Source organism: Haemaphysalis longicornis, unplaced genomic scaffold, assembly GCF_048455015.1.
Source record: "Haemaphysalis longicornis isolate Haplotype H1 unplaced genomic scaffold, Haemaphysalis longicornis Haplotype H1 scaffold_2, whole genome shotgun sequence".
In the NCBI taxonomy this organism is placed as follows: Eukaryota; Metazoa; Arthropoda; class Arachnida; order Ixodida; family Ixodidae; genus Haemaphysalis; species Haemaphysalis longicornis.
The window spans coordinates 168,530,754-168,595,295 of record NW_027526295.1 but is presented as its reverse complement, the minus strand read 5'-3'; the positions used below and the strand labels follow the sequence as shown (position 1 = coordinate 168,595,295).

Sequence of the window (64,542 nt, the reverse complement as noted above, 5' to 3'; positions counted from 1 at the left end):
CGAAAATGTGGCGTTCGGCCTTACCGTGGCCAAAACCACGGCTAAAAAAATGGCTGAAAAGATCGCCGAGATTTCTTCAGGTGCTAAAAGCGCCCCCGTTTATAAGTTCCCCATTGCCCTACGCCACGGCGTGTCTCTTAACCCAGGCATTCCTTCCTTAGTTAAAGCGCAGTCCAAAAAAATTCAGGCCACAGTGCAGAATTCACCGTGCCTATTGGCGGTGAGCGCGACCACGGGCGGCGCTGCGAAGCGCGCCTCCGTGACGTCGGCTTAGGGATTCTCGCATTTGTCGTCTGCTTCACTCGGGCTCACTCTCTCTGCTGTTTCTTGTCCGCAGCAGAGTGCTTGTCCGCAGCAGATCTCACGTATGCGCAACTTTTTTTCGTAACAAAAGACTTTAAGTATAGTTTTTGATACCGCTCCGGAAAAAGCATTCCCGGCGTCGCCCATGCATTGCTGCGAAGCTGGTCCTGTGCGGAGCGCGAAGAGTCGGAGCTAGGCGTCAGCCTCTGTGTTCAGCAGTTTTTCGAACAAAGGTAACAGCAGGAGGCTGACAACCGACAACAGCGAAAATGGAAGACCAAAACAAATTCCAGGCCTTCGGGGCTGTCGGCTTTCGCAGACGGCATTACGATTCCAGCTAATCGTATGTAAGGTAAAACAGATTTGGAAACGTTGCCTAACGCTCGAAACTATTGTATCAAGTCACTTTACGTTGTCGCGGCATGAAAGTGTGCCGACATGCACTATGGGGCACAAATAATGTAGGTTGATTTCCAAATAACCTGCTGTGTGTATAGGCGCGTGCTGGTTTTATACCAGGCTTCTAACCAGTATGCAGGCTTATTGAGCAAAACGAGTAACCTGTATGGCAAACATACAGTAAGGCTATGTTTGTTCAGATTTGGAGGGATATTTTGGTACATTTGCCACAGCCATATCATCCCAATATTCAGATAGGCGTTATATTAAAACTGCACTCACGAGGAGGAGGATCACGAGGAGGGGAAAACTTTAACAGTAAAATCGAGCTGCTTAGTGGGCAGGATCCTCAGTCCAAGACGAGAGAGTAAGATTCATTCTTCAATTCATAAAACGTCTTCCCGGGTAGGCCAGGATTTGTTCTTTGCGACTGAAGGGGTTTGAAAACAATAAAGAGCTGACTGGACATATTCATTGGTTTCGAATTGTGTTATACTGAAAATTGGCATGTATACTATTTATTGCGTTCGTTAGCAAGTATATAAAGTTTTCAACAACGTAATTATGTCATAATTTTTCGGGTTGATATTCAGTTCGTTACGATAACCATGGTTCGATAGAAATTACGTGCACAAAAGCCGCCTTCGAGTACTATGGACGACATTATCTGCGCCGTAGCACAAATCTCATTGCATTGCATATTCACACGAATTGTGAGCCTCGCAAACATCCCCAAACCTCTTAGGACGTTTGGGACGGTGCAGAAAAATGAATGCGTTCGGCGCAGAAAAAAAAAACATTAATCTAACAACAACGAAAGAAATAGAAAACACCTGTTTTATTTCCTGCTGTGCGTCCCGCTGCTTAATGCGTAGCATTAGACTGTTGAATCTTCATAAGAGCATCTCAGAAATAGTTAAAGGAAGCCTACGCATTTTGAATACTTATCGAGGAGCTCTCAGCTCTAGAACTCGCAAATACGCTAGATAGGAGGACGAGTTACAAACGATCGTCTGAGCGATGCTCTAGCTGAAAGTCGTTCCCTCTCTCCTCGTGTGTTGTAAACTTGTGCGGGATAAAGCTTGAAATTATTCCGAGCTGTCAGAATCTGATTGAAAACACTCTTTTTAAAGCACCAAAGCATCAAAGCGGGCGATTTCTAGCAAAGGCACTGCTGCCAGTCACACCCGGACGACCGCGGCGCGGGTGTAGCAGCGGCGCGAATGTAGCAGACGACAGTGGAGCGGGTCCCTAAGCTGACGTCAGATCCAGGGGGCGCCACTCAAACATCTCACCGCCAATAGGCTTAGTGCAAAACAGATAAAACAGCAGTCTTGGGCAGTGACAAGTTACCAGTAACGCGTTAACGGCGACTCGTTACTCGTTTAGCAACTTGTAGCTCTAACAAGTCACCTTTAGGTTGGGATAATTTGTGACTGTAACACTGCTACCTTTTTAAACACTAACTGTAACTTGAAGTACCGTCCCAATTAGTTCCTATTTTATAAAAACTTTCCAACAGCAGCATTTGTTAAAGGCCCACGTAGAGATCGCGCTTTCCACTTTTTCGGACTTTCTTTTTTACCATATGTTACGATCTTTCACCTTTCCACAATCGCGGCTCCCCTTTCAGTGTAGGAGAGGATGTTACTAAGAGCATTGTATTCCTGCATAAGACCGATCTCGTAGGTGGGCCTTTAAGTAATTTGTTAGAACTTTTCGTTTTGTTTTGAGGGCAGCGGAAACAAGAAAAAAAGAAACTAAAAATTAGACATCCGCCCAGAAGGAAGCTTGCCCAGCCTTGTAAGGAAAGACCAAAGGAGGACAGGAAAAGAACAGTAGCCAACGGAGGACTGGGCACCGACAAGGACACCAAAGGTGCATTAACACAAAAGGTTGATGTAACAAAATGAACCGTACATGACGATTGTTGGTGTTTGGCTTGTGTGTGTCCACTGTTACGTTCCCTTCGTCTAAGGTTTTACCACGTGCAAGCTCACTATCCGCATGCCTTCGTACGTTTCTGTTAAGTAAACATTTTCTTGGTTTTAATCTATTACTTACTTTTATTCAATAACGATAAAGTAACGACGTTACTCTTTCCACAGGAACTGTAACTATAACAAGTTATTTTAAAAACTGTAACCGTAAGAGAGTTACCTTGTTGGCTTGAGTAACTGCGCCCTCAACCATTTTAATTTTTACAGGTAACGTGCTTATGGCTGGAAAAAGGTACCCATTGAAGAAGAAAACCAGCGCACAGAAATCAAACAAAACATGAAATTGACAGCAAACATCGCTGTATCTTGCATTTTTTTTCCTGTACGCTCATAGCGAGCCCGGTTTTAACGAAGCAGCGGCTATAACGAGCAAATCTTCGTTTCATATTACCATTTGTATACATACACTCTAAGAAGTCAAGGAGCGCTGGGCACTCTGTCTAGGAGTAAAAACGTTTGTCCCATATTTCCCTCCCTTTCCAAGCATTGGGCTACTCTTCCCAGGAGTGGCGCGTGGCCGTCAAAACGAGAGGCGAAATACTCCTCGTGGGATTTACTTGCTGCTTTCAAGGCGGAGTACTTGAGCCCTGTATGGGAATTGCAATACCATCTCCAAGGCAGCGTTCTGTCAGTCCCATTAAGCGTGAATAACTTTATTGGCTGCAGCGTTACCGGCTACTGCAGAAGGGCACTACTACTATCTTTTGGAAAGCACCCCGTTACGCCCCAAGAGCGTTCTGCTTTTGCCCGCGAGGCAACGTGTTTTCGCTCCGCCTGCTACTACATCCCCCCTCCCCACGATGGTACTGTAGACAGTTCCAAGGAAACAGAACCGGACAAGCTTTTTTGACACACGGGAAAGTAAAAACGAGCTCAGACTTTATTTTCCAGGAAAATATCACAATAATCGGTTCATTCAGCAATTTCACACAAAAAGAATGTATTTGGAATTACTATATCACAGCATAAAAACGGTTACTACTCCACATCCACACAGAAGGAGACGTAGCTCATATTTAGAACACATTCAATAAAAATTCACAAATAAAAATGCAGCAAACAACTGAAAGCAATGAAACTACATACAATAAATAAACACAATAAAAACGACATTTACACCCACAAATAAAAAGGTACTGACATTAGCACGAAAAGCATCAGTAGAAATGCTGCAGTGGGAGAATAGTTAACAGTATTAAAATAAATCAAAATGGCCTTAGTACATCAGTGAATGATGTACTGGAAATCGGGCTCTTATTGAGGACACATTAGAATATTTACAAATAAATTTTGCGAAACAAAAATCTGTGACTAAAACAATTCACATTGTATCACTATTAATGCAATAAAAGATGCCGTCAACACAAAGATAAAAAGATATCGACACAGAAACTCTGCAAAAAATATATGTTGGTGGGACAACAGGAAACTACAGGAAACATTGCCTCGGGTTTTTTAGTAGGCGGTGGTTCTCAAATGGGGATGTGCTAGTAAAATTAAAAAGAGGGATAACATGGTAATAAAAACAAACCCCTTCTAGCTGACGGCCTCATAATGCTGGTGGCGGCCTTCAGAACTGTATGGACCAGGGCACTGTGCTTGAGCCGAAGTAGCGTTTCCAGAAGCCAGAAGGTGCACTTCGCCTTTGAAGCATATTACACACTGAACAGCCAAAACACAGAGCAGCACTGGGAACCCATCCACGATCTCCAAGGCTGTAAGGTGAAGTGTCTCGAATGCGACGGCCACTCCTGCTGACGCCTCGGGGCTGTCTGTCTCTCCCCCAAAAAAAATCTTCGGTCAAGTAGCGTCTTCCCCTGGTTCCTACATCCGCAGAAAGAGGGGACAGTGTGTGAGAAGGAGAAGAGACCCCCAGCCTGCACCACCGAAGTATCGCAGGAAAGAAAGAGGGGGCAGCAAAAATAAGTTCTACAATGAAAAAAAATTGACGAGGTTGAACAACGTTAAATAGCTTAGTTTTTGCGCCGAGGGCACGCAGTGAACCCGTATTGGAATGCAATACTGTTTGGAGCTGTCACCATTATAGATGCGAATGTGCGGTGACCTTGGATGCAGCCAGCCTCCTTGTGCCAGTTGGCCAATGTCATGTCAGACAGCGTGTCCTACAACTCTGTCAGCCTACGCACTGCGCGCCAAACCCATCAGTGCTTTTATGTTTACGTGTCCGTAGCTTTCATTGTTTACCCCGCAATTATTCCCGGTATAAAACATTGCACAAAAATTAAACACAGATAGCTCTTTGTGTAAGCTTATAATCCCTGATAATTTTGCATTGCATTTTGTCATCCTCAGCCGACTGCAACGTATGGCTCATGATACGTTCACAAGTCCATTGTGGAAAAGTTGTTAGTGGGTCACATAGCTAATGTTTTCTTCATTCTCGAGTACGCTTAGTTGCATACACGCTGCAGATCGCAACGTTTCATAAGAACCAATAGGCTCGTTATTGAGAGGTAAGAACACTCGAACATTAAAACGGTGACCACATGCAGCGACGGCGACAAGCGATGTGAAAAACGTAACGTAATGGTGTGAGAAACAGCGAAAAGCGAGAAAAAAATGACGCATTGCCGCCAATGCCCTAAGTCGTCGTCGCTGCCGCTCGCGTGTGGGCTGCTTCTGGCCGGGAAAAAGCCCGCGACGGCGACGGCCCGTCGCCTGCCGCAGTCACCGCCGCCGGCAGCCGGTGGAACAATTTTTGCCTTGTCGTAGTCGCCCACAATACCTGTTTGCTGTACCCATTGAGAGAGGTTTCTCGCGTCGGTCATCGCCGTAGACGCATGTAGTTACCCCTTAGCAGTGCGGGGCGTACGCTATGAAAAGTCCCGTTTCCGTCATCGTACCTTCAATTGAAACGCAAAAAACCTGTGTGGACAAAGTTCCAGTCTACTGCTGTACACGCGGCGGCCACTAAAATTATTGTAATTTTAGTGACTGCCATGCGCTACACGCGCTCCTATCACTCAGCCAATTGTATACAACTCTTTGAAGCCGTGCAGGTAGCCACTCTGAGGCTAGCCGAGCTAAAAGTACAGTATAGCTCTGCCACTATTTGCGCGACAGTGCTTCTTACCTGCGAAAACATTCAGCTAGCAAAAACATCCGGCTAAAATACCAACCCTTCACGCGAAACAAAGGGATTGAAATGGTGCAAGAATTCTTTCTTGCACACGGGCACAAAAGCCGCCCGTTAAATCTACGCAACGGTCAAACTGAGTCACAAAAACGTTAGGGCTAACCGCTTACGCAGACCGAAGTTAGATTTCAGCTGTGCTTCATCAAATACGTAAGACAAGAAGACGAGGTTAACTAATGGCTTACCTCTACTACCCGGCAGCGTTTCTTCGTCCGGTAGAAAAATCCAAGATCGTCATAGCAGCGAAAGATCCCAAGCTTAAAGGAGTACTGACACCAAATTTTGACGCCTAAAAAATGATATAATTGGCTTCAGTAGTTTGTACAGATGCCTCACAGAAAATTTTGCAGTGATCCGAGGCCGCAATCACATCTAAAATCGAGTTTGATTGTCCCGGCCGCGAGCTTCCACAAATCGGCAGCACTAGCGAAATCGCTTTCGGCGTGACGAAACATCGGCCTGCGTGTCTGGCCGGTTCAGGGTGACGTCATATAGTCGTTTTCGGAACCGGAAACGATATCCTGCGCTGCTGTTGTCGGTGGTATTCGTTTGGGCAGAAGACGTACGGGTGTAGCTGTGTGAGCAATGCTTGTAAACTTTGTGCACTTTGCGTGTTCGACGTCTTTGCTCTTCAGTTGGTGGGCGGCGCATGGTGTTGCCTTGAACTGGTGCCGAAAACTGCGCGGTGCCGGCACCGCGCGCTGCGCGATGTCGTCGCCGAGCTCGCCAAGTTGTGCTATGGCAAGCTCGCGGAATGCGAAGTACTGCTCGTGGAAGCCTCTCCGAGCAAATCGACGACGACGCCAAGATGCATTATTTTCCACGCGATGACATGCAGCGCTAAACGTGGACTGAGTTCGTGCGCGGCAACGGCCGCAAGAACTGTCGCCCAAGCCAGCGGGCTCGGCGTAGCTCGGTTCAGCTTGGGTGTTGGGAACTTTAGGCTTAGTATCGTGGCCAATATTTGATCGCCGGTATCTGTACAACTGCGAATGGCCATCCCTTACACTGCTTTTCAATCCACTATCGTCCCCTTTTTCCCATATAGAGCTTTATTTTGGCGATAATTTCCGTTTCAGCGATCGGTGATCAAGACATCTGCCGTGGCCTGTTTTGATTCTAGCGCGCAGGCGGCGGCATCTTTCGGCCGCTTGCCGCACCGCGAAGCCGGCAGTGCTGGGTCAGAGCGCCGAACCTCCGCTGCCGGTCAGCGTAGGCTTACCATCGCGGCATATATCTGAACGCCGCTTTTAAATTCAGCGCTGATAACAACCCCTAGTACAAATTTTCACCACACTAACATCCACTTTCTCGCATGTGGAACTTCTTTTTCGCGATCAGATTGATTATAAGAGTGGCGACAAGCTGTTGCTATCACGGTCTGCGCCGGTTCGAGCCGTAGTTATATTAAAAAACGGACGACGGTGAAGACATAGCCGGCCTAATCGCCTGGCTAAATGAAGTTGTTCTGTCTGTCGGGTGGCATCGACTCATCCGAGTCTGACGATTCAGACGACATGTCGACTGCGCGGGCGAGTGCGGACCATGTGCAATCGTAGCAGACGATGCGACGAACGTCCCTGACGTCATGGGTGAGACCGTGACGTAAGGCTGGCCCGCTTGCAGACTGGCCTTCGAACGGCCATTTTCCCACGCGGCGACCGAATTTCAAACGGGTTGCAATAAACGTGCTATAATTAATTCTATGCTGGCGGCTGACGGCTTTTGGTTCGATTTTCGTAATTACTGGGCCAATAGGTATTCTTTACAGCATAAAAACTGAAAGCGAGAAATTTCGTGTCAGTACTCCTTTAAGGCGCGAACCCCGCGAAGACCGCAAAAATTGCACTCTGGTCAACCGCACGCGCATTGCTACACAGTGCACATAGTTCCGTTATCGGCCTCCGTGCCGCCGCCGCTGTGATGTTCGTCCGGAAGAAAAACTAGTTCCACACACGCACGCCCGCACGCACGAGCGAATATACGGCTTGCTAGCGTGTTCGCTGTCTAGCGCTGACGCACAGGCATGCAAGCAGTTAGCGAGCACGCGTCGTGCTGTGTCGAAGCAAGTAGGACGATAAGGGCAGGTTCAACTTCCCATGTTGCATGAAGCGTCTGTTTGAAAGTCCACTTCATGCGTACCACATTGTTTACAAAGCGCAGCCCTGTATTCTGCGCTAAGGGGACATCACGGCCTGGCGCGGTCAGTACGTCGCCCGCAGGGTCTTGGCGGGTTCACCGCCTGTGTAGGTTTTTATAGTAGACGCGCACTTCACGGCTCGCTGAGGTGCCTTTCTCACGCTTGCTCGGGCGGTTCGCGTTACGTGACCCGCCGGATGTAAGACCCGTTACGTATCGTGTTCCACGCCTGCGCCCCTGCACCATCGCGGACCGGGGGGGTTTCACCATTTCTCTTCGCTTAATAAAGGCACTTGAGTTCCAGCAACTGATCGGTGTGTGCGCTTCTATCGTCGCTCATCAGCCGACGACACAGACGGTGAAAATTGTTTTCACCGTAGACGGTGTATTTGAGATGCCCTCACAGTGATATCGACTCCTCCTCACACGCCGATCTTGCAGGCGGGCCCTGTATTGCTGTTAATACCAGTTATCTAGCCGGATTTCCTTTATTTAACCTAATAAAAGCTATCGTATGTATACATGCCTATCTCGGCAACACAAGCCACGCTGGTTGGGGCGGGTCCGTGATGCGCTTGCAGCTTGAGGTATCAGAAAAGCGCGGACTTCACTTCTTGCAACACCATTTTCTTCAATCGATCTCAGATTTACAATCCGTTTTTTTAGCTCGACTGGCGCGGGACAAGCGTACGTCTATCAAACACTTTCAAAGCGGCCGTCATCAGCGGCCCGTAGATTGGTTCCTTCGGTTTGCCGCCTGCCGCCACTGAACGCTGCGTGCAATCGTTACACGAATTCATATTCTTGCACGTTTAGAATGCGCGGCAAAAGAAATCGGGCGCTTTTTACACAACTGCTTGATATGATATATTCGTATTCAAATAAACCATCGCTGATAAGTTGGTGTGCGTAGATGGTAGGAGTGCATCTCCACGCTTACTCCCTCACCGGACCAGAATGAAATTGCAATTTTACTCTTCGTACTGGAGAGGGGAGACGATACGCAGGTTTACTCTTCACTGGTGCGGGAACAGAACTGGGGCTGCACTCCACCGCGCACGAGAAGAGTACGCGGTCGGTTTTCCTCTCCTCCTTATGGGGAGCGAACATTGCATCCAACTCCCCGCAGCTTTCGAGGGAGTCCGCTAATGCTTACAATTGTACAATGACTGTTGGACTCTTAAACTACTCCCCCGATTTCTTAGAGTGTAGATTTTGTGTTTACATATAGCTAAAAGCGGATACAACGAACTGATTTCAGTTTCCCGATATGTTCGTTATAAGCAGGCTCAACTGTAAACGCACCAACACACCCAGCATGATGAAATAGCGACGAAAGCCGGACTTTTCGCCCATTTTTTGTCTATGAATGTAACAAAATATTGTGTTTATTTTTCCGAGTGATTGGTGCCATTGCTTATATAGTACCTAAGCACGGAATAAGGCATCGCAAACTTGCCTTAACTCCTCATGACAAGAAAAAACGGAGGACAAAGTTCACAATAACTGATATATTTTATTCAACTCGGGTATTCACAGTGATCTGGGACAATGCGCTCAATCCCAACCGTTCCTGAAGGAGTTACTCTTACCGAGCGCCGAGCTCTTTTCCCTTCCTTATAATATCCTTCCCAACTGTGTTTATTTGGGCGCATAGAGCGTTGACGACCTCACGCGGCGTCTCAAAGTCTCCGAAAGCGTAACCGGCGAGTGTGTCGCTAAAGATCTTAGCGAGAATCTCCAATGTCTTTTCTTTGATCTTTTCTTTTGCCTCCTCTGTGACAGCATTGATGGTAGTCTTGACCTTGGTTGCAGTGTCTATAGCCGACTCCTTGAAGTTCTTCCCCAAGTCCTTGACGACATTTTTGACGACCTCCCATACATCCCGGAAGTACTCATCACTCTGAAAATAAAAGACCCGGACGTTAACGGTGCCACGTTATACATATGTGTGCACTTAAAAAGTAGATAGAATACACTTTTTTCTTGAAGCACGAGGTTTCTGCAGTCGTGATTTAATATTGTAATCTTTATGGCCGATGTAACCTCATATGTCTCCATGATGAGATTCAATTAACAAAGTGTTCAAACAAATTATATTTTAAAGTTCAATTATATTTTTCAGGCAGTTAGGAATTCATGCCTTTTAATACGAGAATACGATGTATCTCACAACTCAGTTTTCCATCACCCAAGCTCTGCTTCTAGCTATTGTATTTATACATCCTTTCAGACGTTATACAGTCAAACCCGGCTATACCGAACCCGGATAAAGCGAATTACCCTATATATTGAACAAAAATATTTCAGTTACGGAAATGCATGGGAAACATATTCCTTACAACGAAATTCACATCCGATATATCGAACTCTGGGCGCCTAGAATGGCCGCCGCAATGCACGATCTCGGAGCGGCGATTGAGATGTGGATCGGCCGCGACCACGGAGCGACGTGACGCCCAATACTTTCCGTAACTGTTTCCGACGCGCGGGACTCACGAAGAAACCCGCCCAATAAGCGAGTTCGGACCAAGATAGCAGCATCGGTGAACTGTGGGAAGCGCTCGCCAACGTTCCTGATGATGTCGCGAGTGAAATCAACCCGACGCTTATAATGAAGCGCTTCCGGCAGTCGATGTGCCACGCCAATGCTTCCTAGATTTTTAGGGACGCGGACTCGAACTGGTGCAGACAATGTTTCGTGTAGAGAATGCTATGCTAGTTTAAGCCGCCAAAACGAAAGTGAAAACAAAAATCACCGCTTTTTTTTTTTTTGCAACGTGGGTAGTTAAGGCGGAAAGTAGCTTTATTACTTGCAATAAATGGATTATATTGGTATGTTAATGGCTACTGTACTGTGTTCGTTTCTGCATACGCGGATGGCGGAGTCGGGAAGGGGGGGTGGGTGCTCCCGCGGATTGCGAACTCGTAACAGTAAGGTCGTTATAGGCGGGTTCGGCCATATCGAACTATTGGATATATCGAACTAATCGCGGTGCATATTGCAGTTCGCTATACACGGGTTTGACTGTAAAGCTACTTCATACAACCTGTTTCTGCAAATCTTGCTCACTTAGTCAGATCGCGTAACACTATTCTACTCCTTACGGCAAACTAACTGGTAGAGGCACGAATCATGTTCTTTTCTCTTACCTCGGTTTCAAGTTTGGCATGTTCGTTTAGGTGTCGGGCGGCCTCGACTAGTATCTCCCCCACCAGGATAGCCTCGTCTTCGATGCGCTTGAATTCTGCATCTAGGATCTTGTCCAACGATGGTTCCTCCGTTTCCGCAACAACGTACGCCTCGCCTGAGCAGTGTGGTTAGAGGTCCGTGTTTATTGAAGGCGCGAGCCAATTTTTTCAATGTTTGCCCCGTTCCAGTGAAAGAAATAGAAAAGGGTACTACTTTTCAATACTGTTAAATGTAAAGGTTCTTACTGTAAACAAAACATTCCGTTTAGCTCTGGCAAAAGTCTGTCAAATACATTAAATAAACTTTTTTTCGTGTAATCAAGAAAACGTTGAGCTTTAACCCATGCGGAACAAAAAAGTTATCTGAAACATTTTTATAACTCCCAGTAATACATGAACCTCGAAAGCTTTTTGTTATATCTGTCCCATTCTAACGAGTGCCTTCATATCGGAACATTTGCCTTCGTGAAGCGCATGTACCAAAACGAGAAAAGCAGGAAATATAGCCGTGCAAAAAGGTACTGCACATTTCCTTTATTTCGAGTTATCGAGTGCTATTCTGACCAAAAATGTGTTAGCTCTCTGAGCTGCTAGTCTTTTGAAAGCCCTTGTTTAAAGTTGAAAAGCCTTTGACGCACGCATTCCGAGCTCTCCTGGTTCTTACTGCCTTCAACTAAACAACCTTGCAGACATGGTCAAGGCTTTCTCTGCGGAGACATCGTGTTGTACTTGAGGTTTCACGTGTCGAAACTACACCCGGGTTATGAAGCAAGCTTGAGGCGAAGGTTTGGGAGTAATTTAGGCCTAAAAGGTTTATAAAGGAGCCATGAAGAGAAAATACAACTTCTTGTAATTTGAAAGAACTAGGATTCAGTATCTCACTCAGCTCCATTACAGCCCCAAAAGATGTTTTTTTAAGGGAAAAAAAAGCAAGAAATATTTAAAACTTTCAGATTTTGCGCCACAGTGACGTGTTATGAGCAAAATTGACGTCATACGGGCCAACAATAAAACATAATTTTCAGTGCGTTAACTGCACGTTAGCATTCAAGTGATGCGGTAAAATGGAAATAGAGACCCCATTACAGACGTCCAGTCATGTGTCGTCGCGACAGGTCAGTTAGGCGGCCGCCAATCGCACAAACAAGGTTTCGTGGCGTCATAGAAAAGTTGCGGAAAATTGGCTAGGGGGTCGCGACTGCTTCACGTTTTCTTTAATATCTCCGTTATTTGTTCGAAGATTGCGATGATATTGGCATCATTGTGATCGGGACTAAGCAGCCTTTCTAATAAACCCAACTTGTATTTTGTCTTCACGGCTCCTTTAAGTATGCTGAAATCTCAACACACGGGCATTTTTCCGTTCCGTAAGATGAGCGAAAACCCAACCAAACATTGGAACTCAGTAGCGCGCGCGCATCTAAATTGAAACTTAAGAGCATTTTTGATTTGTAATCCGTTTGCTTGTTGATTGACTTGGCTTGCTTCCACACCGTAAAGGAAAGCTTTGTATAAATCAGGATGAGTTTAGATCTGAGAATATTTTCCCCTGGGGTGCCTGTATCGTAATCCTTCCTTGAAAAGACATTGCAAATACATTTCTATGTTCGTTTTATTCACGGGAAGAAAATAAAGAAAACGCCATTTTTAATCCCATGATTTCGAAAGGCAAGTACATTTCACAAAGTTGCCAACAACAAAGCGTGCCGAAAATTCTGTGGACCAAGCGGCGGAATGCATAATGACGTTTATGAGCATGCGCAGGAGCATTCAAGGGCTCGATATTAACCGCAGATTGTCCGCTACTGCATGTAAACAGGAGATAATTCTAAGCTGCAGTTCTGCGCAAAGTCGGCTTTCCGCGTTTTTGTTGTTACCAGTTTTTAGGACAATGCCGATGTGTCTTTTTTTAAACAATTTCTTCTGATGGATAAGAATATTAATTCGTAATAATCGTTATCATTCGTCAGACATTTATTAGCTAGAGTTTTGCACTACGTGCTGCCTTCAAGCTCAATGGCATATATAAATAGCGAAGGCTTACATGTAAGACCAATGAAGAGAAGGCAGAGGGATCCCACGAGGTGCTTCATGATGTCTGAGGAAAGAAAACAGACATTGCCGAGGCGTTTATTCATCGAGATGATTATGTATTAGCTATTCATGGAGTGCTCTAAAACTTGAAATTGATGAGGAAATGCTTCTTGCGCTGCAATGCAATCAAGAAAATATTAAAACATAACAAAAGAGAAATACAAGAGCGTGTAGTGCACTCTGATGTAGCTATCACCCGGGTGGTACTATGCGATGGGAGAGGACTGCTACGGGTACTCTGCTAGAGGACGCAGCGGCTAAGCAGTTATACGGTCGATCCCGAGATGGATTGTGAAGTTCATTGTGGATACCGGTTTTGAGAAAATACAAAGGTCAATCTTAAAAGCACTTGAGAAAACCTAGGCTACTATCGAGTTACTTCAAAGCCTAAGATGGGGAGAGTGGACCTCAAAGCTCATTTTTAAATATTTTGTTTCTCACCGATAATTTACGGACTGGTTTTTGGCAAGCCCTCACACAATTTATTTACGTGAGTGTTAATTTTTTGCCTCATAATCTGTGGCGTGTAGCAGATTACAGTCCAACCAAATCTTAGCGAATGAAACTCACCAGTGAAAAACCAAGGCAGTTGCAGTATCGAGGCGCTTGTAGTCTTTTGGCCAAACCCGTGTAACAACGGCTTTATATACGACATCGCACATGTCTCCAGCGTATTTTCGGTTGTCTATACAATTGCTGAACGGATAACAACGGAGCTTTCACAAGATACCCAAAGAAAACAGGTGTCACCAGAAATACAACAGAACTTTTGTTGTCACTTTAAACACAATCATAATCTACATCCTGTGACTCACAGGACAAAGCAACGCCCTTGAACTGCGAAACTCACGTAAGTACCGCTGCACTTTTTGTATCCATGCGATTCTACAAAGGAGCGATGTCCTGGGTAGGTTTTGTATGCACATTTTTGCTACACGAAGATTATCGGGAGCAGAACCGCGTAACGTAGCTTGCGTTTGCAAAATTACCCTCCTTTAGCAAGCGACCAGTTAAATAGTAAGAGATCGTAAATTTGAGTTACAGAACATCGTTGCAAACCTCGTAATTGAACGAATTCTAGATGATTGAATGGACAAAAAAATTACAAACAGATGTTGGAGGCTTCACCTTTCGTTTATTCAGCTAAGAATACAATATTTTTGTATGTTTTGGGCTGCTGAATGTGTACGGAGAATGTTTTCTTTTTTTGGAAGGTGTTGGGATGTGACTGACGAAACTTCTCCAGGTCAGGGGTCATACTTTCTGAAATGTACAAGTTCGGTGACTAACCTCGTCTAAAAGCAAAATGTGGGAGTTTATGAACAAACCATTTTCTTGTAACAAAATACCCCCGCTGTCCCTGAAGGCTAATGCCGTTATCCAAGACGGACGCACTGGGCAGCTAGGGAAGCCGCATGGAGTCACAAGTTTGAGACGCCCGAAAAAACGGTCGCTCGCTTCGTAGCTCATTTTACTCACCCGTCCCCGGCAAAGCGTCTACAAACAATCGACGGGCGAGTACCACTGAATGACGAACTAACCATGACGGAAGTGCGGTACTGTTTGTCTGAATATCTCCAGTCGTTAGAATAGAATTTGCGAGCTCTTCATGTATCTGATCACGGAAAAGTAGCCCTTAAAGGCGCCATGAAGACAAAATATAAGTGTGTGTTATTCGATAGATTTCGTGTTCTATAGTGCCGCCAGCGTTTGTACGGACGTAAACAATGCTTTATTCACTACGAAAATAATCAATTTAAGCTAAAAGTATGATTCTCACGCCAAATATCTGCTTCAACGACGTTTGCAATGACATCATATCCCTTTACGGCCCAGCGCACACAAACGCGTGGGTCAACAAATTCATTTACTTTGTGGCGCCTGTTTCGGTTTCGGTTTCACAGCCCTCGGTAGCCGCTGCGAACGCTTCCGAGACTTTATTGGTTTCGGTAGTTCACAGATTTTACCACTAGGAGGCGAGAAATCGCACATTAAAAACGGGGCCCCAGCCGGCGCGATCACGCTAGCCGCCTTCAAGATGAAAACTGATATTTCTTCTTGCTATTCTCGTATTTTCTGAATAACAAGCGTAAGACACGCTTTGCAGGACTTGGAAAAACACGATCGGCTAAAAAATACACCAGTTTCCTTCATGTGCTTTCCGTCATCGCGCTTGAAAAATTCACCCGCACATATGTGTTGGCTGGGCTTTCGTCGTTACGAAAATTTTGCTGAGCGGTATGGCTGGCGGGCTCGTGCACTGCAGCGCTAGCGATATATAATTTGTTCTTGCTTTATGAATGTCTCATTTATTCGCGATTTTGTGCTGACTCGTTGGTAATGTTTTCTTGCGCCTTAACCTTCAACATGCATTTGTTTCCGCGTGCTTTCAGTTTTTTACTTAAAACGGATACCAATCTTCATCACAAATCGTAAAAATTACAGGTCTGGGATGTAATGTTTCCTTTTTACCTGCTGCAGTGACAGTCAAGGATGTGTTAGCGGGTTATAGTTCCTTTTGAACTCTAGTGCCGACGATGCTGGGCTAGCATCACCACAACTGCCATTTATTGTCATAGTGCCACAACTTCCCCAGGGTGTCTGCCAGGTTGATTAGCCGTTTTATACAGCGTTGTCCCATACATCAGTGTGGGTGTGTGCTACTGGCGGCGAGCTTGATTCGACTTGCAGACAACATCCACGCCTGTGTAGTTTGAGACGTGGGCGTGGAAGCGTCGTCATCTACTGTCGTCATCTACAGATGTGCGCTGCAGCGCGGGCTGGCGTTGCACCGGGGAACTAATGGACAGGAATGTTGAACTAACGACCACTGAAGACGCCGACGCTGCATTGGGGTACGTGAAGAAGCTAGAAGTGGAAGCGGACGACGACGCTGGAACGCAGCTATAGGCGAGTGTGAGCTGCGGCAAATCTTGGGCGAGCAGTTCGGGTCTGTAGCACAATCCAGTATAAAACTAATTATATGATTTTTGGTGAAGTGCAACGCAAAATCATCAAGAGGATAATATGGTACTGTCGATGATCACACCTCAAGTAAAATTTCTAGACCTCGAAGTGCATGTCCAGCATGCTGGGGTAAATGGAACGTGCTTATGGCACTGCTTAAATTAGGCCCAGAAAGGTTTAGGTGGCTTCTCCTCGTACACTAAGTTAGCTGGGGGCACGTGCAAAAAGAACGCATAAATGTTCCCAAGAGGGAACGCTGCGACAAGCAAAAAAAATTGTTGTGGAGATACCGAGACCGCAGATAAGAATGCTTCACCTGAGCACCCTGAAGAGAACAAAGGCCACAAAATATAATCAGCCCCGATGGCTGCAATATGACACGTGGATACCGAGAAAAGAAAAAGGGAGATTTTTGTGCGTGTTGGTAACTGCAAAATCTGATAAAGGCACTTCGCAGTCATCTATCTCAAAGTGGGACCTTTGTCGCTAACGTTTGCAAAGCGGCGGTTGCGACTGGCAGAGCTGTTTAATGCAGGTCCAGCGCAAGAGGGAAGCAGGGCTGTAGCCAGGGGCTCGGTCATTACGTTTAAGGGGAGCACAAGCGAATAATAATTGGTAAATGTTCCTTTTCGGCATTGAGACCGTGTTCTACTTCACTCTAGTTCATTAGAAGCACATAAAACAATGCTATTTTCTCCCCTTCTGCGATGACAAAGAGGAAAGGAATCTGGCAGCCCGTCGATGTGGGCCGTGTCTAGCATTAGATTTTTTTTTTTGACATTGTAGAAGAGCTTTTGAATATAAAAAATAGGTTCAACTTGCCTACAGTCCTCATATCCAAGCGCCTTCACGCCAGCATCTCTTTATTTCATCTCGTTTAACTTTGTTGGGAGTATGCCTTTGCAACCCGATCAGGAAAGTCAACTGCTTTCTATTCGCCAAAACGTGATTCCTATCAATGGTGGCAGCTGCCCCTGGGGGTGATACTAAGACACAGCGAAGTCATACCACGCTTTACTAATTAGAATGGAATGACTCGAATGACAACTTGCTGTTGCTTAGAGCAAGCTTTTACCCGTGTTGTTTACTGCGATAATGTTGAATACCCTATCACATGAAAATGCGGCCTCCAGCCTTCGCGTGACCCCACCACGGCTCGAAGTATCACCGACAGCGCAGGAAGAGTAAAAACGCTGTATTCGAGCCCTAGCCCCCCAAAATGCGAGTCCAACACGCATTGCCTGCACCATCTTCGGCTCTTGGCTCCAGCAAATAAAAGGGAAACCTAGTGAATGCTTTGTGCCCTTCAATTTTGGAGCTTGTGTTAGAGTATGCATTGAGGCCTACAGGAGTAATTTCAGCCTACAGAAGTATCGAGACATGTTTACGTTAAAAGCGATTATGTTGGGGTGACAAGGGTGGAGAAGAAGCAAGCAAAGAATACGAAAAAAATCCCCCTCCGTGGGTGCTGCTAATAGACGTAGAAGACATCCAAAAAGGAAGTAATAATGATGCACAGAGAAAAAAACCACTATGACAATAATGAAATGACAAAATCACTCCGAAGGAATCCCACACTAGCATTTTCAGCATGGCAATTAAGAAAAAAGCAACGTGTATTGACTCTAATAACGCGAAGGATAACCACTGTGATATGGCGAGCTTTTCAGACATAGCAAAACGCAGAAGGAAAATACGCAAATGGAAAATGTTTACAAGGATAATAATAGAAAGACACAGTCCCCGCAGTTAAGGCCTGCATGAGTAATTTGAGAATGCTAATTAGAAAAGCAGCAAAGCAAGTGTACACCAATCAAGTACACGGGTTGCTATAAAGGCGATCAGAAAGGGGACAATGACCGTGGTAATGGAAAGAAAGTAGCACCATTGGGCACGTTTCTATATGAATTTCCGGTCTCTGCGGCGACGCGCTCCTCGGTGGCTCTCTTCAGTACTCATTAAAGCTTTCTCTCTTTCTCTCTATCTCATTGAGGTGGCCACCTCATCGGCAGTTGTGAAACGTGGTCGCCAGAAAAGTACGCCTGTACGGCTTAGAAAAAATGCAAGGAAACAAACAAGTCTGCCATGCGGGGAACGGGGCGGGTGCTCACCGCAGTAAAACCACCACCACCGGACGACACCAGCACGACGGTTCCGCCCTGCAGATTACACACCAGACATGTATACGTACCACAGCGAAGACAGTGTCGTCACAGACGAGGGCATAATCACGACACACCAACCATTAGACCTAAATAATCGCACAGCTTTTCGTACAATTTAATATTTTCGCAGTCCTGTAACTAGGGCTCCAGGTTTTCGGATTAATAAGAAAAAATCCCCAAAACACTCGCTGGTGAAATTTGGGAGAATTCGGATTTATTCGATAACCACTAATTTTAGAGCACACGCCCGCAAAAAAAAAAAAAAGTGGGTCGAAGTTCGGTCAACCGCATATGCGGGAAGTTGTCAGTAGCACTGGCCATTCCCACTTTCCGGCGATAACGTATGCGAATGGCCCCCTGTTCGTGTAAGTAGGCTTATTTTTGCCCTTTCAAGACGAGTACCGAGCTCTAAACCGAGGTTATATGCCCTGATTTGGTTGGACGCAAAAAAGCTTATGCGACATCAAGTGCAGCGACATGCCTCCTTTATCATTATTTTTGCATTTCTCGGTGCACAGCTACAATCTTGAATGCGAAATGAAAAAGGTGACAATGTCCTGCTCTTTACCCGAACGGCATGTCATTTTTTATACTGCGAATCGTAAATTGAAACGAGCGCGCTTGCATTAGCGATAAAAATCTCGTAAGTATGCTAGCGTGTATTACAACAAGCTTTGAGGTTTCAATACGAGAAATGTACATGATTCCTCCTTAACTATTCGTGCTTTTTTGCACAAATATGTGTGTCTGCCATTCAGGCATTTGAGACAATAAAAATTTGTTCCGGGTTTTCTGCCGTATTCGTGTCCATGTATCATTCCACCATTTATTTGGAGAACATGCATTTCAAAGAGTGGAAAAAAGTGCGAATTTCGGAGAAGTCGATATTTGGGAGATGATAAACTCTGAAAAACATCAAAATTCCACTAAAAAATAAACTCCGACAAAAACCCTCCCAAAATGCCGATTGCACGAAAGTTATAACTAGGCCAAATTTACTCTGAGCGTACAGTGCGTACCATCGAAACAGCTGTGAAATGACTGGTAGCCCAGGGAAAATGCGTAGTTAACTAGTTAAAAGCGTTGAAAATCGCTCCGTCGCAGGCGATGCCACAGCTGCTGGCGGACCAAGCTAGCAGCACCTCTCGGGACGCGTTCGCACTGCCCCGGTCGCCTTATCTGATAAGTATAATCGTAGCTCCGCGGAGACTGAGCGTAAGAGTTTCCAAAGGGTAGGGCTGGGCTATACAATAGCGCTGCTTACATTTTGGCCAGCAGCCGTCAGAATCCAGCAACGGACACACCCGCCGCTTTTGGAATCGACGGAACTACGCGCTTCACGGGAGGCATAGTGTTGCCCGCCCATTTGGTTTCTCGCGGCGTGCTTATGCAGTACGAGACACTACAAAGCCATAAAAGAATGTTTCCTAAGGACATAGGAAGAATATCCGTAGTGTGAATCTCTTGGCGAATTATTGTTTTGTAAAAAAAATGGCGCAGCTTGCACTAGTGTTACAAGTCTGTCGATGCACTAGAGCCGGTGGCACTTTCGCTTGGTCGGAGGCCCAGTTGTCACACCTCACATCGATTTACGGACTTGCCATTGAAAGTTCTCCATGACCGGCAGGCCCGGGTCATTTTGTCCGCAGGCTTTTACATCTTTCCCCTAAATGAACCGCGTTAGCATGTGTATAGAAACCGCAGCAACCGGCTTCGCGAACTCAAGATCTGTAGAGCGAGCTGTTCTGTGCTCCCCACTTTAAGCGCCAATTGGAGTGAAAAGGCGAGAAAGAATACCAAGCGCGCGTACCAATAAAATTTGCTGTGTGCTAACCAACGCTATGTGGTATACATAAACTAGCAGTGGAGTTTTCACGACCATGTGATGTCGTTTATGTGGCCATGTTCATCTCGGCACGCCTGTACAATCGATTCAGTTCCCTTTCACCGCAGGTCTGGTTTCATGATGCGCTCCTCCTGTCCCCCCTTAAATCAGTACCTAGTAATTTCTTTCTACCGCTTCGCGGCATACTGGATGGTGGGGGGGGGGGGGGGTCAATGTAGAGGTTTCCTTAGTTCGTCGTCTTTAAATACGCGAAACTCCGTTTTCCGCTATGTTCATTCATTAATATTGAAATTTGTTCGGACCACCCAAAAATTTGTTTGTTACCGACATTGGATATTACAATGTAAACGAGCTTGAATATCATTATTATTTTTTTATAATAATATTGTAGCCTCGCAGCCTCGTACTGTAGCCATTGTAGCCTCGAGCAGTTTGAACCGCTCCAATCAGAACTCTCGCTGGCCGAAATTTGAAATCCGACTAATGGAGGCGAAGCGGTGGCGTCAGCCGAGCCTCCCCGACGGAGAAGGGAAAGCGACGCCGTCGCCGTCTCAGCGAAGCCGCCTCCAAGCAAGCAGCGGCATGTCGGTTGCCGATAGCTCACTCAATGCATGATTCGGCAAAGCCGCCACAGCGGAACAGCAGAGGCGACTCTGCGCAAACTTGCATCGCTGCGCAGCGATGCAAATTTGGGCCTGTCGACCGCGAGCGCTTTGGTCTGGTTTAGACGAGGCGTGAATCGGTCCCGCTGTCGGCGCGTCGCCCCGTGCAACGAATTTGAGCCGGCCGCTCTGGCACAACAGACCGGACAAGGCAACAGCCAATAAAAAAATAGGCACTGAACCGGTAGTGCTTTTCTTTTTTTTACATAATGGTAGTTCCCCAAGAGATTCACACCCAAGATCTAGTACTTCCTGTATCCTTGCGGCATATATTGCTGTCACTTTGTATTGTGTTGTATCGCAAAAGCACGCCGCGGGAAAGCGGATTGGTAGGAAACACTATGCCTCCCGTGAAGTGCAGCTAGGCACTTTTTTCCTCCTGCCTGTCTCGGGCAAACTAAATTTGTTCGCTCGCACACTACGAGCGCCCGTCGTTTCCACGAATCCAGCAGCGGCGGGTTCATTCGCCACTGAAGGCTGAGCGCGGCAGTATAACCAGCGCCATGGTATAGGCTAGCGCTGGAAGCTGTTACGCCAAGTATAACACGCCAGCAGAGCGATGATTAAACCTATCAGATAGGGCGGGGGGAGGGGGGGGGGGGTGCGACGGAGGCCACTGCTAAAGTACACCCACAACGCCGCTCCTTAGTTCCGAACGGCGCTCCTACGCGGCGCAGCGACGCAATGCTGCCACCACTCCCGTGCTCTGTTTACATCTTCGAGGACCTGTATGTGTCTACGAATGCTGGGTTTCACCGTTTTGCGCAAGTATGTACTAACAGGCCCTGCACCAAGCTCTTCTTGAGGTGTCTAGTGAACGGAAGTACCGTAGCTACAAAAGATTTTGCGTAACAAATTCAAGTACCACATGTTTTAAAGATGTTTATTTCCTGAAAATCCGCAGGCAAAGCGCATATATGGTGCCGCGCCGAATCCTAAGAGCGCTCCCCTTGGACTTCGCATAAACCTCAGATCCAATATCGACCTCACTGAACCTCAGACTAGTAAGCTGAGGCTGAGGTGAAATCCTCTTCGTGGACCTCAACTACAATTGAACTCGTGTGATTTAGGCCTGTTTCAGGTTTACGTCGACAGTTTGAGGTCGAGACCTTGTGATTAAATTTTTTATACATGACAGCTAAGGCTTAACAGTCGTCTAGACGGACGTCTTCCAGTTCAGGTATTTCCGTTTGACAGTGTCTTACTGTCCGGTAAGTTGGTTTCCCCTCGCAATAAAACTCTGACCAACTTTCTTGACTCGATCGCAGAAAGATATGACGAATTCGCCCTGAGTCTCGTAGTTTCCCATTGCGTAGCCAGCCATGTTGTTGCTGAAGACTTTTAAAAGTGTCCGCAAAGCCTTTTGCGTTGCCCTGTCGTAGGCATCTTTCGTGACTGTCTTGACGTTGGTGAAGGTGCGTCCAGCCATATCCTTCAACTTCTTTCCGACTCTCTTGACGACTTCCGCGGTTTTATTGTAGAGATGTTTCACAAAGTACTCATCATTCTGAAACAAAAAAAGTAAAACGTTCACAGGACTTCAGTACAGATAATAACGCACGGGCAACAAGTAGAAAAAGCCCACTGTATCCCGGGCCAAAAAAAAAAAGAATTGGGCCCGTCTCCCCGCGAGGGGGACTCGAGTAAATGCGTCGCATAGGGGGTGGGTGTATTGCGTTAACGTTTAGTGTTTAGGGAGTTGGTGGTAGTGAATGCGTTGTATAAGCAGCTTCTTGGCGTAGTTTGAATGAGTCAAGGATATAAGGCGCGTTCGTAGCCTTTGAATCTGTGTCGGCTTTGTGGCGCAGTGGGTAGAGCACCCTGTGCCTTGCGTTCCGCCCGCAGGGTCGTAGGATCGAAACCAGGCGCCGATAAGTATTATTTTTTGATATAGTGTAGGGGGAGGGGTGCGGACCTGTTGTTGAGAGCGAGGAGGGTAGCGTGATGCGGGAGAGGAGGAGTGGGGGAGAGGGCGCACCTGCGCGCTGAGCTGTTGCGGACGGACGGCGGACGCTACATGTGAGTTAAAGAAATGCTCTGCATTTAAAAACTTTGAAACGATTCACTTTGTTTAGAGATCGAGTTGTCCAATATAACGAGATTACGATAAGTGAGCCACGGTGTTTCACTTCAGGACGGAAGAAAATGTTCTTTAGTGAACTGTTTTTTTTTTAACTAATTCGTTAAGCTGTCCACCGTTATACCTTGCTTCTTACCCCACTTTTGAGTTCCTCATCCAGGTCTATTTCTCGGGCCGTTTCAACGAGAAGGCGCCCAACCAGGATAGCTTCTTCACCAATTCGCTTGGACTCGTTTTCAACAACCACCTCAAACGATGGCTCCTCCTCTGCTGGTATAACGTTGGCTGTACCTGTAAATAGAAGCCAGAGCAAACATTGTCAACGTACTGAGGTTTCTGCGATCATCGGATCGTCTCACAACACAATTTCACGACAGCCCCATCACAGAAGGAAACTTTTCTTTTAGGCCAGAAGCTAACTGAGGGATGTAAAAGGCTTGGATCTATTTCCTAACTGAAAAATTTATGTTTGAGCGAGGTGGAGGTTCAGGGAGATGTTTAATTGATCCAGTGATCACAGGAAATAATTTTCAGTCTGGGCACTTTTCTATCTCGTTGTAGCCTCTATTTGTTTACTGGGAAGTCAAATATGCATTTTAAACACCAGGCTTCATGCCAATGTCGTCTAGTTGGCGATATTTGCTAACTAGGCGACATTTTTTAGGTTACCGTAAATCAGATGTTCTTTAAACTATTTTACGCCTGCAATTGGTAGCATTAGGTTTTATTTATTTTGAGTTTTTTCCCAGGTTGATAAGGTAAAAGGCAGACATTTCGAGTAGGCAGAAAGTGAAACGGTTCAAATATCACGTGGCCTGCAAAATTAGTCAGACTACACAATTTACCAACACGTTTATTATGAACGTGAAAATTATCAATTATTAGCAAAGTAGTGCTCTGAATATTCGCCCGGGGGTAGCGTTTTTCCCTAAATCGTAGAGTACCTGAGTGAAAACATTTTCATCTGCTGTGGTTATGAGCTGTCTATTTGAGTCGTATGGTTGCGGAAAACGAACCCAAAAACACGTTTTCCCGCCGAACTTTATACCCGAAGAGAAATTTAAAGAGTTTGGTGTCGCTCCGCTGTCGCCCTCTGGAAGCAAAAAGCGAAACGATGTACGAGGGGCCGTGGGTTGAGTGCGTATGGAGGAACAATGGGGAGTAGGTGTCCCCGCCATTGCGTCATATACAGAGTGTATCCTATTTCGGCCTACGCTCAAAAAAATCTTTAAGTAAGGCGCATTCGTGACCTGGTGGCGACTGGAATAGAGATGACTAAGAGAATAATATTTCAGTGGATTCCCGGAAAAACTGGGACACGTGCAAATTATCGAGCCAACCACTTTGCAGCAGCACCTCACCCACAGTTCACGTGTAACATCACTCATTTTACGAAAGGTGAGGTGAGGCATTATCTGAGACAAGTGAGGACACAAATCACTCTGAAAACTGGGCTGCCAGATAAATACCGCTCATCTACATTGTACCAATTGTGGACCCGTCCCTTGCATACCCATCCGTATCTCATCTTGCTCGTTCCGCGGACACCGCCTCCGTCTTCCCGTAGTTTGCACCAAAAAATTCCTATACCGTGTTCGTTTCGCAGACAACACCTGCTGCACTTATGAACATCAGTCTAATTACGTGCGTCACGTACTACTCCAATGTCCCTTTATGCTACCGAGCGGGGGAAAAACAGAGCGATAAGCCGGACCTGTTATGTGGGACACCGCTATATATGCGAAAGCTATTACGGCCGTGGGACGACCTTCAAGGTCATAACAAAGCATTCCGTGTCATAAGAGATTACTTTGAAGCAACGCAGATAGGCCAACATTACTAAATACAAGTACATTCTCCTGGGCGCGTGTAACAAAATACATGAGAATTATTTGGGTATAGCTTTCATCGTGGCAATTTTGTGGAGTTTTCATATACGAGCATATAGGTTTGCTGAATGACGTTCCCGTGCTTATTGGTGCATAGAAACGTTTGTCCGATAGCGCTATTTAAATGCATATTTTACACATAGCATATTTTTTACTCAGTGCGCCTGGAATCTTCCAAATTTCGTTAGCTCTAATGTGATGTGTGTGGTCTTGTGGTTTACTCAGGTGTACTTTCTAATAAATCAATGTATATCTCTTTCTCTGTCGGTCTGTACAAACTGTGCCCCCCCCCCTCACTTCCTTAATTGCACACAGAGTGCAAAAACGTTGCGTTAAAATTTATTAGACAGGCGCTGGTTAACAGCGTTATCAGAAGCCGTCTTGTGCAACACAAAATTAGTTTGGTAATTGGGAACATCTAGAATGTACACATTACGCATAATGCAGAAAATATTCACCATCCGCCAGAAATTATTCGCTTACAGAGTAATCTACGCTGAAAATCTATGTTATTTCTGAATATTTCGCTCCCACATATTGCAAACACTACGGCATTGCCTCAGTGAACGCAAACTATACGTGTCAATATTCTAATAATCGTAATGGTGCCGCTGTCATTGTTCTGGCTTGTGGAGAATTTGCACTATCAGCGAGCACCTACTAGAATCCGGAACCCCGGCCGCGGCGGCCGCTTTTCTGATGGAGGCGAAAAGCAAAAACACCCGTGTGTACGAGATTTGGGCGCACGATAAAGATCCCCAGGTGGTCCAAATTAATCCGGAGCCCTCCACTACGGCGCGCCTCATCGCCTGCGTTGCGTCGGCGCGTTAAACCCCACAATCAATCAATCAATTACTAGAATCCGGAACACTTAAAACGCCGTGAAAGACGCAGACAAAACTTTTGACAGAAATTTTTGTTCTTCAGCCTTATCCTCCCTCCTAAATATTGTCACCTAACGCTTACTCCGCGTGGCTCCCGTTGTACGAATTTGTTATGCAATAAATCTTCACTAAAACGTACAAAATAAATGAAGATAAAAATACAATGACAATATGCTGGATGTTAGGACGAGGGCATGTGTGAGGTTTAATGAAGGTCATTTGAGTTTTAGGGGACCCGCAGCGGTGGCTCAGTGGCTAAGGCGTTGCGCTGCTGAGCACGAGGTCGCGGGTTCGATTCCCGGCCGCGGCGGCCGCTTTTCTGATGGAGGCGAAAAGCAAAAACGCCCGTGTGTACGAGATTTCGGCGCACGATAAAGATCCCCAGGTGGTCAAAATTAATCCGGAGCCCTCCACTACGGCGCGCCTCATCGCCTGCGTTGCGTCGGTGCGTTAAACCCCACAATCAAGATCAAGATCAAGAATTTTAGGGGAGCTCTTTCGTGTTGAAATGATATTGAGGTGAAATTGTCCAAGCGGACTACAAAATAAATTTCAGTGAAAGAGCGAGAAACTCAACAGACCTTGAAATGAATATAAAATTGGAGGCGGGGGTTCATAGTCTCAAATATAAGAATAAGGCGTCCTGCTCTGAAGCACCTGAACAATTTCATATTCTGTGTAGTACCGAGTTTCAACAAGGTTCACATTATAAATGCATTGTTTAGAACAACCTAAAGGGAAAAAAATACAGCGGTCAAACTTATTATATTATTCTATGTTAATTTTGAAGACACCCTAATATTAGTATTCCGAATTTCATTTTTGGGCGCTGCAAACGAACCATCAGGATAAGACAGTCAAAGACGCATGTAAACAAAACCAGGCTTTGTGCGACTTTACGAATTGTGAGTATGAGGTTAAGATATGTACGTTTACGAATATTTTTGGTTTTCAATATGCATCCCCACAGCGCTGGCTCCGTGTCCAAGTTACGAATATTGTTGGTTTTCAAGGCTCAGTGGCTAAGTAGTTGTGCTGCTGAGCGCAAGGACACGGGCTTGATTCCCGCATGCGGGGGACGCGTTTTAGATGATGGTGAAAAGCAAGTGTCGAGATTTCGGGGCACGTTAAAGATACCTAGGTGGTAAAGATCAATCCGCAGCCTTCCACTACGGCGCACCTCATACCCCAGGCGTCATTTGGGCGCGTTACAGGGGCCATACAGAAAAAACACAATTTTGGTTCACTCGAAAGATTGCCTCGTGATAATCATACTGATGCCACTTTTAGCGTAAACTTCGCTCAGATAAGCTACGTAACTAGGAAAACAGGGAATGGCCATGCGATCAACTAGCTCATTTCCCGAAACAACCTATGGTGTCATATACCCTGATTTGCGATTGGCGGAGGGCCGGCAAAGCAAACTCAAATTAAGCAGGGTTTGTAATCTTGCACAACCAAATATTCGCGCTTAAATGTTGCATACAGCACTAAGAATGGTGGGGTAAACAATGAAAGCTACGAAAAGGCATGTGAAAAAAGAAGTAACGATGGACCCTGCTGTTGGTACAAGGCGCACTAAGCTTGTTTTAGCTGCACAGCAGTCCACTGCTTTGGAGTTGTATTACACGAAACTGGCCGATTGGCCAAAGCGATGTTGTATTACGGGACCCTGTTTGCCGAGCATACCACATCCTTCACGAAACAATTTTTTCTCCCGTAATAAAACCAGCCAGGTTCCAATGCGGTCAAAAACAAAGCAGCGGCGGACAACGGTCTGCGGCTGAGTATAGTAGCGCTATCTGGGAGGACTGACGGTAGGCAAGGCTGCATAGCCTAGTGACGCACAGGAAATTTGTTTGAATACCCGCCCTTGTGTCTTCATGGCAGGCGTCACGAAAACACACAATTCGGCGGTAGAATCAACATTTTATTTTAAAGTGATTATTTCTCAGTGAATACGGCATCGTTTGCTTCCGGACAAGCTCTGGGGGCACCGTAAAAAACGAAATCTTTCGAATAAAACAAACTTGTATTTGCCTGCATCGCGTCTTTAAACACGTATAATTTTATTTTGTAGATGTATATTAACATGCATCCGCATTACACGCAAGCAAGCGTACGCAAACCTCAAGATTCCGGGTACAAGTAGTTCATTTAAACAAAAACTTCTCATTTCTAAATAATAAACCACTATCATTCTTCGCTAGACGGCCAGTTTTCTTTACTGCTGGCTTTTGTTAGTGTGCCAGCAGTGAGAAAAAAGCAAAGTAGAGGGAAAGGGGGGAAAGGTGGCCTCCATTTTGACATGAATTAGATTGAGCCGTCTATAAGCATCTCGCTTTCCACGAAAACAGCCTGGGATAGCAGGGAATGAACTTGCACCGCTACTTCCCCTACTAAACTCTTGATAAATTTCTACCTTCGCGAATACTTTGAGGCGCTCCTCAAAGTATTGAGTATGTTCAACCAACTAGCCCTCGTCAGCCTTTTGTTAGTCAACATTTATACCTTCCCAAAAACCTTTATATACGGTTTGAATATCCAGTTTAATATCCACTGAAATAACCGCCAGCCACAGAAATAAAATGGTCATACTGGTATAACTACTGCGCAAAAGGGAACGTGTGGCTGTTTTTCGAAGAAAAAAGGACAAAAAGACAAGGTGTTGGGCAAGTTAGTGCATTATGACCGAAAATAAGAGCGCGACTCAGACAACGCCACACGTAAGAACAACGTCCCGTGGCTCTTCCTTGTGTCGTTGTCTGAGCCGTGATCTTATTTTCTGTTTTTCAAAGTTAACCTTCTACAACTTTCGCGTTTGATTAGTTCTGGCGCTATTCACTCCTAACATAATTCTTAACTGCCAGAAGCCTTTTTGCAAATTTTTGTTTCGTACAACGCGGCGTAGCCTACAACAAAACAAGATGGCCGTGTATCTCCTCACTTCACGGTAAATGTCGTCAAAAGACGATAGTCTTTGCCACCTCTGCCACGTAAATTCATCTCCTCTCTCCAACGCCCACCTCTGAAGTTCTTCCCCTTCTTTCAATCCTCCCATGATAAACACGGTGGACGTTTTCTAAAGCCAATTCAATTTTCTTGCTTTCCTCTGCTCGCTCCATCTTCTGGAACCTTCTGCTGCAGTCGAACTTCGAACACTGCCAGGATGTCCAAGCTCGTGCAAGCTCGTTTTGTATTTTTGGGTCAAAATATTTTTTTCAACGCGTACTTGTTATTTGCGGTTGCAAATATCAACCATATTTCCCATCAAAGGAACAATGCGAGTACCTTAAATAAACCCCGTGGTTTCTTTTAAAGCGAAATCTTCCATAGCGGGACCGATCGCGTTCGGTAGAAAGAAGACATGCATTTTCCCATATTGTTTGGTCGACCAAAAAGCTCAATAAGATTTCTGGACACACGTCGTGCGCGTGCAACTGGGCTTCCATTTTGTCAAAATGGTAACGGGAAAATCGCGAAAAAAGGAACGGTTCTGGATAAGGCAATACATATGTCGATCATGAGCAAGAAATGCTATAGTATACTTTTATGTCAAACACCTCGATGGCTACACATTTAGACCATTCGTACATGCGTTTGCTTACTACGCGAAAAATCGCCCCATGGGTCCCTTCTTCGCGTGCGATTTGGCTCTCTGAAGGTTTGGCGGATGATCAGCAAAAGTTGGATGCAGTTGTAGCTTTCGCGCTTCAGTCAACGTTCTTTAGGAAGAGATGGTAAATTTTTATTTTTGCTCAGCAGCGTTTCCAAGTACGAAGTGCGCACCAGATTTAGTTGTTTGTAAAAGATTTCGATATAGAAACTTCTCATTCAAGAATTTTTTAAACTTTTAACCGAATGGCTGAATCGAGGGCTAGACAGGCAGGAAGACAAAACGTTTTTTGGGTTAGGTAGCCCAAGAAAAACTGTCGTGTATAAAAGGACTCACATGCTGCTCCGATGAAGGCGAGGACACAGGCCGCTCCGATAAGGTGCCTCATGGTGCCTGTTTAAAGAGAACGCATGCGGCACACGCTACAAGACGGCAACGAGAAAGACACGCATTCATCTAGTCTTAACCGCGGTATAATGAGTGCAATCTGCAGTAACTCGTGAAACTGGCTATACTACAGGAATACGAAATGCCAAAAGAGATGTGCGAAACGACATTACCTTTTACTAAAAAGACATTACCCTTTGCGAAATGTGCAAAATGACATTACCCATGTTTACTGTTTAGTCCCCTCAACGAGACGACCTTCAAAGGTTCAAAGATTCTTTATTTCTTCAGAAGTACGAGGAAGCAGGCTGGGACTAAAGGATACAAATCCTGGCAGAGGCCCCAGCCCCCTTTGGCAGAGTACAATGAAGAAGAAAAATCAAACAATCTGTAATTCTAGGGGCTAGTTGCTTAGCGCCGATACTATCGCAATTTACCTACGTTGTTAGTCATTTTATGACATTTTTAATCAGACAAATAGGAAAGGAAACGAACGTCTGAATACTTTGCCCTTCAAAGGAAATCCGAAAGCTCTTATTTTTCGGAAACATACGAAGTCGGAAGCGGTCGTTTACTTAATTTCTTTTAAGCATTTTGGTGTTTCCAGTGCAAACGAACAAATTGTTTCCGACCTGCAGCCATCACTGCATGTTTTTTATCAAGACTATGCCTAACGCAACATATTTTTAAAGAATCGAATAGAGCTTTAACATGTGCGACGACTCACCTGTACACGCACAAAGCAGGTACCGATGCGCTGGCAGACTTGTGGCTGGACTCGCATATCGTCGCCCTTTTATCGGGAATGAAGCACTTCGAAAGCTGTTTTATTGTTCATACCACTGATAGAATTGATAAATGCAACACCTTCACAAGATACGCGAAACAATTAGGTCAGCTTCGGAATCACTACTAAGCATTTTTAACTTATCAGAAATATATCTGATATCACCTGACGCGTTAGCGGTAACGAGGCCCTTTCAAGAGGGCAACCCACACCTAGCAGCTGGGTTTGCAGCTCTATCACAATAATGGGCTTTATGTTTCAACCAAGAAGCGGAATACTTGTTGTAATATTTCAAAAAATATTTTTCGGCTGATTGCTCCCACATCTTTGATATGCTGCTTTCTATCCACAGTATGCTTGCAAAACAGGTAGTACGATATTTACGGCTACTCCACGTTAATACAAAATAAGCAAATGAAGAGAAGGAGAGACAAAGGAGTCGGTAGGTTTTCCCCGAACCTATAACCTGACAATATGTTCTCGCTGCAGGGGTAATGTTATGTGTAACATTATCGTTTGTTAGTAAATCTTTAAACGGTAGCGCTTTCAGAAACAGGGAGCCATATAGCGCGAAACATAAAACCTATAGTACTCTTTTGAATGCTGTGCTCCCAAATAACAATTTCTGAGAGTCTAGAGATGATAAAAAACTTCAATTCAGTATCAATCAATGTTTTTTTTTTATTTCTTGCTAGGAGTCGGCCAGCATGCCTTCGGACCCGGCGGCTGCCTAAGCTTGATTGATTATCTTCTGCTAAGCTTCTAGGTCTGAGCTCAGAATCAGAGCCTCCCAGGTGTCTACGATGTGTGTGCCATCTGATATATGCGGGCACGTTCATATCATGTGGACCATGCTTGCCAGGCTTTCCCGATGTTTGCATTTAGGTTGAAATTGACCTTGGTAGAGTTTATTAAAGAGTAGCGAATTCAGGTAGATTAAAACCTGTAATTTTCGTCCGACTGCCTCTTCCTTTCTGCTGAGTTTCCGGTACGCGTCTGGGTGTTCTTTCCGCGTTAATCTATAGCATTGTGCTAATTCTCGGTTAGGCAGCATCGGTAAGTGAAGGTTTCGGCTCACCAATGAACACTGAATGCGTCGTTCCGCGATGCGTAATAGCAAAGTCAGGGACCAACGACGGAAGGTTTAGGGCAAATGGATACTTGCTGCAAACCGCGCTTATGTATAAGCGATTAAATGTATAAGCCATTAGGCAGCGATTACATGTGTACGCGATTCTGTATAAGTCACATAAAATTAACACCACCAAGTGTCCTGTGCAAGAAAGCTGCGCAGGTACGGTTCCCCAAAAAGATTTTTGCGTACGCAAGAAGATTGGGCGGCTTTTTTAAATGAAATTTTGATCACGTAACACTTCTCCCCCTGATGCGTAGTAATATGGCCTAGAGTTTAGAATTAGGAACGGTATTGTAACCTTTAGAGTGAAACGACATTATAATTTACAAACTACGAGTGTATGGTACTTTCGTCTGCTAAGGAAGGGCACAGCTTAAGTCGGTGATTTTGCATCTTCAAAAATGAAGGTTCTCGAGGAGGAGGTCGCTTTTCCAGAGGCTCGTCTGAATACAGTTATGGTAAATATATTGCAGTACTACCGAAACGTTGAGTAAACCTGGTGTGTTTTATTGAGGATACTATTTTGGTGATCTCTTATGTCCCAGTTAGAAAACTATTGTTCGCTCCGCGATGCATACCGTCATTTTGTCGACATGCCGGTGCAGCTAATTCTTTGGTTTCCTCAGAGCATGGCACATACCCCCGAGAGGGATTTGCCAAGAAGCTGTCTGCCAAATTTTGGTTTTTTTAGGCTATTTTTATGTGCCAGATAAAAAACAAGGAATCAAGAACAGAAAATAAAATTGCGTAATTTAAAAGCACAGTCAAGAAAACAAATACAGGGAAGCTTGTACTCACGCGCAAGACTTGAACGATGAAACTGTTGTAGATGAGCATTGCCGGACAAAACGTTAAGCTTCTGTATCATCGTTTCTTTGCATAGTTGCGGTGCTAGTAATCACCGTCATATGCATTCAAGAGATCGTCTTCTTATTCGTGGGGAGTGGTGGATACAATGTCATCCTCAGGTTGCAGACTTCCATCAGCTCAACTGGCGAAGGTAGCACAAGACGCACAAGGCTTGAACTTTAGCGCAGCTGCAAGATTTCTTTATACGTGAGCACTGAAGGACACATCACCACGCATTTTTATAAATTCGAAATCCAGTCGGGAAAGACGACAGAAAAATATTTCTCTAGCTTTGTCGTATTTCCGCGTATCGTACTATCGTAATAAAGTTCATTGTCTCAATAAAGTTCATTGTCTGTCGGTCTGTACTATCGTCTTGTCGTATTCTTGTCGTGTCGGGATTCTGATGTTCTGTCGTGTGTCGTATTCCTGTCCTGATTTTATGGTTCCGTCATGCCGAATTCTCGTCTTGTCGTGATCCTGATCCATCAGTGGTTGCCCATGGTTTGATTGTGATTGCCCATTGTGAAGAGTAGCGTAAACGGCTGTTCTGTATTGACTACAGGAAAGTTTGTCTTTGAGGAAATAGACTTTGTCGTTACGACAGAAATGTGTGCCGTAACAACAGGACTTCCGTTGTCAAAACAAAGTTTTTTTGTCGTACAACAGGAATTCTTGTTAGGTTTTTTGTGGCATTCCTGTTGTGATTTTGAGACTGGGAATAGTTTATTTGTATGTACCATCGCTGTTTTTGCACTGTGCTAGTAGTAGTCATCGTCACATGCATCGATATCGTCGTGTTTCTTATGCCAATGATCACATGCGCGGTAGCGCTTGACGACGTTTTTTAGCGCTAGAGTTTCTTTTTTTTTTGCTAAAGCCACTGCGCGATCCGGGGACTCGGCGGTCCCCGCGAGACACATGCCCACGAGCACTTGGCATTTTCTTGGTTCTTTTCCCGCAACACCGACCTTACCGCTTGTTTAACAGCTCAGCTGTTAAAAAAGAAATCAATGCCAATGCTTAGCTGTTTAGTAGCGTAACCGGCCACTCGCCACTGGGAAATATTGAAGCGTGGATGCAACATCCATGTGGCCAACACTTAGGGCGGAAGCACCTTCTGACAGAACCGCAAATGTAGAAAGCGGAAGGTGGAGTTCCATAAAGGTAAACCCTAGATGCATGCGTCGCTTAGGGAAGAAGCTGCGGCAGTTAAAAAGAAAGTTTTGTATAATTTTCTGTTCCTCGCAGAAAGCGCATTGAGTGGATGAAGCCAGGCCGGATTTACGAAGATATATTGGGGGCCTTATGCATCTAATTTTAGTCACTGTTGTCTGGTATATCTTGGATACATAAAACATCACCTTCCATGAATGACAGAGGTGGTTATAATATATTGAACAGGAAAGAGCTTCTTGCGGATGAGTGTGTAGAAATTGAAACGGTCCGAATCTCGCCCACAAAGGGAAGCTGTTAATTGGTATTCTCACGGCCGAGAGGCCAACAATTGATAAGACACTTCATTGTATGAGATCCCTGCGTGGCCTGGGAACCACACTAACCTGATCTCACGAAGTTGATGAGGAACAAATTAACAAAAGGGGCTAGGAATGAAATAATCTGTTTCAAAATTTAATGCGGTACACACTAAGAGGAAGTAGGAAAGAATAATAACATCCAAAAATGTATGGTGAACATCTTCAAAATAGATTGATTATAGAGTCAACCTGCCGAAGGTATACACCTGGGATATTGGGCGCGCCGTAATGGGGGGCTCCGAAATAATTCTGACCACCTAGAGATCTTTGACGTACGGGAAATCTCGATCCACGGGCGTTTTCGCTTTCCGCATCCACCCGAAAAGCATCCACCGTGGCCGGGCGTGAATCCGCGTCCTTGGGCTCATCAGCACAACATCTTAGTCACTGAGCCATCGTGGTGGGTGCTTTCAAAATCCAAAATGATTGCCAATAATTCCGCCTCCAACCTAGGAGTATGATCAGGTAACCTAATTGAAATTCCAAAGCAATATCTGAAATTCTTGTCATCGTTTTCGTCGGTATATTTTCGACTTACGTCACAAGTGCCACTTCTTTTTCGTCGAGGCGCGCACAGCAGCGCCTTAGCATGGTTTCCAATACACATAACCATGAAACAATTCATTTGTATGGGCTATCAACTGCTTCAAAGACGAGTCACTTTTGGGATACTTCAACGCTACAATTTTGGCCTGTATGCATGTCTGTCTACATCACTCTCTTTCCCTAGAGCCAGTCTGGCGGCCAAAAGTTTAAACAATTCGCCAAAAAAAGAATATATATATAGCCAGATTCTTTCCGAACAACTAAAACTCTTGGCGTTAATTGTACATATTACGCGCAAGAAAAACGTCAGACACATTTTAGCCACAATATAAGCACTTAAACAGTGGTTCCCGCGTTTTTCTTTTGTTGAGGATACATGTTAAGGTTGTTTTGGAGATATAAAGAAAAAATCAAGGGGTTAAAATTGTCTAGAAAACGTCAGACACATTTTAGCCACAATATAAGCACTTAAACAGTGGTTCCCGCGTTTTTCTTTTGTTGAGGATACATGTTAAGGTTGTTTTGGAGATATAAAGAAAAAATCAAGGGGTTAAAATTGTCTAGAAATGCTCCAGATCTTGCGATGTAATAACAAACACCAAAACAACAGAGCTGCACTCCTGCTGATTCAGGGAGAACAAAAACAAAAGGTAAAAAAAGATGGGCGCTGCCTGAAAAGATGGCGCACGAGCGGTGCGAAGGAGAGAAAATTTAATTGCCTTCAAAACACCACTGATATCATCGTGAGACGAGCGAAATGGGACATGAAGAACGGAAGGAATGTGTGTGAAAACGGGATCGAACGATAGGCTAGGGACATGCCCGCAAGTATCACAATCATCCTTATGAGGATCAACAGTTAGGAGAAGAGAACGACGAATAAACTCAATGGCTACAGAGACTGTTGTTGGAAGTAAATAACGTAAATGTAGACGTTTCATCGTTGTTACGGCATAATTTTCTGTACGGGGAGGGAGTGGAGAGCGGACGAGTTACGTGCAGGAGTGGCAGAAGTCCGACGTATTTCAATATTTGCACCGAAGCAAAAAGATACGCAGCCATTTTTCGTAGGAGCTAAAATAGCCAGTGCAACTCCAGCCTTCAGGGGATGTTGCGATGGGTATTTTTATTTGGGCTCCCACAAAGGCACCTTGTTTGTATTTACCTGTGTTTGTGTTTACTTAGTCTTTTGTGTTCGTTTCCTGCGATGCTGATCCCTATCATGCTGTACAAACTCGCCCAAACTATCGCCCTCACTATCAGCAATGTCATTTCCCACATCTGGTCCGCCTCTTGTCGCCGTTGTAACTTGTCTTTGCACAAACTTGCTTTACTTGTTTGCAGTACGGTTCAATGCCCTTTCAAGTACAAAGTAAAATGAAGCATTGCTTGTGTCGTTGTGTAGGACAAAAGCTATGAACAGGCGTGCTTTCGCTCTTCCCCTGTAACCTGACGGGTCGTTCCCCGGTTGTTGACTTCACCCGTCGTAAGATACTTGGCAAACAATAGGCAATGCTTAACGCAGTAAAATACGTTAAAACAGATAGAACCAGAGAGCAACTGCATCTCGATAGGGAATATACATCATTATAACTAGGCCTTGAAGAACGACAGGAATGCATATATACATAGTGATGAGATGAAGTCCTATGATTACCAATAGTACTAACATTTTTGCAATGAAAAAAAAAACTACCGCCAACTGAATTCAATGTTTATCTTGACGCGATTTCATAAATGTGACAGAATGCGGCGTCGCCTTCCGGAGTAATATTTCTAATGCTATAAAGCTTGCTTCTTAAGTTATAAAGCCTTAATTAGGGGTCTTTGGGCCTGTTAAATCCCCTAGTTCCAGTTTCATGTCACTCGCAATGCTGTTCAGACAGGACATTTTGCAGTCAGTGTTCATTATTCTTCGTTGCAGTGACCTGCGCCCCCTCTTGCAACTCCTAATTTTCGTAGAGGCTTGCAGTGGTGGACACTTTTCCTCATTGCTATGCCCTATCGACCCTTTCATAACATAGCTTGATACATCCATACTGAACAAGCCAACAAGCCACCGGTTTTGATAAAGGACATTTTTAAACAGGTTGGCTTTAGTTATAAAAGTTTTGCATATAACGAGCATCATTTTTACCGGGCAAAAATCAGTTTCTAATTTTGTTTCTCACCATGGCATCAATGCTGTGTCACAAACCGGGCCTCCCGAATGTAAACAGAAGATAGGGTCTCCGGAAGACTGAAAAATTTTGAAAGTCTGAAAAGTTTCTTTATTAAGACAGCGTGTACAGGAATGGGGATAAATGAGCTAGTAAAATTGTCAAGGGGAACGGACAACAAGACACAGAAAGCTTAACTAACTACCAAATGACGTCCCCAACCCCCTGTTATCTTTGGCTGCTCTATAGATTGCCAAGCAAGGCGGACACCGACAACTTCCCACCGCATAATCAATGGTTGGCTATCACTAATTTCTTTTCTGGGTCCGTCCTGGACTGTTTTGGGAGTAAATTTGTTTTCAGACCATTCTAACCATGCGAATTCTCTCTCCGATTGACTTAAGGTTACATTGCTACTCTGTCGCGACTTTTGCTTTACATAACTTTTCTACAGTATAGGGCTCGTAGAATCATCGGCTCAATGTTTTTTATCTTGCCCGCGCTTTGACATGTAGTGAACTACAGGTAATTGTAGTTGAAATATGGCCATTCTCAATTTTCCTCCGGTAAAGTGAGTTTTAGATATCACCTTCCTACAATTCAATTTGCAGAAGCTCTGTGTATTATGAGACTTGCTCTCTGAAAATAAAATGTTGTGCCTTCTCCCTATTGCAGGAGTCATTACAAGCTTCCAGTGAAATGTTTGCCTATTGCGGTTTTTCATGCATAGATATTCAATTGCAGCACTACTGGAACATATTATGTGTTACTGCTCCTATACATGAAGACATAATAAAAGAAAACGCCGACAACAAAAGAAACTGAAACAATGACAGTTCGTCCCCCCGAACTGCAACCTTCTACACACCAAGGCTCCCGTTCGGGGCCGGAGCGTCATTGTTTCATTTTCTCTTGTGGCCGGCATCTTTTTTTATTATGTCTTCAATGATCATTCCCGACCAGACGCGTCTCCGCCGAAGCCTTGATATTATGTAACTATGCCTGCTTAAGTAAAGTATGAATCTTTACTGTGATGCGCCTGGACAATACACCTCGTTTTCTGCTAACTTTGGCCAAATTTATTCAGGTGGTTTAAATGTGCAGAAAATAGTTTCGTGAGTTTGACCTCCAAGACTGCTTCAAGTACTTGAGTCGCTGTGTGCAATAACACATGCGTTAGATAAGGGAGTAACTATCAGCTGTAGTAGTTCGCCATTATGTCAAGGCGACAGTTAAAACAGCTTTTCTCATACTAAACAAACCTTGGGCTTCCAGTATGGCAAAAAACGCATTCACGCTGCTATTAAAAGGAAGAGCGCCCGTTTGTGAGGATCAAAGAACAACAAATTTTAAATTATGCGAGAAAGCCGTTGGCTACTAATAGGGAGCACGGAGGGGTGCTGAAACCGCTCAAAGAAACGAAGTGAAAAAGTTCCCGGAAACTGTCGTATGTGCGCTCTTTGCGATAAGAAGGTCGCAGACACTTGTGCAGTCCGAGGAATCTCTCCGCTACCTCCCGGTTTTATTTCACTATTAACCGTGATAGAGCCCCTTGTTCCAGTTTCCCTATAGATCCAGTTTCTGGGCAAAGAGTGCACACATCCACTCTACATTTTTTGCTCCAAATGGTGGCAGACAACTCTCATTTGCTGCGTAGCATGCCTCGACGACAGACGACTGACATGGCAATACGCCCTAATAATTGTCTTTATCAGGTTGATAAAAAATTTTCTCGCGTTGTCTAGAGTGCCAACTTCAGTGTCCACTTTGGGGTGCTCAAGGTATCACAGTATCACTGCGTCTACCGTCTAAGTTATCGCGACCTTAGATAGTATTGTTAGGAGATAATCTAATAAGTTATTAACTCACGTGCCACTTACGTTGCTTTGTCGTTCAAATGTAATATTTGAGGTCCGGGAACGATACCCGCTGCGTTATTAAACGTAACAGGACATATACCTAAAGATATCGTGAAGGCTGAGTGCACATTCAGCACTCAAGTACTTGTGGCATTTCCGTTATTATTGCTTATGGTAGGCATATGTAAAGTGGTGTCAAAGCCAAAATAAATGTAGCAGTGTTCACATCAATTGGGTGAACGATAGCACGAAGGCTGTTGATGTCGGGTGTTCATCATAAATTCTATCAATACATCTTGAAAGCCGGACCGGCCAGACCGGCACAAAAAGCAGAAGAGAAAAATACTTGTAATAATTTTCAATGTTTTCCTCATAGTTGAGGTAAATAGAAGATCCCTAAATTGACCACAGGGGTCTTTTTGTATGGCCTCGCAACTTTGTACGATGACTTAGGTATTCTATAAAGCAGGAATAGTACAACCAGGTCACGCACATTCGTAAATGCACATACGTCCTTAAGCTTGCATCCCTCTTGATCGACGCATTGCGGAGTCAGAAACTGTGCAAAACTCTTATGTAGAAGACCGGAGATATAACCAAAATTCTCTCGCCCCCACTACGTTTCACAAATGCCATGTTATCAACTGCACCAGACAAATGCAGGACATCTTCACAGTTATTTGTAGCTTGCCTAAACACTGTGCTCAGGAAGCAGGATATTTCAGGATTTAACAACTGCACTGAAAGGAAGGCCGTGGTCGACATCCCCATGCCAACTCATCCTTCAGCGCAAGCTAGCATGTTAGAAGGCCTCTATAAGAAGACGTTGTAGTGTTAGCAATTATCTTCGTGGAACTTAAATCGTTTGTGCACACCAAAGCTGTCAGTCCGACTCAGTCGCTACCAAACTACCACAATGGGAACTGCCTTCTCTACATTGCACCAGACGAACACGTCGCAGATTTTAGAAACCGGCCAGGGCATCTTTGTCATCCCTAAGCTATCTATTACAAGCCCCGCCTGAGGTAAGTTGCGCCAGATCGCATCACACCGCAAAAACATCTAGAAATGTAATAATGTGTAGTTCTGAGCTAAGATTTCACACGTCGACTCCGTACATTTTTTTGTTCTAATGGTAGGCGCATGAGCAGGAGTAACAGGAGAAAACGTTACACCTGTTCATGTGCCTACCATTGGAGAAAAAAATGTATGGAGTCCAAGTGTGCAATCTTAGCACAGAAACTAGATCTAGGGGAAACTGGAACTAGGGACTGTATCACGGTTTATAGTGAAGTACAACGGGCAGGTTGGTGAGATATTCCTCTAACCGCACAAGTGTCTGCGGCCTCCTGATCGCAAACAGCCCACTTAGGACAGTTACCGGAAACTTTTTCAATTCTTTTCGTTGAACGGTTTTATCATCGCTCAGCATTCCCCATTAGCAGCCAGCGGCGTTCTCGCAGAACTTAAGATTTGTTATTCTTTCCATCCTAACAAACAGACGCTCTTCCGTTTCCTAGCGGCACGAATCCTTTTTTTTTTGTCATACTGGAAGCCCAAGTTTTGCTTAGTATGGGAAAAAGCCGTTGTAATTGTCACTGTGAGATAGTGGCTAACTACTACAGTTCAGAGTTACTCCCTTATGCAACGCATGTAGTCAAGCAGAGCTAGGGGGCGAGAGAAGTAAGACAACAAAACCAAATTGATTTTGGCGTTTTCGTTAAAAAGATCATTTCAATACGTAGTCTGCCGAAGTAGATAGTCAAACGCACATGACAAACCTTGTACTGTCCCACTCAGCAATGGCTCCCCGAATAAACAATATACTTAGCAAACATTCCAGTATAATAAAGCAGAGCAATCGGTTGTCCACAGTTTCTGAAAGACCATTTAGGGTCGTGTAACGGAGAGAAAAACCTTAAGGACCTAATAGTGATGCTAAGACAGGCCCAACAGGCAGCGCACTGGGTTGTCGTCCTCGTGGAAAACGACGCTGCAGGGTTTGTCCTCATTATGCCAACCAACAAGGTTAAGTCCAGACGCGGCGATTTTGTCTATAAGATAAATGAAAACCTTAAGTGTGACTCAAGCAACGTGGGGTACATACGTCGGTGCGACGTCTGCAGTATGGAAAACATTGGTCAAAAAGGAACAACATTCCTATTGCGGTTTAGCAATCACAGGTCAGACGTATCATCGAAATTAAATTTACGACTTTCACGGCACCTCCGGCTTCCAAACCACCGCTTTGAACACATAAAGGTCGCGCTATTTCAGTCAGGCTTTCGAAGTAACCTTGACCGGGAAAACAAAGAATCCTGTTTCATTTGCAGATTCCCACCACTCACGCTAGAAATCAACGAGACCCCAGGAAGACTTTCGTACCTAAAAGAACAAACTTCACATTCTAATTGATACCCCAGATTCCAGACGATATCAAGCAACTGTCTTTCTTTTTTGGCAATGCTGAGTGGCGTCGTCGGGTAACGAATTCAAAACTTTAAATTGAGTGGGTCCACTGTCTGGGCGTGCCATGACTGCTGACACTGTGCGACGACATGTGTTCCGTTTCTGTGTCATATTTGTGTGTCACGCCTATGTTCGTCGCGTTTTTGGCCTGCTCTGAGAGCAATCTGCTTGTTCTCATGCAATTGGGGATGTATCGACATGCGGTGACAGGTTGGGAACGGCGCGGTTGGCCGTCTGCCGTGGTTTGCGATGGCAGGTTTAGGGGTGGTGCTGCCCTCCAACCTCCTCTGGTGCTGTTTGGGTAATATATCCTTCTCCACCTGGTCTTGCGGCGGAGGGGGAGAGGCCGGTGCAGCTTGTCGGTAGACCTTACGCGTCTAAATGCCCTCCCCCATTATTTTCTATGTTCAATTCTTCTATAGAGCTTTCCGAAGCCCACTACGGGCAATGGGGCATTTGTCTTTATGTCTCACAACTTTCTCAAAGCGTACCTCAACAAATTCTTTTTTTTTCTTCCCATTACCATTTAGCGCCTTTCCGCTCGGGCTTACAAGTTTTGACCATCTTTCTCCCAACCCAACGCGCGGCCGTTCCTGTAGACATGTATTGGTTGTGCTTTAGGCCTCCGGTTTGTCTCCGTCAACGTCGCGCAGTCCCCAATTCCCGCTGTCTCTTTTTTTCGCTCTCTCTACCTTGCGTTGCCACTGTCGTATAGTTGCCAAATGTTGTCGATACTTCTCCCGCTGCTTCACTTTCGCCGAGGGTTCTCCTTCATCGACGATGGTGAGGATAAGAAGAGTCCCTCCTTCGCAACAGGTGTATAGGAGTTTTGCATTCATTCTGTAAGAGCCCCTGAAGAAGAAAATTGTTCTTTTGAAAATGTTGGGAGAGAGAGATAATGCATTTAATGGTAAAAGCGAGGTTAGCCGAGCCATATCGCTTACCATATGAATGAACGAAACATGAGGGTATGTGAACTAAAATAAATAAATAAATAAATAAATAAATAAATAAATAAATAAATAAATAAATAAATAAATAAATAAATAAATTGGCTAATGTTGGGAATTGAACAATAGAACGGAAGGACAACACGCATCGTCTTCCTCCTCAAGCTCTCTCTCTCTCTCTCTCTCTCTCTCTCTCTCTCTCTCTCTCTCTCTCTCTCTCTCTCTCTCTTTCTCTCTCTCTCTGTCTCTCCCGAGAACCGAACCGAACCGGAAACCGGCACCGAACCGCTATTTTTTTCCGGAACCGAACCCGAACCCGAACCAGAACCGTTGTTTTTTTAGCACGCTGAACCCCAATCGGAGCTTCTCCTAAAACGAATTAACGGTTACCGGGTCGCGAGAGAAACCGATTAGCATTCCGCTGTTGATAATGCGTGGTCAACGGCGTTAGGGACTTTCCGGTTTCTCGCACCAGCAAGTTCTCAACCTCTCATGCTTTGTCTCCTTCAGATCACCCACAACATTCGTTTGTCCAACCTTTAACATATCTAAACCGTTCATCACGGCGAAAGCAGCGAGCACTGTGGTGCCCGGTGTACCACTGAGTTTTTCAGAACGCGAAGAGCAGACAACTTCGCGTTTTTTAAAGGGACAATTAAGGCAAGTAGCAAGTTGGGCTCCGACGAAAGTTTAACAACCCGAAGCCCTCTCAGCGTCGATTCGGTGGCGAAAGATGCCCTAATTGCCGAGAAGTTATCAATTAAAAATTACGCCATGTTCCCGTGGGGGGAATCCTGAGGAGGATGCGAAGCAGCAGTGGGGGTTGGTTGGTGTGTAAGTAGAGTTGAAGTAAGTAGTGTCAGTAGAGTTGGTGTGTGGTGTTAGAGTAAGGAGACGCGTGGGTAGGGGGGTATGAATGTCTTTAATTAGGCAATGTAGGTTACGTCTAGTTGTGGTTGTCGTTTCGCCTTGACTCGTATGACTGCTTCGTGGTCCGTGAAGTGTAACGTCAGTGGATGTTGCAGTAGCGGTTCCATCTTGAAGTTACTGAAGGCTAGGTCAATGCAGGTTCCCCGGATGGTTGTGTGTTGCTTGTGGTCGTAGGAAATTCAGCGGAGAGAGTAGCATGACGCCATGTACTGCATCATCCAGTCCTTCTTCATGAGGTATACATTGAAGTCACCTGCGAGTATGAACGGCACGGTCTCCTTGTATGTCTTGTCGTATGTAACCATGGCTTTATCAATGTACGTTTCAACTTTTTGCGCGAGAGTTTCTGTGCAAGGTCATGATGACGATGTCAGTTACATCCTGCGAGACAAGCGGTGCTCTCCGTTCAGGCCGTACGTTGTGGTTGACTTCTCCAAGCGAGTGGAGTTTCAGCAACGCGGCAGCGTGCATATCCACACCATCCTGTGGCAGGAAAATGCGCCTGACGAAGAGTTGTGCGGCGACATGCCCAAGACCCTATACGGCTGTTTATACGGCTGTGAGGAGGAGAATGGAGTAGAGACACGCATGCGCATTGGAGTAGCGCGCAGCGCGTGTTTACACCAGGAGAATTGAGGAGAGACGCGCATGCGCAGTGGAGTAGCGCGCAGTACGTGTGCACACCTGGTTTATACGGCTGTGAAAAGGAAAGGGAAGCGTGCTCGTCTCGTGGTGGCCCAGGAAGACACCGGCCACACTGTCGCTCCAGGAGCCATTAAAGGGTAAGACACCACCGGGAGTTCAGAAAGCCGAGCATGCGCAGTGGGGGAGTGGACGGCGCAACAACAACAACAAGGGAGGGACATAGCCCACACCATAAGATGCTTCGCATCTAAAACGCATTTCATTCCTTGCGCCATTTCATGACGTTTCGCGTGACGTCATCGGCTCCCGGAAGTGAGTGAGACAGCGGCGTGGTCTAGCTGGAAAACAAAAAACGACCGAAAAAAGCATCGTGGTCAGAGGACGAGCAGGTCGCGCACTCGGCGCATACGACAAAACAACTTGCCTTCCCCACACTTCAGTTAAATGCCGCACTCTGTGCGAGAACCTTGGCGCCGCACGGTACCTTAGATGGTGTTTAATCCATGCGAATGTGGCACGCGGCCTTTTACTTTACCTACAAAACGTCCAGCGGACAGCGCAACCACAACGAAAACGACGACAAGGGTGCTCTTTTGATTTGCATTCTCATTATAGATAGTTGAATTTTAGTTGCTTCGATGCACTCGGCTTCAAAATATGCTGCCACCTGTTATTTTAACTTGTAACCTTCGCGATATGGTAACGCTTATCACGTCATCGCTTTTATGTCTTGGGAAGCGAGTTGCCTATTAGTCCATCTGCTAGAAGTGTGCCTAGATCTTTTACGAGCGCCGAAACCACAACTAACAAACGCCTTTGTTCCACTATGGAATCAAAAACTTGCGTTACATGATACAAATAGTACCGCTTTACTAAAGTACGCACCCTATAGCATAGCAGCGCACAATATCCTGAATCAAAAGAACCGGTCTGACGCACACGTTTTATTCAACTTCAAGATGAAATTAACAGGCGATCGATTGCCTTTCGATTAAACAGGCGATCGAGGCGAGCGGTATGTTCAATGCACCTAATTTGTATTTAGTTATTATGGTCACTTAAAACTTCAAAACATTTTTTTCACACTTCGCTAATAATTTAACTCAGCGACCCGATTCGCGAAATGGTTCAAGGTTGTGTGCCATTCCCGGAGCGGTTCGGGTTGTAATTTATTCGAACCGGAACTGAAACAGAACGAAATGAATTCTACCGAGCCCGAACCGTAACTTAATCAGAAGTTTTTTCGGTTATATATATTTCAGGTATTTTGGTTCGGTTATCAGGGTGTAAACCAGAACCGAACCGAACCGAAAACCGGAACTGAACCGGTATTTTTGCCGGAACTGAACCCGAACCCGAACCGTTATTTTATAGCACGCTGAACCCGAACCGGAACTGAACCGAAAAAAGAAATAACGGTTGCCGGTTCATGCCGAAACGGTTCGACCCTCCGTTGTTGATATTGCACAGTCAATGCAATTCAGCCCTTTTTTTCTTTCACGCACTATCAACTTCGTGCCCGCTCGCGCACTTTCCCCTCCAGGCAATTGAACACTATCACGATCGATGTAACAACAAGGGAGATGAATGAGCACCAATGTAGCAATGCTCTGTTGCTGCTGGAAGCGCGAGCGTAGTGCAAGCTGACCAAACGAAATGTCATTCTCGGCAGCTTGCAGGTGACATAAAACGACTTTGCCCTTCCCTAGCTGCGACTTTATTGGAGTAATCAGGCTTCACGAGTGCTCCACTGCGCAACAGCGAAATCCCAAACCCGATGTGTGGAAACTTTTGCATTTTGTAATTTGTTTAAAAGGTCCGACACCTGCAAATTGTTAATACTTAACAAGTGTGACCGCCGAAGCTCCTCAGGGGCTAAGCCGTTTGCTGCTTATGCAGTTTTTTCTCTTTCAGATCTGCTTTTTTTAGATGGTGTACTTGTACTGACTTCCCAACACACAACATTACTTCTACTGCTACTCGTTCCGGAGGCGAGTGCTGCTGTGGACGAATTAAAGAGCGTCTAAACAAAAAAGTCCCATCTCATACTCCGCGTGTCAAATTTCCCTTTCATTTTGTACCAGCATAATCTGTTATAAGATTCCGCAATGTAGCAAATGGAACGATGGCCCGGTGTGAGGCGGTACGATGACATACTGATTGTAATGCACACATCCGGTATAGCTATCGCAAAAGAAATGGCAGTGGTCAGAGCAATAATGCAGTGACTGAGTATTAACTAAAGCGTACTTTTAACAAAAGTGTGGCTAACACACTCGATTAAGGTGGCAGATAACAAATTATTCAGGGTGACCAAATAATCTGATTCATTGGTAGTATTTTTGTGCCTCTCGTAGGATTTTTCTGTTCTGTTACAAATATGAAAAAATGTGCGCCATTGGTATTAAGCGCTGGTATTTGAACGCGCCAGTACGCATGCCTTAATTTAAGGCTTCAAGGTTAGCGTGATGGGCAATTCCATAGCGACGATTGCGTGTTCAACAAAAAAGGAAAGGGCAGAAGTATATCGCACCGTTATATCTCTAGGCGGTGGCGTTATGAATCATGGCCAAGACAACATAAAGTCTGGGCGGGAAAGTAGCTGGTAAATCATCACCATTTCATCTGTTTTTCTAATACCCAGTAATTGTTTGAAGTTTGCTTGGCTATTGCGCCACTGCCCTTGGGGAACAGCAGCAATAATAGATGCTTAGATTTACGCGAAGGCCACCTCTACACTAAGGTTATGCGCCCAGGGGGACACATAATTAGGAGGTAAATATTCATTTCGGATGATTAATTAACTAAAATTGATTAATTAACTTTTTAGTGGCTACAGTAACCAGGCATGTTTGTATTGGAAAGTTACACGCAATCATTTTGCTACGCAGTTTCAATTGTCAGAATTCTTCTAGCGTATCAGTAGTCCAAAATATCAAATGGCGAAGTTTAATTGCCGTTCGCAGGATTACGCATGCAAGACAGTCTGCACCGGCCCAAAGTTCCTCCCTTCTGTGACGTGCCTGCTGTGTGCGGTGTTTAGTTCGACAAAGGGGTTGAGGCCTAGGCAAAAGTTATAACGGCCACCCATTCATTCTGGGCTGGCGTTATCGCAATCTGCAGTACTCGGAACCGCTATCAAAACACAGAACAAAAGGGTGGAGCTATGCGCGGATGTTGACTTCTAACATGCGTAATCATGCGAGAGGCAATTAAACTTCGCAGTTCGGTATTTTGGAGTAGGGATGCGCTACAAGGATTCTGACAAATTAAACTGCGTAAAACACGATTGCGTATAACTTCCCAATACAAACATGTTTGGTTGCTGTAGCCACTAAAAAGTTAATTAATCAATTTTAGTTTATTAAGCCACCTACATCAATACTTACCTACCAATTATGTGTCCCCCTGGGCGCATAACCTCACTGTAGAGGTGGTCTTCGCGTATATCTAAGCGCCTATTTAAAAAACCTGTAGACTTAACTTTGATCACCGTGTATATATATATATATATATATATATATATATATATATATATACACACAAAGTAGAAGTACGCTCTTCGGAGACTTTATTTCCAACGTACTTCTACTTTGTGCGTATTCCTGCAGCAACTAAGCACTCCACTTTACGACTATATATATATATATATATATATATATATATATATATATATAGAAAATAAGGGTTGGCAGTCAAGAAAACCTCGAAAAGCAAAGGGGAGGTTGTGGTGGGTCATAGAAAGAGATGAAGCATTTTTTGAGTCGAAAAGAAAGTGGTGAAAAAATGCCCGCCGGGTGGGATCCGAACCCACGACCTTCAGAATACCGGTCTGGTGCGATACCCGATAAATACCCGAGAAAGTGCTGGGGAAACAGCCCCGCCGGTAGCGTAGTGGTTATCGCACCAGACCGGTATTCTGGAGGTCGTGGGTTCGGATCCCACCCGGCGGGCATTTTTTCACCACTTTCTTTTCGACTCAAAAAATTCTTCATCTCTTTCTATGACCCACCACAACCTCCCCTTTGCTTTCCGAGGTTTTCTTGACTGCCAACCCTTATTTTCTGTCTTATTTCACGGAGCCCCTCATTTCCCATTTTCTGATTCGCTACATGCTTAGCGAGGGCCTCTGTTCTGGCAGTCTTGGTGCCAAAGGGAGCTTAAGAGGGTTCAACGCTGGTCGACCACTCTCGACATGTCGTAGACACTCGAGTTACGGCCCGGGGGTTCAAAAGAAGGTCCCCTTCACACCGAGTAGTCCGAGTGGCGCTGGCTACCACCCCCAAGTGCAGGAAACAAAAATACTTAACATAAATACCCGAGAAAGTGCTGGGGAAACAGCCCCGCCGGTAGCGTAGTGGTTATCGCACCAGACCGGTATTCTGGAGGTCGTGGGTTCGGATCCCACCCGGCGAGCATTTTTCCACCACTTTCTTTTCGACTCAAAAAATTCTTCATCTCTTTCTATGACCCACCACAACCTCCCCTTTGCTTTCCGAGGTTTTCTTGACTGCCAACCCTTATTTTCTGTCTTTTTTCACGGAGCCCCTCATTTCCCATTTTCTCATTCGCTATATATATATATATATATATATATATATATATATATATATATATATATATATATATATATATATATATATATATATATATATACATATAGCAATAAAGGTTGGCAGTCAAGAAAACCTCCGAAAGCATAGGTGAGAATGCGGTAGTTCATAGAAACAGCAGATGCAGAATTTTTTTTATACAGAAAGAAAGTGGTGAAAAAATTCCTGCCGGGTGGGATCCGAACCCACGACCTCCAGAATACCGGTCTGGTGCGATGACCACTACGCTACCGGCGGGGCTGTTTCCCCACCACTTTCTCGGGTATTTATGTGAAGGTATTTTTTGGTTCCGGCACTTGGGGGTGGTAGCCAGTGCCACTCGGACTATGGGGTGAAGGGGACCTTCTTTTTAACCCCCGAGCCGTAACTCTAGTGTCTACGGCATGTCGAGAGTGGTCGACCAACGTTGAACCCTCTTAAGCTCCCTATCGCACCAAAACTACTGCCAGAACCCACGCCCTCGCTATGCATATAGCGAATCAGAATAGGAAATGAGGGGCTCGGGGAATTACGATAGAAATAAGGGTTGGCCGTCAAGAAAACGTCGGGAAGCAAAGGGGAGAATGCGGTAGGTCATAGAAACAGATCAAGAGTTTTTTGAGACAGAAAGAAAGTGGTGAAAAAATGTCCGCCGGGTGGGACCCGATCCCAAGAACTCCAGAATACCGAATCGCTAAATGGATAGCGAGGGCCTGTAAGCGCCACAGCAGTGTGTGCGGAGCTTTGATGCGTAGTTTTGGACTCCCTTACGAAGATAGCTCCATGTGTTTTAGTCTGGTTCCTTACCCACCTCCACCCCTTTGACTCTCGAACCAAGAACAAATCAATTTTGCCCAAGAATACTGCATCGTTTCAATACGCCGGCCCGTATTCCAGGCTACGCTGCCCCAGATGACATGGGATAAATTGACACGGGTGCCTGTTTGAAGGAGCCATGAAGAGAAAACACAAGTTTGGTTCATTGAAAAGATTTCCCCGTTAAAATCATAATGACACCACTTTTAAGGTAAACTTCACTCAAATAAGCAATATAATTAGAAAAAAATGGAATGGTCATGCGACCCACTAGCTCATGTCCCGCAACAGCACCTATGAGGTCATTCGAGCCAGCTCTGCGTTTGGCGGAGGCCGGCGAAAGCAAACGCAAATTAGGCAGAGCTTATAAGCTTGCCGAACGAGGTTTTTGCGCCTAAATTTAGCGCACATTCTTTTTAAAGCAGCAAGAATCGTGGGACAAACCGTGGAAGTTGCGATATCGCACGTACACACAGAAGTGCCGATGCGTACTGCTTTTGGTACTGCGCGCACAATGTTTGGTTTAGCTGCACAGTACTGCGCGCCTTTGTGCTTGCTTAGGCCACACTGTCCGATTGACGCAGGAAAGGGTGCCGTATGTGACCATATTTGTCGAGCGAGCATTATGTTTTACAAAGCGAGTATTTTCTCCGTGAACAAAAACAAACCTAAGGCAGAAATTGGCTTGCCACGGTATGGTGGCGCCATCTAGTTTGACTGACATTAAACGAGGCTCCACGCGCGAGGAGGAGAGTATAGTCTGGCCGTGCCGCAATCGGCTGCAGAGCAGCCGATTACTGTGATGTCATTGCAGACCAGGAAAATGCACAATTTAGCGGAAAATCAAAATTTTAACTTAAATCGAATACTTTCTCAGCGAATAAAGCATCGTTTGCATACGGACAAGCGCTGCGGGCTCCATAAAACACGAAATATTTAGAATAAAATAAACTTGTAGTTTGCCTTCATGGCTCCTTTACTGATATGCCGTGGTTGGGTAAAGGCTTGAACGGATGCGGGTCCTGGCAGGATTGGGGAAACACTCTTGCCTCCAGTTGGTTTCGGACTTGGCATGCTTGTACGCTAACGGATTTTTCTGCTGCACAACAGTTCCGGGAAATCGAAGTTATAGGCGGGAAAGTTTTGACATCCGATCACAGAGTTCCGAGGGGTCCGGGCATGGTGGTAGGGAGATAGGGTCTTGGCCAAGCACGAATAGTAAGTCCTCGTGCTTCGTCAAGACTGGTCTACTTTTCCTCCAGCCAAGAATGCACGGCGGTGCAGATTAGGTTTACGTTGAGTGGAATGGCCGTTGGTGGGAGTGGAGTTTAGAAGGAGGAGGTAGTTCTGACACAAAACTTGGGTTGGGTGCCACTTTAGATACGCCTCCCCGGCATATTTGAAGAGCAGTTTTAGAATCTGTATGATTGTTTGGGGAGAGGCTTTCTCATTCATTAGATCAAAGGAGTGGACCAGGGTTACAAAACGAATACTTAATCTTGTTGTTACTAATTTACAACCTAATCAATTGATTCTTGTATTGTTCCGGACGTATTTGACGCGCATGAACAATTTCTAGAAATACATTCATTCTTACTTCAAGAACGACGCCCATACGTCACGCTTAAAAATCGGGCAGCTGTCACCGTGGACGGGAAACTGCGCTTTATCTAATTCATATTTAGGTTTCTGGGGAGGCACGCGACTGCCCTCAGTGCTAGTTATCCCGCACCAGTTCATTGCACTTCAATTGCAAATTCAAAAAAATATGTTAAAGGAATATGTTATGAACTTCTTTTCTGCCAACAAGTCAACACACGTTTTTCGCATTCAGCGTGCTTTATTTTCCCCCCGTCTCAAGCAGCGTACTTCATCGTCCCACCACACCAATTAGCCATGCCAGATTGAGTAGAGTAGATCGCTGTACTGATGGCTGTGGATGCCTGTGCTCCGATGTAATCTTCAATCAGCCCTGAAATAGCTTTGTCGGGAACCGCGGGGTCGCAGCGCAGCGCAAGAGAGAGAGTACCAGCGTGGCAGGCTTTTGGAATCGAACTGCCCGTGCCGTGCTGGCGCACCAAGCACGCGCTGCTCATTTCTTTATTCTCGTCTTTCATAGTCGGAGCCAACGCCCCGGCTAAGAGCGCCAACCAGAGGGCGCTACAGCTTCATCCTTCTGTCAGTTGTTTGCCTTGCTGTGAGAGCCGGTTGGCGACCGAAAGAATCTTTGAGATCACGCCGGGCAGGACATCTCCTGAGCCACCCGCCACCTGCTTCTCAATGGTGCTTGTGATCATGCCCAAAGCTTTTTTCGCGCTGCCAATCTGGCTAGTCACCAAAAATTCGTAGAACCTGCATTTTGCGTCTTTCAGTGCGCTATCCGCTACCTTTTTTACACTCTGTCCAGCCTTTACAGTAAAGTTCTTTGCTTTCTCCACCAAAAAGTTCAAGAAATACTCGTCCGTCTGAAAGGAGAAGGAAAACAAACACTAAGTATACTGACGATACAAGAACAAGAACGCTAATGAATTTCGTGGTCGTATGTAAAAAAAGGGGGGAGCGGGTTTGGGTACGATAAGCCATACCGTTCTAAAGGAGTGGTTCCAGCGTTAATCCTTGTGGTTCATTTTCTCTTGGCCACTCAAATAACTCATTATTATTTATAACTGTCTATAACATCGGTATCAGATATATCTGCCAGAAGATGTGGCTCAGCTTATTTGTCTGTGTCTTGAAGTGGCCAGGAAAAAAATAGTTGCAATGGGATTATGAGCCATTTCGAATAGTGGCTTCTTACGGTCTATTTTTTTTCAGACAAAGTGAGTTTATTTCGGTCGAATGGTATCATTGTTGTGTAATATGGCTCACAAGAAACTGGCTACACGAAACTTTGGATGTCCTTGCCACGGACAAGTTATGCAAAGGAGGGTGTTCAAATGCAACTTCGTATTTACGAGTAAAGAGCCATCGCTGTTTTCGAACGTTGGCTATGCAACATGGCGTTATAGACAGCTACGAGATAACAACAGAGCCCGCATAAGAAAAGGTTTTTTTCGTTGTTTAAGTTGAAATAAGTTTGCTTGACAGCCCTTTTGTTTTTGTATGGGTTCCGAAGTAGGGTTCAATGAAATTAGGCCAATTTGAACTTTGCATAAGCACCAAAGGCAGACAGCTGTATGATATCGTCGCTTGGTTATTGACAATATCAACGAGCAGCGGAAGATAGACAAAGGAAAGGAGTTGATAACAGTTACCTTGTACACACCTAACAAGTCATGCACATAGAACTATTATTAACAAAGCTCGAAATATGCTTCGTCATACAAGACCTTGACTTGAAGTCTGTCAACTCAAACAGCTTTTGTTGAAGAGGAAAGGAGAATGCTTGAGTGGAAGCAAATAAGCCCCGCAATTGTAGAGGGAACATGCAGCATCAAACAGGCGACTGTCATCAAAATTGAGCGAAAAAAATTAAAATAAATTAGAAATGTAAAGGTGCCAGCCTATTGAAACGCTGATATCCATATCTCTGCACAGACAAGAAAATATTTTGCAACAAAACAGGACAATATTGGGCCAAGCGAACATCAACCGTTTAGCATACAATGACATGCGTTTGATCAGATTTTTGCATCTTTATGAGACGAAAATTCGGGAACTCTGCACAATATTTCATTGTTTCACAATACGATGACGTAAACTAAGTACAGTTCATGTTGCAACCTCAATACGCACTTAATTTAGTGCAAAAATTAATCTTTCATCTACTACGACCAACTTAAAGAACGTGTTTTTCAAATTAATCAGGGTCGCCTGGCATGAGCTCTAGACAACAAAGGAAAGCGAAAACTTTTAGAAATCATTTTGCCCTGGGGCTGAATTTTAATACATATGTGACATAATTTATTAACGAGGGCACACTGCCATAGTGGCCACTGGAGCTATAGAAATATTTCTGTGATTCGGGGCGTTGGAGGAGCATCCTAGATACACCAACATGGTGACGAGAGGATAAATAACGGTGCATGTTAAAGATTCTAAGGTGCTCGAAAATTCATCCAGAGCTCTTCACAACGGCGCGCGACATCACCTGTGTAGCGTCGGTGCGTAAAACCTCATAATCAATCAATCAGAGGCTTAAGAACAAATGAAAAAGGCGAGCGCGGGGAACGCGGCTTTCGAGGTCGTCCCATGGGAGGACAGAAATGGAGGACCACTGTGCTAATATTTGGACTATGACTGCAGTAATACTCGTGCACATCAGAACAGAATGAAACTGCCAAATGGGGCGCGGCAGTAGCGACCGATCCTTGCAACTTGGCTAGGATAGAACGATCAGCGCTTTATTGATTATGTTATATTGACGGCAATTCCACACTTACCCTTCCCAGTTATGAATTGTGAAAACATAAACAATGGCGTTGTGTGTTCGCACCGGAAAGGGGCTTTACGAAAGTTGTATATTTTTGGGTCACTAGATATATATCCGCCATAAATTTTGCTTAAAGGCAGCATGAATCATCCTTATTGTTGCCGTAACGCCCATCAGGATAAAAAAGTATTTCGGGCTAAAAGCCTGAACAGGCAGTTTTGAAGAAGTGCAACGCGACAGATAAACAGCCAGAGGGTCAGTAACGAAAAAATTATTTCTCACCTCGTCACGGAGTTCTTCGTCTTTTGCGAGCTCTGCAGCAACTTCCTTGAGAATCATTGATAGTTGTAGGGCTTCTTCTCCAATGCTCTTAGAGCTGGCGTCCAGAAGGTCGTTGAATGCTACGCCATCTTCGTCCAGGAAATTGTTTGTTGAGGCTGAGTAGAGATGGAATTCAGAATTGTTACTTGGAGGCAGCGGATCTAATTTTCATGTGACTGATCTGAATGTACCACCATTAAATAAGGACGCAGTAAGTGTTTCATTCGCGTGCGAAAGAAACAGGGCTGTTCTCTACTATATTGTGAATGTAGAGGTCCTTACCACTTGCGCAAAGGCTTTCGACATCCGTTTTAAAGATGATTTTTTTTCTCACTGCAAGCATTGTTTAGATTCAAGGATAATTAGGAAGGAAACATCGTCTCTTCGATTTTCGCACGTCATTGAAATTAACGTACAAAAGTATTACCGGTTTCGCACAGTGCGTGCTTAAAAGGTTTTTTTATGTTGATGACAGAAATTCTGGACTTCCAGAGAACAATTCATTGTTTGACTAGAAAAACACACAAAATAAATATGCTCAACATGCTGAGCTTCGGCCCTTTTGCTCAACTTTCTGGCCCAGCGATCATGATAGCTTTTCTGCTACGATGCTAGTGGTCGTCAGTGTACATGGCAATTTATGTTGATATAGCATATCCCTGGCTAGAATGAAGAGAATATCTAGGGCAGTTGTTTGAATTAGGGGTATACGTTTTTTTTTTTACTTTTTGTCATTGTTATTTGGGAGCCCACAAGCAGCGAAAACATCTATACAACACCACTGCGACAATTTACCACAGATGCTTCATTCCAGCTTGACCATATTCATAATGTTGAAACGTTTACTCACGTGCCGCGGCCACAGCGGTCAGTACGCACAGAGCTATAACGATAGCGTTCATGGTGTTTGCAGGAGACGTCACCAACCTGTCGACAGCAAATAGCGAACAATATTGTGAGGCAGTTGAACAAATTTATAATTGTGAGCCTTGAAGAAAAAAGCATCAGCCTCCGCATGAAGGGATAAACTAAGTTTTAATTACTACACGCAGAGCGAAATAGGAACGCAGTTTTTACAACATCGTTATTATCGTTATGGGCGGTTTTTTTGTCTTCTACTACGAGCCTCCCTGGGTACCATTTCAAACTGGGAATATACAGTCGAATTCAGCGCGTCGTTTAACCCGGACCTCTTCTATATCATCTCTTATTAATTTGTTTTAATGCTCATTGTGCAAGTAGTACCACGGCGCGAAAACGTTTTTATATTCGGTAAGGCTACCAGTACACTCCGAACACGGCATGAATAACACAGGCCATTTTACATTCGTCATTTCAGCTGAAACTCATTCCTTTACTATGCTCTTATACCAGAAATCCAGGCTTTAATGCTTTACGACTATACGGGACATCTGACTGCAAATACGGCGAAGTAGTTTGTGCTAAAATTTCACTCCTCAAAGTGCATGTCTTCGGGGTATTAGGGGAATCGTCGATGTCATTTGAAGCTCCAGCAGCAGCGTAATTCCTAGAGAAGCTTCACTTCTTCTCGGCTTTAGACGCAACTACACTAGGCTAAGCCGGAGGCACATATAAGACCAGACAAATTTACGAAGAAAACAGTTCGCGAGGAATTTAAACTCTGAAAAAATTTCTAGGCCAACCCTAAGCCTTCTCGACCACACAGATTTCAAAGAATAAGCAAGTCCTTTAGATGCGACACAAATATTTTATTACAGTAAGAAAGTTATTTTCTGGAGCTTTCCGCCATAAAACCTTTCAGCCTTGCTGTGGACGTCAGCTCGTACATTGAATTTTTTTCGGCCTGCGCGTTTTCGACTTGGCCTAGAGAATTTTGACAAAGACTGTACGTATATGTCCTCCCGAACACACTGTCAGTTTACGCTAGCCAGGGATAACCCAAAAGGCATGACTGTTTGTTGGGAATATTTTGTTTTATGGATAGATGGAGAAAGGAATTTTATTTCATATTGAATGAAACTTCCACCTGATCAAGCGTAACAGCGGGTTAATGCAGGGCACTAAAAATGTGCATAGTTGCGCAATCGCAACTGGACCCACAAGGCAAGACCGGCATGATGACTATGTTGACGCCTTGACAGGCCTGATTTCATTATTATGCGTTAGCATACAATGCCCAAGACGCAACGAAAACGTGTAAGCCACGTGTGAAGCATCGGCAAGGCGAGAGTCCATCCGGGGATAACTAAGGATAGTACATCGGAGAAGAAAAAGGCGCGTGATTTCAGCAGGCACTGTGTCTGTGCAGTGTAGAAGTCCGGCGAAGATTGGTGTTGCTCCGCCGGTGGGGCAATATGCGCGTTGTTTCATCGCCCTATAGTGTATGGGTGTTTAAGTGCACGCGCCCATGAACAGCAACGGCTGGGCGGCGGGGGGAAGCCGTGAAATTTATGCATGTGTGGCGCCGAGTGGCTCGCGTGTCGTTACCGGCTTTAACACTCGCGAAGTTGATTGCAGGTGGTATGTGTGTGCTCGTATGACGCCACGTGCCGTTGCAAGAGTTAGTAGTGCTGGTGCGTGGGGCAAGGTCGCATATACGTGTTTACGCACATACAAAGGAACTGAAACAGATTATCCTTTTGTATTTATTGTATTCATTCCTTCTGTCGTTGTCATCCGCTTGCTTCGCAACTACCAAAGGCCACTTCAAGTGGCGGACATTGGATTCTAATAACACCGTAATATTCGCCAATAACGCAGGAGGCCCTCATTGGGGCGGATTCGACAGGTCGGCTAACTAAACAATGTCATTATTAGATGTAAAACCGGGTGGCATCATCACCCCTCAGACACGCAGCACTTCATCGTAATTGAGAAAATTCGTTGCCTCTGCTTTTTCGATTAATTTGGCATGCCAGAATTTTTTTATTGGGCCGTGTAATTCTTGGTTATTGCCGTAGGAGGGGAAGGGGGGGGGGGTGTGCCGACCGTCAGCTTTACTCGTAATTACAGCCTGCGTAATTACAGCCTGCGAGTACATCCGAATACTGGTCGCGGAGATGGTACGTGATCTAATTACGGGGGAAGTATAAACAAACCAATACATAAGATTCATTTATGTCATCCCATGATTGTTCCCCAACCTTGAAAATCGCCAATCATCCCTAGGCAACGCATATCCACTCCCTCACATTCGGAGTGACAACAAGACAGTAACTATTCCTGTTCGTTCTCGTTCATTGGATTGGGGATGATGAGGAGAAGCCAGTGATCGTATTACTCTTGCTGTCCAGGGGTGAAGATGTTATTACTTAATTTATTACAAAATTTGGCGGCAAATCTTGAATTAGCTACCATCCGGTGGTGATTGATGTCCAACAGTCAACGCGTCTCATCACCACGAAAAAAATCTTGGTCTTCAGTTTCTCGCGGATGCTCTGTAGCTCTGAGTCTAATGCAGGTATATTGGAAAAAAATACACTGAAATTTTCCGATAAAAGACTCTACCGTTATGCCGAGTTTTATTCACTGGTCTTAACAAATTAGCTCACGGTGACGTTGTAAACGTATCGGAATTCCCGTCAGCTGTCAAGACATCGTCGTGTACGAAGGGAGTATAGTTACAAGAAACGGGTGTAACTGTTGTTTTCTCGAAACTATCCCCAAACAACTTACATCACAATTATCCGCTACGATGACTCTAGCATTGCGCCAAGATTCATGTACGTTTCACAATTACGTAGTTGCTTGAGGCGTTTGAAATATTCAGAGATTCCTGTCTGTTGTCAATACGTGGGATTCTAGGTAAGGAAAACACGCAGCCTCATGTTTTCCGCTAAAATAAAGCTCTATTCCTCCCAAGGGTCATTCAGCTGAATGACTATAAAGTGAGTTTAATTGCACATAACAAACAAACCCGTCTTGTTTCGTGCACTTCTAGGACCGCACCCCTCTTAACGCACATCATCCCTCGAGTTTCGCTACCCGTTTTTGTTCACAGTACAAAGACTGGTAAATTTCTTTCGTACGTACCAGCGTGCATTCCACCCGGCACAGGCTTACCCTCGAAAACCCACCGCCTGGTAAGGCGCAGCGTCTGAAGCCTAGACTGTTCAAACTATTCAAAAGTTATGCTGCAGCTTTGGCTTCCCGTAAATGGTGCCAAAACAGGAACACTCGTTTATGTATGGCTGGCTGAAGGAAAACCTTTATTGTTATGTACTTAGGTGACGCGCATAGCCATAGGCATCTACTTAACCTCCATCTCTCTAACCGGGTTATTACTCGTTTCTCCCTAATCCAGACGTCCAGAATGATCGCCGTGACGGCCACAGCAACCAGTGGCGCTCACCACTTTCCTCGCTAACGTGCAGAAGTCACAGCAGGTAGAAGCGGGATACAACTCGACACGGGAGTAACCAAACGCCCCACAATTTCTTCTGGCTGCCAACAAAATCGCGACGCGCTTCCTTAATAAAAACAGACACGATGGCAGGAGAGCCTAATTAACGAACAAAGTTTTGGTTGTGGGGCGGGTTCCTTTGAGATGACCTTGCAACTCTCCAAAACGTTATTCGGGCTCATCAGTGAACGTGTACAAAGAATCTGCGTTACGCACACTGAAAAAAATGAACGAACCCCTTCCCTAAGGAAACCGGTCTCCCCGCGAAGCTTGACCTCAGCGAAAACGAAAACGACCGAAGTCGAAATCCAATAACCGCAAAACGAAAACTAAAACACTTCTCCTAAGCTCATAACGCGATGACCCAAACGAAAACGCAAAACCATCGATGGGCCAAAACAAAACCCTTTCATTACGCTGGACTTCACCTGAAAGGACATGTCTGGTGTACATTATTGTAGATCAATCTTCCGCGATTATCGGGAACGTTTACGTTCTTCAATGGCTCCCAGCTTTTCCGTGGCGCAAAACACCCGCGGCCTACCCATGCCGTGCTAGAAGGTGAACGGCTCAATGAGCGCGAGCGACCGCATCTCTGATGCGGCGTGATGCGAGCGACGGCGCCGATTGGTTCCCATTGTGGCGTGATACACCGCGACACTTGCGCGCGGGCGCCTGCGCCATATGCGAACGGCGAGTTCAAACAGTCGATCTATAAGCTCCCACAGGAGATTTTTACCCTTACGTGCCGGGCACTTAAGAGGCCCCGCTTGTCATCGTAGCTCTTCACGTGGTGTAACGCACCTAAACAAAATCACGCGATCTCACGCACCCAAACAGAGGCTTCGAAATATACCCGCTTGTCTCTCGATTCTACCTTCCCGCCAAAAGTTAAGAGAATGCTCAAACAAGTGGGCACAACAATACAGGCAGAACCGTTCGTAACTCCTGTAACCGCTGGCACTGGTCGCACGTGCCCCCATATTTAGCGCAAAGGAAACTGCCGGTACATCTGAAGAAAAATATATGTACTTAACCGGCAGCCCCCGCGTTCATTTAGTTGCGAATGTTCGTTGGGTTGGTTTTGGGATAGCAAGACAAAGGAAAGTGGCCGCGGAAGAAAAAAACTAAGCGTGCAAAAGACTTTCAAAAAACGCCATTCAAATCCTTAAAGGACCAGAACTCACGCTCGTGCTCTTCCAGGCAGAACGCGAAACGAAAGATAAAGAAAATGATGCGAGCTGCCCCATGAGAAAGCGCAAGAGTACTGCGAAGGCGGGAAAATTGAATTGCATTGAAAAAACTTCTGTTCAGTTCATCGAGAGAGGAGTGAGACAGGGAGGGAAAGAGCGTGAGGAGTAGTCGCAAAGAGCGGAGAACGGCGGCACAACCCGTCTTACGAATCACTGCTCCGCACTCGAGCGTTTTCGTCTTGAGTGCAACTGCTTCAAATTTTTACCTGTTTTACCCCCGAACACGTCCCCAGACTGGATACGTGCCAGACACTTCAAAGGCATCATCATCATCGTCATCGTTGTGTAACACGTGTAACACGTAGCACGTGTAGCAGTTAATTTTGCCGCAAGACGTTTCGTCTTGCGCCCCCACCTACATCGCAAATCCGCCAATAAAAGCTTAACTTGAAAGAATTCTACCCCGTAAAACAGTATTGAAGAATAGCCACCTCGAAGTTTTGGATACTCAGAGAAACCTTGGGTGCGGAAGTAAGAGCTTTCTTGGTAAACTAAAGTCTTCTATGATTAACATAATATCAGTTTACGATTTCGAATCCCACCCTATATGTAGGTGCGTTTGCGGTGGTGGTCTGGTTGTGCGTCCAATGTTCGCGTTTGCAACGTGAACATTTTTTTAGTAAGATGCGCCTCTTCAATCTCGCATCCAAAGCATGCTACAAAAAACATGAGTTACCGGTTCTCCAAAGTGAGCACTAATACAAGAAGCATACTGTTTCTCATACAGCCTGAAGCAAAAATGGCAACGTATTTTCTTACCAGCTTCAGTGGTCCACGAGTAGGAATGGCCTTTTCAGATTGCTTAGACTCATTTCATACGCTATTTTATATAGGATCCAAGGAGATAAATACGTTCCTGATTGGGTGGAAAGAAATTTAGGTTACTGATAAATAAGACTGATTAGTTATTATCTTGCCAAAAACCGCGTGCAATCCGCTATCTGCCTGCGTCAGCGTCACTTCTTCAGTCTCACTACGTCATCACTGCCTGTTTTGCCAAGGAGTGTCAGCATAAGGCACGGCACTTACATCATGCACGATATCTATCTACCTCACGTTGCATTACACTTATCACTTCAATATCTCATTACTCCAAGAATTCCGCAGTCACAGTGTATTCCGCCGCGCAGTTTTATTAGCCGTCTATGTAAATGCAAAAGCATGTGTTACCTCGGTACGTCGCCACTTAATGTTTTTTTCACACAGATTGCAGAAACAAATCGTCGGAGTATGGAGCAGAAAAAAAGCCGATGGCTCAAAGACTAGACAACAGGGCAACGGAGTTGGAAAAAAAAAGTTATTCAATTGGGGTCGGTGAGGATTCAAACCAGGGAGCCACGAAATGCTAGAAGCCCTAACACTACGTCAGCTCAGCTATTTATCGCAATACACGTAGAGCGACAGGGTTCCAGCTAGTTGGTAATCCGAGCTACGCAGCACGAAAAAAGACCAGGGACGAAAAGAACAGGGACTACAAACAAGCGCTGACCTCCAACTAACTTTAGTGAAAGGAAACGCACACGTAAATATACATTCTATCGCAACGTCATGGCAAATATTAAAGCTATAAAACAGCCACGTAAAGCGAATCAATGGGACTAGTCAATGGACGCGTTTTTAATTCAATGGGTGACTTAAAAACGCGTGTTAGCGTGAAGTACTGAGGCCTACATTACCTTTGGTACGTTTGTTGGAACGTTTGTTGGTACCTCGTGGTGTTTGTACGTTGAGCATGCTATTTGACCAATTAGCAATTATCAGGTAGAAAGGCACGTCTGCGCTGGATCTCCTCTTTGGTTGCCCCAATGCGGTTATTTGCCAAATCATAACGAGGCGCAAAAAATTCAGGGGTGCTTGCACTCACCCGCAAGACTCGAATGGCGAAGCTCTTTTTGATGATCATTGACGCACACACATTTGAGTTTTAGTCTTCTTGTGGTGTCGTGGTTGACGTTGGCAACATTGCATTTCAATGACCTTATGTTGAGCAAGGCCAGAGCGAGCTCGTCGTTTTGGTCGACGTTTTCGTCCGCCACTCTGCAAGCGCGACATTCAGTCCCTAGAGGATGCTTTGCACACTGAGCCTCTCGAAGCGCGGCTTCGTCGGCGGCCCTCCGAACTATCCTGGGCCGGGCCATGTGGAGTCAATGATCACGTACAGCAGCTTTTACATTCAAGTCGTGGCGCTTCTACGGCACAGAGCGCATGCGCATGACTGCATGAGGACGAACAAACGAGGTGCGTACGCTATGACGTGTATTTCTCGTTCCGAGCAGGAGTTTCCACGATACGGTGAACCCTGGAGCTTTTTTGTTGCCATTGTTGGCCAGTCGCCATAAGTGGGTATGCGTGGCTTGACGAACGAGAAGCGGCGAACGCTGGTTTTTCTCTTTTTTTTTGCGAATATTGACCAATAATCTTAAGTTGGTATGCTTAGCTTGACGAATGTGCGCTGGAGGCACGCGCGCATGAGCGCTCGGCATTTCATTGAGATTTTTAACTGCGGATACCACACACTAGCAATTTGTTCAACAGCTTCGGCGGTAGACATTCACGCCAACGAAAAAAAAGTCATACAGCACTCCGTCTAATGACGACGATGGTTGTATGCGGAACTTTCTCGTGGTTGATTCTTTGCTTAGCCAATCCCTTACTGCGAGAATGTGCTACTCTGGAGGTACGCACCACTTTTTCAAAATGTCCTGCAGCAACTCTCGGGTGTGCACTCCCCAGGCCTAACGTTTGCGTTTGGGGTGTACAGCGCGAATCAGTAACGGCTGCTTGGCGTTCGCTTCGGCCAACGCCCACCAAAGTTCGGTAGGCGATTTTTAAGCCTACACTGACTTGGTTGTTTGTTCAAAATTCCATAAAGAAATAAATTTCGAAATGGTGCAATCGGATAGATGCCGGCTTCATAACGCGAGGTACCCAGGTCCAATTGCTGCCGCGGGAAGCGTTTTTTTCTTTCACTTCACGCACCATCATTCATCATCATCGCCAGAGAAAGTTGGGTTTCCTGCAGGACGTATTTCCGCACAACAGCATGAGTGAGGACGCTGAAGCGTCCCTTTAAAGTGAAAGGCGCACTTAGGGATCGCGTTGTGGTATTTGACCTAAAAACGTGTGTTAGTGACGTGTGTTGATGCCTACGTAAGTACCTTGAGCGTGCTAATCACAAAAGGAGGCATTAAAAGAGTAGCCAATCACCTCCCGCAATACGTCTTCTTCCATGATGACAGTGACAGTATGTGCAGATATGGTACTCTAGATATTAAAACAACGGCGTAAAAACTACAAGATGATGATGACACTGGGGGGACATGTCAGGAAATGAAAAGGCATGCCTTCGCAATCACTGTATTTTAAAGAGTGCTTAGGTGTCCTCACAGTTTTTGGGTTAATCGACACGATTTTAGGGGAAATCCCCAAGGTGGAGTAAGTGCCTGCGAAGGAAAGTTTGACATCCACATGAATGCAGCCGTAAGGCTACAAAAAAAAGCTATACAGCTTTCTCAGAAACTTTGCAGTTGAAGAAAAATTCGTCCTAGTCCAGGATTTGAACCCGGGACCACCGCTTAACCGGAGCAGTCACTCTCCAACTGACTTAACGGGTAGGCTAGTCGTCTAGCGTGAGAGCGAATTGATCAAGAACTCGAAGTGATGGGCAGGTGATAATCTACCTGATTTTAGGGGAAATCCCTAAGGTGGAGTAAGTTTCCTGGTGGAGCATGTAAGAGTAAGGCCCTTGAACTCCTCGCAGTTTTTGATAATTTTTTACTTGCTAAATCCACTGCGCGTGCCGGGAACACTGGGAGGTCACCGCGAGGCAGGCACGCACTTACAAGCTCTCTCCATTTTTCTGTATTTTTTCCTGCAACACAGAACTTACGGATTGTACAACAACGCCCCTGTTAAAAAGCAGAATAAAACAATAGATGATCGTATATCACAAACGTCAAACAGACATCACCACATTAACAAACTTATTCCTCGACCGATTTGAGCTAGGAAAAGGATCAAACCAATGCGGATAAAAAATGGGAAAATATCATTGCTAATGCTAAGCTACCAGCCAGACAAGGCAGTTAGACAGGTACGGTAGGCTGTTGCGTTCACTCGCATGCAGCATTTGACTGCGTTTGTGCCGTAAGGCGAAATAGTTTGGTGAAATCAAAATTAAAACAAATCCTAACACCTGGGGTGACGCATGTTAATTCACAATGTTCGCTTGCTGCAGTTTCTAATTTAAAGAAATGGCTGCCCATCTGCTCCTTTCGTTCCAAATGCCGACGAAAGACGATAGTTGACTGGCGCCCGTGCCAAGTAAATGCCACCCTTCACTTTTCCGCTCACCTCTCATGCCGTTCCTCTTCCGTTTCGTTCTTCCCAAGATAACGCGCAAGAGGTTTGCTCAAGTCGATTTAAATTTACCGTGTTCTACTCCTCCAGGCAGGGTGCCTTGATGCCAGCGCGGCCGTACGGCGGAGGCGCGCGTGATTTGAGACGCCCTGCTACAATGTTTAGAGAACCAGGTTACCCTTCTCTACGTGCATTCCAAGCGGAACACGGAACCTATCTGGTGGAACCTTTCTTTACTGTTTCCGTTTGAATTCTTAAAATTCCGCCAGGAGCTATAGCGGCGCGGGCAACAGCAGGCGACGATTTTCTGCAGTTGATGTAGTATTTAATTTCTTTTCACAAAAAACCGCATCCAAAATTTTTTTAATAAAGGTACACGGCAAATATCACTTATGAACTAATTTTCTGCCTCACATTTATAAGGTTTTGTTCTTGTTCAACAATGTTGACAAGTACGAAGATTGCCACCGGACTTAGGCGTTTAGGTTAGGCTGTGACTATATAAGACTATTGCGCAGCTTCTGTTTCATTCTGGCCGGGTGGCTGAATCGAGTCACAGACAGACGCACAGGTAGACAGACATACAGACAGACCAAAATTTCTGCGTGTAAGTAGCCCAAGAGAAAATCGTCTTTAAAAAACACGCATTCCACGAAAGTCACGCCCTACGTTTATTTTATGTTTGCATGTCCGTGAATCGGTGTTTGTTTGGAAAAAGGCTTAGAAAAGCTCCTCCAATTCCATTTTCAAAAGCATTCATGATTTGCGATGTCACAGACCGCCGCGAGGAAAAATGTA

General features: G+C 45.1%; 3 protein-coding genes and 1 non-coding gene across 5 annotated transcripts; 1 reads left to right on the top strand and 3 right to left on the bottom strand.

The window, feature by feature from the left end:
• Window positions 1–9,528: 9,528 nt before the first annotated feature.
• Window positions 9,529–13,956, bottom strand: LOC144167501 (uncharacterized). Its single transcript, XM_077696753.1, has 4 exons — window positions 13,855–13,956; window positions 13,235–13,288; window positions 11,152–11,306; window positions 9,529–9,901 (listed from the first exon to the last, which is right to left on the bottom strand). The coding sequence occupies exons 1-4, from the start codon at window positions 13,937–13,939 to the stop codon at window positions 9,587–9,589; spliced, it is 609 nt and encodes a 202-aa protein (XP_077552879.1). The 5' UTR covers window positions 13,940–13,956; the 3' UTR covers window positions 9,529–9,586.
• Window positions 13,957–21,789: 7,833 nt separating this feature from the next.
• On the bottom strand, window positions 21,790–30,603 carry LOC144169465 (uncharacterized). 2 transcript variants are annotated; one of them, XM_077698646.1, is made up of 4 exons: window positions 30,508–30,603; window positions 29,730–29,786; window positions 23,129–23,295; window positions 21,790–22,431 (listed from the first exon to the last, which is right to left on the bottom strand). In XM_077698646.1, the coding sequence occupies exons 2-4, from the start codon at window positions 29,779–29,781 to the stop codon at window positions 22,126–22,128; spliced, it is 525 nt and encodes a 174-aa protein (XP_077554772.1). In that variant the 5' UTR covers window positions 29,782–29,786; window positions 30,508–30,603; the 3' UTR covers window positions 21,790–22,125. The 2 variants fall into 2 exon arrangements, with proteins under 2 accessions (XP_077554772.1, XP_077554773.1); XM_077698647.1 differs by having other exon boundaries at window positions 23,141–23,295.
• A 16,924-nt stretch (window positions 30,604–47,527) lies between these two features.
• Trnat-ggu (transfer RNA threonine (anticodon GGU)) lies at window positions 47,528–47,600 on the top strand. Its single transcript has one exon. It is a non-coding gene; the product is annotated as a tRNA-Thr (tRNA).
• Window positions 47,601–51,092: 3,492 nt separating this feature from the next.
• LOC144167500 (uncharacterized) lies at window positions 51,093–60,256 on the bottom strand. The gene is made up of 4 exons (XM_077696752.1): window positions 60,145–60,256; window positions 54,599–54,675; window positions 53,710–53,864; window positions 51,093–51,520 (listed from the first exon to the last, which is right to left on the bottom strand). Exons 2-4 carry the CDS (start codon window positions 54,648–54,650, stop codon window positions 51,224–51,226), a joined length of 504 nt encoding a protein of 167 aa, XP_077552878.1. The 5' UTR covers window positions 54,651–54,675; window positions 60,145–60,256; the 3' UTR covers window positions 51,093–51,223.
• Window positions 60,257–64,542: the final 4,286 nt, after the last annotated feature.

Bases quoted from the DNA above. Each gene is read 5' to 3' on its own strand.
- LOC144167501 (XM_077696753.1), bottom strand. From the start codon at position 13,939: ATGTCGTATATAAAGCCGTTGTTACACGGGTTTGGCCAAAAGACTACA. The intron at 13,289-13,854 runs GTGAGTTTCATT...TTCTTTCCTCAG, and splicing joins ACTGCCTTGGTTTTTCACTG to ACATCATGAAGCACCTCGTG. The intron at 9,902-11,151 runs GTAAGAGAAAAG...TTTTATTTTCAG, and splicing joins ATGCCAAACTTGAAACCGAG to AGTGATGAGTACTTCCGGGA.
- LOC144167500 (XM_077696752.1), bottom strand. From the start codon at position 54,650: ATGAACGCTATCGTTATAGCTCTGTGCGTACTGACCGCTGTGGCCGCG. The intron at 53,865-54,598 runs GTGAGTAAACGT...ATCTCTACTCAG, and splicing joins GACCGCTGTGGCCGCGGCAC to CCTCAACAAACAATTTCCTG. The intron at 51,521-53,709 runs GTGAGAAATAAT...TTCTCCTTTCAG, and splicing joins ACGAAGAACTCCGTGACGAG to ACGGACGAGTATTTCTTGAA.
- LOC144169465 (XM_077698646.1), bottom strand. From the start codon at position 29,781: ATGAGGCACCTTATCGGAGCGGCCTGTGTCCTCGCCTTCATCGGAGCA. The intron at 23,296-29,729 runs GTGAGTCCTTTT...TTCTATTTACAG, and splicing joins CGCCTTCATCGGAGCAGCAT to GTACAGCCAACGTTATACCA. The intron at 22,432-23,128 runs GTATAACGGTGG...TTTTTGTTTCAG, and splicing joins AAAGTGGGGTAAGAAGCAAG to AATGATGAGTACTTTGTGAA.